General features: G+C 39.2%; 1 protein-coding gene across 3 annotated transcripts; it reads left to right on the forward strand.

The window, feature by feature from the left end:
* The first annotated feature begins 10,098 nt into the window (after positions 1–10,098).
* Mtdh (metadherin) lies at positions 10,099–60,737 on the forward strand. Of its 3 annotated transcripts, XM_057791668.1 has the most exons (12): positions 10,101–10,775; positions 25,398–25,499; positions 35,593–35,677; positions 36,365–36,541; positions 37,984–38,049; positions 39,238–39,474; positions 44,646–44,744; positions 51,981–52,105; positions 53,498–53,605; positions 56,010–56,150; positions 58,680–58,836; positions 59,385–60,737. In XM_057791668.1, exons 1-12 carry the CDS (start codon positions 10,398–10,400, stop codon positions 59,453–59,455), a joined length of 1,746 nt encoding a protein of 581 aa, XP_057647651.1. In that variant the 5' UTR covers positions 10,101–10,397; the 3' UTR covers positions 59,456–60,737. The 3 variants fall into 3 exon arrangements, with proteins under 3 accessions (XP_057647653.1, XP_057647651.1, XP_057647652.1); XM_057791670.1 differs by lacking the exon at positions 36,365–36,541 and having other exon boundaries at positions 10,099–10,775; XM_057791669.1 differs by lacking the exon at positions 44,646–44,744.
* Positions 60,738–60,948: the final 211 nt, after the last annotated feature.

The raw sequence follows: 60,948 nt of genomic DNA on the forward strand, positions 1-60,948 counted from the left end.
AACCAAAAAAAAAAAGATATAAGAGTAAGCCAGAAATATGCTTGAGCTATTGGCCAAACAATATTGCAATTGATACAGATTTCTGTGTGATTATTTCGGGACTGAGTAGCCAGGAATGAACAAGTGACCTCCTACTACAAAGGTTGGGTGGGAATGATAAGAAAATAACAACCCTGGATGTTTCTGAGAAAGAAAGAGATCACACATCCCCAGAAAACTCTCAGGAAACACCTGGAAGAAGAAGCTATAAGGAGTTTCAGTTTCACAGATTATAAAAGTCCCGGAAGTCACTATGTTTCAAAATGAAAACTGGTAGTGATCTAAGTTTGGCTAGTGTGGCTCAACTTCACCATTTTTCACTAACGGAACAGTAAGTTGGTCAGTCACAGAACGTTAGCTATCCATGATGGCTTCTGCCGTGTTACATTTGTGGTCACTCATTGCCATGCTTCATTCCTTCCACTACTAAAGCTAGGCATGTGGCACCCCACATTTCAGACCATAGAGACAGCTTCCTTTCAACTTCTAATAGTCATATTCGCTAATTCCTTACATCCACAGATATCTCTGGTAACAGATACTTCAGTAAGGGCTGGAAGCACCACAGATGTCAGGCCAGGCAGCGGGCACACCAACATACAACATCCTCGTCATCAAAGATTATAGAATTTCATATTGCATTATGTGCCTCCCCACCCTCGCCACTGAACTCACATGCTAAAGCCCTTAAGCAGGGGTGACTGTATTTGGATAGAGCCTTTAAGGAAGAAGTTAAGATGGAAAGACATCAAAGAAACTAGGGCCTAATGTGGCAGGATTGGTGTCCATGCCCTTAATCCCACCACTTGGAAGCAGAGGTAGGCGGATCTAAATTCGAGGCCGGCCTTGTCTACAGAGTAAGTTCCAGGAGAGCTGGAACTACACAGAGGAACCCTATCTCAAAAGCAAAATAAACAAAAAGAACAGAAAAAGATACCAGAATTGCCAAGTGTGTGCACACAAGGCCACATGAGAACAAAATAAACAAACAAGCTGGGCAGTGGTGGTGCACACCTTTAATCCCGGCAATGGGGAGGGGGAGGCAAGTGGATCTCTGTGAGTCCGAGGCGAGCCTGGTCTACAAAGCCGAGTTCCAGGACAGCCGGAGCAGTTACACAGAGAAATTTTGTCTTGAAAACTCAAAAACAACCAACCAACAAAAACAAACAAACAAACAAACAAAAAGATAATGTACGAGCCTACCAAGAAGGAGACCAATGACGCAGAGAAAAAGAGAGGTCTCAGGGAAACCGCCCCCTAGCAGCACCTGGACCCTAGACGTCCCAACCCCAGAAATATGAGAAATAAATCAATGTTGCTCAAGTCACCCTGAATGAGGCACAACTTTTTCTGGAACTGGAGTAAGAACAGTTAGTTCTTTAGGTACAGCTTTCTCCTCCATCAGCCACTCAGATTTCAACACCAAGCAGGAAGAGCTTGCTTTGTCTGCAATTAAACTCCGAGACAGAACAGGTTACCTACTGAAAATCGGGTCTAGGTTGGACAGTGGTGGCGCACACCTTTAACCCCAGCACTGGGGCGGGGGGGGGGGGGCAGCGGGTCTAGGCTGGACAGTGGTGATACATGCCTTTGACCTCAGCACTGGGGGTCAGAGGCACTAGCTCTAGGTTCGAGGCCAGCCTGGTCTATATCAGCACTAGGACCTGGCAGCTGTAGTGAACCCAAGTTTAGTTCCCAGATCATATGCTCAGTTCCTTTGTCAGCTTCTGAGTAACTGAGGCCACTAATTTACATAAACACTTCAGTTTTACTCAGCGGGACAGCTGCTTCTTCCCTTCCCACTAAGTCCCCAGAATATCGCCTCTGTTTTACAAACTTCAGGTCTTCCATGAGGTTTGAGATGTTATTTTTTTTCCTTTCTTCCAAAGATGGTTATTTATCACCTCTGCAAAACAGTTTTTCTTTTTATTAGTTAAGTTACACAGCACTAGAAAACATCTTAAAATTTTGCTGGAACCCTAGGAGCTACTAGAATGTTGATAAAGGGCCTGGGCTCACCTATTTTACTACCCAATGGTGATCTTATCCAACAAATAGTCTTGCCTAAATAACACAACTTATCCAGAAAGGCATTGTAAATTCGAAGTATACTAAAATGTGTGTGTTTAAAAAAAACAATAAATAATCTTAGGAGATAGGAACAGTGGCATAGGTCAGTAAACTTAGCTACTTGAAAAGCTAATGAGGAAGACCCAGAGTCTGAGACTAGCCAAGCTATACAGTGAAACCCTGTCTCAAATAAATAAATAAATAGTAAAATACATTTATAATTCCTAGTTCCTAGGCAGTGGTGGCACACACCTTTAATCCCAATGCTCAGGAGGCAGAGAAAGGTGGATCTCTGAATTTGAGCCCAGCCTGGTCTACAGAGCAGGTTACAGGACAGCCAGAGCCCTCACACAGAGACACCTTGTCTCAGGGACAAAACAAAACAAAACAAAAAAACCCTTCTACATAAATGTAACAATTGTAAAGACTTTTAGGAATATCTTTCCAGCTTCCTATCTCTATATACAATACACATATCTTAAATGTTAATTATCTAACCTTAATTATGCTAATATGCAATTTGACCTGATTTTTCCCCTTTGCTTACCAACATGGCTTCGCATATTACCAAGTAACTAATATGAACACTAATATTAATGTTGTATTCTTCAAGGAGTGCATAATATTCCTCTGTTTGTCTATATCACAATGTATTGAAACAATCACTCGTTGGTACTTCTCTCAATGTATTTATTACACTATAAACTACAATAAAATGAGTGTGTTTCACTTTTATGTATTGTCATTTTTTTTCTTTGAATAATTCCCTAGCAAGGGATTTCACTGGATCAAAAGTCATTTGCTTGTCTGTTTTTTGTCTTTACTTGTGTGTGCATGTGTATGTGCACCTGAACATGGGTGTGTGCCTGTGCATGTTCATGTGCATGTGTGTGTGTGCTTGTAATTGTTTGTGTGTGTGATACAGGAAACATGTGGGGCTCAGAGGATAATGCTGAGTGCTGGGCTTCTGATGTGGGATTTCCTTCTGTATGCTATGATTACCATTGATGAATAAAGGAACTGCTTTGGGCCTATAGCAAAGCTATAGGGGAACAGAGCTGGGTAGGGAAAACTAGGCTAAATCCTGGGAGAAAGGAGGTGGAGTCAGGGAAAGCCATGGAGCTGCCGCCGGAGACAGATACGATGAAACTTTGCTGGTAGGCCATTATTAATAAAAATGGGTTAAATTTATATGTAAGAGTTAGCCAATAAGAAGTTAGAGCTAATGGGCTAAGCAGTGATTTAAATAATATGGTTTCTGTGTGATTATTTTGGTTCTGAGCAGTCAGGACGAACAAGCAGCCCCCTACAACAGTCTTCAAGCTGAACCTTGAGACAGAGTCTCTTGTTTGTATTGCGTACCCTACAGACTTCCAGGGTTTCCTGTTTCAGCCCCCCATCTCATCTTAGAAGCTCTGGCTTACAGATATACGCTATGTGTCTAGCTTTCCATGGGTTTTGGGGATCTTCACTCAGGCCCTCCTGCTTATGTGACAAATGCTTTACCCGCTGAGCCACCTCCCGGCCCTATCTGTTTTTTAAGACAGGGTGCCATATATCCCAGACTAGAAGGAAGCCACCCGTATCCCTGCTCCTGAAGGATATGATTAGGTCAAGAATTGAGGGATATCTTAGTCTGCCACAAAATATTGAGATCCTATGTGTGTGAATATTTAATAGTCTCCGTATTCACATTAAGTTAATATAAACTCCTTTCTTAAATCTGAGGCATTATGCTAGATACAGCATATAGTACGGTGGTGATCAAAAGCAGGCACAGTTTCTGTCCTGTGGAAAATATAGTGGGCAGGCAGAAAATGATTGTATGAGTAAACAGGAAATTAGGCCAGGTGTGGTAGTGCACACCTTTATTTTCAGGGCTTAGCGGGCAGAGGCAGGTGGAGTTCTGAGTTCAAAGCCACCTTTGTGTACATAGTAAGTCTCAAGTTGCCTGGGGCTAGCTATATAGTGAGACCATGTCACAAAAGAAATTTTACAACTTCGACCGAAAAATAAGAAATTTCGCAGTGCTGTGGAAATGTGCAAATAAATTGAGCTTCTGAGAGAAAAGTACTTTTTGAATGAGATATAAAAATTACATGGTAAATAACTAGAAGAAGCACAGGAAATGAATAGCGAGCACCCACAAGGAGCTGGAACTATAGCATCTGAGGGCTGAGGAATGAAAAATTGAAACAAGGAAACCAAGACATGCTTCCCGATTCCTCTGAGGTTGACACTGATGTATGTATTCTGTTTTTTTTTTTTTTTGGTCCTCATACTTACAAATTCTTCTCCGTCCCGTTTTTCTCTTGCTACCAACAATCCTAACTCATCCTTCAAGTTGAAACCTAAACATGTTGCATTTAGTGTTTCTATACCCATCACATCCTCGGTGACACCAAACACTTCATCATCCCTGACAGAGGTTGGTCCTGTGGGGAGCAGGTTGTTAGTCAGTGCTTTTGAAGCCGATCCGTGGAAAGAGGTTGAGGGAGTGGGTTTGGACAGTGAAATGCAGAACAGAGAGTTCTCAACCAGATCCGTGGAGAGCCTGGGGGACGAGAAAGTCCTTGGGTTTGTATCAAGCTGCAGCAAACAGACCAGAACTATATATTCCACCAGGCTAATGAATCCTTGAAAGAAAATGAGTTTGGCTGAGGAAGTTTCTCTCATTAATTTCTCCAAAAGTACGACAAGTAAGGACTGTCTCCGGTTGGAAGCTGTGAACCTCCCAGATCCTGAATTTCTGGTAAACAACTTGTAATGTTTGCAGCCACTCTGAGCACGAGACCCTCAGGAGTTCCTGATAGCAGGGGAGTGGATTCTGGTGGGTTTGGCTGGGGCATGGCTATCAGTTAAGGATCCCTATATAAGCTGCCCTGGAACACGATAAAGGGGGCATTCTTGGTTCAAGGATGACCTCTCTCTCTCTCTCTCTCTCTCTCTCTCTCTCTCTCTCTCTCTCTCTCTCCCTCTCTCTCCCTCTCTCTCCCTCTCCCTCCCACTCCCTCCCTCTCCTCTGTGTGTGTGTTTGTTTGCGTTTCAATCTCCAGCCCCTTGCCCAGTTCACAAACTGTATGGTAGCATACAGAGCGCAGGTGGGCGTGGTGCGCCGCAGTCTTCTGCCATTATTCCATGTTAAGAAATTAGTTATTCTTCAAAATAAATAAATAAATAAATAAATAAATAAATAAAAAGCCGAGCGGTGGTGGCGCCCGCCTTTAATCCCAGCACTCGGGAGGCAGAGGCAGGCGGATCTCTGTGAGTTTGAGACCAGCCTGGTCTACAGAGCTAGTTCCAGGACAGGCTCCAAAACCACAGAGAAACCCTGTCTCGAAAAACCAAAATAAATAAATAAATAAAAAATAAAAATAAAAAATAAATTATTCTTAAACACAGACCTAAGGACCCACTGGTCACAGCTAGCCCTACATCAGTTCGAAGCTCAAATCAATTGTCATCTACTGCCTGTTGTCCTCGCCTGGTTTCCAGGTTTTTGTTTCTTTTTTGTTTTTTGAGACAGTGTTTTTCTGTCTAGCTCTGGCTATCCTGGAACTCACTGTGTAGACCAGGCTGGCCTCTAACTCACAGAGATCTGCCTACCTCTGCCTTCCTGGTGCTCAATAAAGACAGAGTTTTGTTTCTTGTTTTGGGCTTGTTTTTTGTTGTTGTTTGTTTTGTTTATTTTTCTTTCAGTTTTGAGGGTGTTTTGAGAACAGAGATCAGATATTTAAAAGCAAAGTGTTGGGATTTAATAAAAATCTGATAACTGAAAGATTGAATAAATGGTGGAAGGAGCTTGAGTCACCACAACCACAGAACCTTTTACTGAAATAATCAGGCTATTGTTTGAAGGTTTCTTTTATTTTTAATCAGGTTTTTGTATCTGTATGAGCATATGCCAAGTGTGGGGCCTGCCCATGGAGGTCACAGGTATCAGAACTCCTGGAGCTGGAGTTAGAAGTAACTGTAGGTCACCTGCTATAGTTGCAGGCAATCAAACTCAGGTCCCCTGGAGGAGCAATATGTGATCTTAACTGCTTAGAGTTCTTGCCACCCTTGTGTTCCCATCTGGTGGTGCCATTTGGGTAGATTGCAGAATTTTTAGGAAAGGGGGCCTTGCAGGAGGAAGCCAGTCCGGGAGGGTAAGGCTTGAGAGTAAAAAGCATGCTTCTAGTCCTAGTCCCTATGCGTCTGGAATCAAGTTGTGAGAAACCCCAGCTGCACTCTCCTGCCACCATTAGCTCTGCATGCCTTCCCCAACATGGTGTGTAGCACCCTCTCAGACTAAGAACCAAGAAAAAGCCTTCCTCCTTCTTCCTTATGTGTGTGGTATGTTTTTTGTTTGTTCGAGACAAGGTCTCATTATGGCACTGATGTCCTAGAACTCAGTCTTATGTAAACCAAGGTGGCCTCAAACTCACAGAGATCTGCCTGTCTCTGCCTCACAAGTGGCGCAGCCACAGTGCCTATGGCAAAACACTAGTGAGAGATACAGAGACAGAGACATGAAATTGGGGGTACATGTTGAGAGGCCATGTGAAGGGAGCTAGAGGGAACTGGTGAGTGAATTATGATCTTATTTACTTCATTGTATACATGTATGAAATTTTTAAGAATAGAAATATTTTTAAAAATATCTTGCCAGTAAAATTGATAAATTTTATATGCATACTCATTTTATGTAACAATATAATTGCATGAGCATATTTACTATATGAACCTATAAAATATTGTCTCCATAATAAACAATAGTATGTTGAGAGATTTTCTTCTTCAAAATCATGGGTGGGAAAACCCTTTGCTTGGAATTCACTTTTGTAGGACCCGAACTGAGTTTTTGCTTGTCTGGGAGAGTTAAATGAGAAATGTTGCCCATGTGTGTGTGCGTGTTTTAACACTTGGTAACGCTATTTAGCAAGGTTATGGAACTTTAGGCTGTGGAGCCCTGTTGGAAGAAGCAAGCCACTAGGGGAAGGTGTTGAGGGTTATAGCCATCCCTCTTCCAGTTCCCTCTCCTTACTTCTTGCTTGTGACTGAAGATGTGATCTCTCATTTCCTGCTGTCATGACTCTAGGCCCTCATCGACCCCAACCCTCTGGAGCCAGAAGCCAAACAAATTCTTTCTTCCACAGTTTGCTTTTGGTCATAGTATTTTATCGCAGCAGTAAAAATTAAGTGTTTGAGGTTTTGTTGGAAATGGGGCTTGCCTGGAAGTCTGCTTCCTCCTACCCTAGCCTCCTGACCTCCCAACTTCCCTTGTATCTCTCTTTAATACCTTCCTCAAAGGTCTTGGTCCTATCCCATGTCCCTATGTAACCACTGATTTGCTGTCACTGCAGGTTAGTTTTCATTTTGTAATTATACAAATGGAACCATACACCATGTACTTTTTGTCTGGCTCCTTTCATTCAGCATCAACAGATACAGTCACGCTGCTGTGTGAGTTTAGAGTTCATTCCTTTATGAGTGACAGGCCCTTGAATAGTCACTCAGAAAGAGCATTCCTCATTTCCAACTCAGAACTTCTCATTAAGGGTTTCAGCACTTTACACTCTTTTTTTATCTTGGTCATTCTCAAAGAATTAGGACTCTTTATCTACTCAGACCAGAGCTCTGACACACGCACGTGCATTCTGTTTGCCCTTGAGTCTTCCAACGTCCTGCTTCATTTAAATCTTAATCTAATCTTTGTGCTGTTGCAATTAATAAACCTAACTTTCTGGAAGTAAGTTATATCATTACAAGTTTTTTTAATTTCACAAATGCTCACAGCTACACTGAATAAATACCAGTAGGATGTGACCCCACTTTTTTTGTTTTTAACATATAAATGCATGGTGGGGTAAAGATATTGTTCAGTAGGGGAGTGCTTGTCTACCATGCTGAAGGCTCTGGGTTCAATCCCCACCAAGACCACAAAAACAAAGTGCATATAGATGTACATACACAAAGAGGAGAGAGAGGGAGATGGGATAATGAGTATGTCCCTGATACCAAATACAGCAAGGGGGGGGGGGCGGGGACACAAGACAATATGATCTTACTAAATCATATTTATTTGTGAGACTGCCAAAGGGACTAGCATGCTCACCTCAATTACTGTAATCATTTAATTCATAATGAAAGACCCCCAGTGCTGGGGCGACTCTCTCAAGTCTCGGGATAACACGACCCCCACAGTAACTCACTAGAGACCGTCCTTGCTGCAATCACACGAGGCTTTAATGATGAGATGGGAACCAGTGCACTGGGGCCGAGACTTATAACCCATGCAGGGGTAGAGTTCCACCCTGAGTGACCGGGAGGAATTTTTAAGGGAAGAAACCACAGCCCAGTAATCCAAAAGGGTCATAGAAAATTCCAAAAATCCAGTGATGGTCACGAGGGGGCAACTCCCTGCCTCTCAGGACCACTCCCAAGGTCATAATCAGCTGGTTCCTAAAACACAGCACAATGACAATCACAAGGGGGAAACTCCGTTTCTTTTTTTTTTTTTTTTTTTTTTTTTTTGGTTTTTCGAGACAGGGTTTCTCTGTAGCTTTGGTGCCTGTCCTGGAACTAGCTCTTGTAGACCAGGCTGGCCTCGAACTCACAGAGATCCGCCTGCCTCTGCCTCCCGAGTGCTGGGATTAAAGGCGTGCGCCACCACCGCCCGGCACTCCCTGTTTCTTAAGATTATTCAAGATTACAATCTAACTTTATCTTCAGCTAGTTCCTGAAACACAGTCACTGAACCGGCTAATCCTAGATTTTTGATTCTTCTCTTCCTGCTTGGGGGGGGCGGGGGTCTGGATTTATCCAGGTCTTTCAATAAATCCATAGGAGATAATCTAGAATGATCAGTAGAACTTCTACCCTTGTGTCTGGAACCAGCACAAATATGCGGGATTATAGATCTCATTCCAAAAATATAAAGGGGATTTGTTTAAAAAATTTTAGAGTTCATGCAGACCCCATACTTAGGTTATGGCCTTTATAATTCAGTCCGTAATTATAAGCCTGCACAAAACTCTAAGAGTGGCTTCTTACAAAACTCCACTCCGCCCATTAATCATAATACTCATTACAACACTGACGCAAAGTAGGTCAAAATACATTAATAGAGTTTTAGTTTGTATTTACTTCAGTTGCTTACATGCTAATTATCATTTAATGAGAGACACTGTTCCCTTTTAGCAAAATCAAAACTTAAATCCTAAGGAAGCCCCCAAGTATTTTTATAATTAAGAACTGAAGAAGCGCCTCATTTATTCATTTTTGGTTGCTTGCATATGCTCTGTAAGCCCGCTCCATCACTGAGAGATATTCCCCAGCCCACCTAATTTCCTTTTAATGCTACATTCAATTGTCGGGCAACACACGCAACTCTCTTTGTGTTTTATGAAAGCTTAAAATAATATGCCACAAGGAAGCTTCCTCTGCATATAAATACAACCTAATGCACTTCGTCTCAATATTTCCTATTAAGGCGACAAATTAGTAGGAAAATAATAGTGCCGCCCACGGGCTTGCCAGACTTTTTAATTCTGGAGTCTGACAACAGGCAGTAGGAGTGAATGAGCCAACGGACGCACACGTTGGCAACTGTTAAATGCTAGTCCGCCCCGAAGAAACACTCAATTGTGAGTTACACGTGCCGCGGCCTCAGACTCCATGGTGCCCCCTCTGGAATCATCCAACCGACCGGTGACCTTAGGGAGAAAAAGCCACTCAACTCTGCAGGAAAGCGCGGGGAAAGCCTGCTCACACGCCGGAGTCCCTCCCCGCTCCCAGAGCAGCGAGGCTCCGGCTGCCAGGCCTTCCGCTCCCGCTTCCCCAGCTCCGCAGCACCGCACTCAGCCCGCCGCACGCTGCGAAAGGTAACCCCGAGACCGGCAACCGGCTTACCCCGCCCACCGCGCCCACGTGATCCGCGCCCCGCCCACCGCGCCCACGTGACTCGCGCCGGCCTCCGCGCGCAGCGTGTATCGCGGCCGAAGCCGCCATTGTTCCGCCGGGGGAGGACAGCGGGGCCTGGCGCTGGCGCCCCGACGCCGCTTAGCGGCCGCCTCTGGAGACACTCTGTCCCCGCCGCCTCCTGTCCTCCTGGCGGCGGCGGCGGCGTGAGACCGGCTGCGGGGACCGGGAGCCACTCGGCCCTCCCCGATCCCCCGCTCGGGCGTGCGGGACGGCCGCGATGCGCTCGGCCTGAGGTGTCGCGGCCCCCGTCGCCTCCCACGACTCCTCGAGCGGCGTCCGTGCGCCCCGGCGTCATCCCGCGAGTCTGTGTGACGGGAGGGAAGATGGCTGCACGGAGCTGGCAGGACGAGCTGGCCCAGCAGGCCGAGGAGGGCTCTGCCCGGCTGCGGGAGTTGCTGTCGGCCGGCCTCGGTTTCCTGCGCACCGAACTGGGCCTCGACCTGGGACTGGAGCCGAAGCGGTACCCGGGCTGGGTGATCCTGGTGGGCACCGGCGCGCTCGGGCTGCTGCTGCTCTTCCTGCTCGGCTACGGCTGGGCCGCGGCTTGCGCCGGCGCCCGCAAGAAGCGGAGGAGCCCGCCCCGCAAGCGGGAGGAGACGGCCGCGTCAGCCCCGGCCCCCGAAGACCCAGCCCAGCTGAAGACTCTCAGAAGCGACGAGCAGAAGAAGAAGAACCGGAAGAAGCCGCCAGAAAAGCCCAAAGTGAGTTAAGGGGCGAGGAGCCGGGTGGGCAGGGGGAGGCCGGAGCGGTGAAGCGAGAGCGGTGGACGAAGTGATGGGAGGCGAACACGGTCCTGGAGGAGGAGGTGATAGTCAGAAAGTGTTAAGAACCTGTAGGGAAGTCGAGTTTCCTGGATGGAAATCAACTCCAGAGTTAGGAATAAAAGTGCCCAAACTTGGGACCTTGGCCGCCTCCGCTGCATCCCCTTCCTGGAGGCCTGCAGAAGTAGCTGCCTGTGGAGGTTAATGGGACCTTAGGGTGACGTTGGGAAGTTCTGGAAAGACTGCCCGGGAGAGAGATGCCTATCTCTAGTCACGTTGAGACCTGAGACCGTAGCTAGTGGAGGATAGACGGTGACCTAAAAAACTCCGGCTTAAAGAGGATTAAAAATGTCCAGGTCTAGACACACTTCCATCTTAGTTGGAAATGTTAAAGGGAAATGTGGTCAGTGGGGTATCTAGCACAGGACTTGGGCACGAGGGAGCTGACTATCTAATGTTCCTGTTTTTTATTTTGGGCCCCTGAGCAAAAGTTAAAGCAAGTTCAGCAGAGTAGTCTGTATTCCGGTTCACAGTGTGGAGGTTTTTTTTTTTTTTTTTTTTTTGGTTTTGCTTTTATTAAAGTGGGGTGACGTGACAGATTAGAAAGCTGAAGCCGGGAGAGGGTTTCAAATCGCAGTTTGCCGGAGCACGTGTGGAAATGCAAAAAAGGTATCCTGTTTTTATCAGGCCTTGTTCTTTTACTTCTGTATTCTGTGTTACCATTTCTCCGTAATACACTTAATATTTATGCCATGGCACGCATGTGGAAGTCAGGAGAACTTGTTGGGAGTCGTTTCTCTCCTTCCACCACGTGGGTCTTGCTCAAATAGTCAGGCTTGGTGGCAAGTTTCTTTCCCACTCAACTGTTTTACATTTTGGGGGGAGGTGGGGTTTGAGCCTGGGTTTTTCTGTGTAACAGCCTTGTAGACCAGGCTGGCCTTGAACTCAGAGATCCGATTGCCTCTGCCTCCCGAATACAGGGATTAAACTCGGACGCCACCATGCACAACTGGTTTTACGTATTTTTAAAAGACTTTATACAGTTGAGAATATAAAAGATATGCAACATTAGAAATATCTGTTAGTCGAGTATAAGGGCGCATACCTTTAATCCCACCACAGGAGGGGGCAGACCTCTGACTTTTAGGCCAGCCTGATCTACATAGTGAGTTCTAGGACAGCCAGAGCTACAGAAAGGAACCCTCTGTCCAAAAAAGAAAGAATGAATGAATGAAATACCTCCTATTTTTGTATCATCTCTTAACTTTTAGAACAATGCAGTAATCCAGGTTCTTACTATGTAGAGGTGTGCTCTGGTATGTTTGAGCTATACAAGGTGTGCACATAGGAGTTAAAGTCAGTCGTGGTGACTGTTGTGGGAGACAGATTCATAGTGTAGTCATGGACCCATAGTTGCTAAGCAGCAGTATGAACACGTGTTGGTGTCATTTGGAGGGTGGAGACTAATTCCAGTTTGAGAAATTTAGGAAAGTTATTTCAGGAAGCTGAGTTTTACTTCAAAAAAGAATATTGTTAGTAACAGTACAAAAAAGAAGACTGACAGCTCATATCATAAACATTCATATTTTTCTTGATGAGTAGAAAGATATGATAGTGACGCACGTTTTTAATCCCAACACTGGAGAGGCAGAGGCAGGCGGATCTCTGAGTTCGAGGCCAGCCTGGTCTACAAGAGCTAGTTAGTTCCAGGACAGGCTCCAAAGCTACAGAGAAACCCTGTCTCGAAAAAACAAACAAAAAGTAATGTAATACTTAAGTTCAGAGAAGAAAAAACAGCCCACGTAACATATGCATAATTAAAAGTTCTGTAGACAGCATCAAGGGTTAAGTAGATGAAAGTAGAGCATTTGGCGTCACAGTAAAAGTGATGTTGAAACAAACCACATACATTAAGGCCTGTGTGGATTGTGGCAAGTTGTGAAAAATTTAAAGCTTCTTTAGAGCATTTAGAATTTGAGGCGGACTTGAGTCGAGAGACAGGTGCTCCAGGAATCCATTTGAAGTGCATCATGACACCAGGCTACTCACTTCACTGTGAAAAACGGACGTCACACTTAGGATTTGGCCCATCCTTCTTTTCATTTGTGTTAAGGGAGGGGAAATGGATAATAAATAAGTCTTTGAGAGCTGGAATTGAGACTGGATCATTGAATGTGAATTGGGTGAAATGAGTAGCTTTATCTGCCAAATAATAAAAATATATTGAAGAAGTTATACCCTTAAAACTTTTTATTGTAACTTAGAAATATATTTTACATTCCAGCACAGGCACAAACTCGCTTTTTTTTAAAGCAATTTATGACTCACAAAATTGGCATCCTGCTTGATTATAAGGCCCCATCCCAACCCTGTCTCGAAAATAAAAAAATAAAAATTAAAAAAAAAAGTTCTAAGAGAAAAATATTTAAAAAACAAAACAAAAACAAAAAACAAAAACAAAATAAGGCCCCATCCCCCCATTAGAAAAATGCTGCTTTTCAAGGCTAAGTATTAACTCCATTATTTTCTGTTTATTATATTTCTTGTACTATGCTACGTTTTTACTTAGGGGAGAAAAAAAACAAACAGGGCCTAGATACACGTTGAAAGCAAGAAAAGTAAATGGTTTATGTCTTACTATGAAGGGGACACAAAAGTAAAAAGCTCAGTGTCTCCTCAGGGAGCTTTATGCTCCTTACGGAAGATGTCTACCTGGTCTGCTCCTCGTGTGTGCTCTACTTTCACAGATTAAACCAACTAAAGATCCAAACTTCATTTTTAGGGACTGGTGATGTTGCTAAATTGGTGGAGTGCTTGCTTGGCATGCATGACTCCCTGGATTCGATGGCCAGCACTGACTGCATAAACGGGAATCTTGGTGTACGCCTATAATCCCAACATTCGAAGTACAGACAGGAGAATTAGACTTTCAAGGTCATCCCCTACAGTTTATGAGATTGAGGTCATCCTGAGATGCATGAAACACCTCTACCCTCCAAAAAAAAAAAAACAATCGTTTTTAAAAACTGCAGCTGTACTAAATTAGGTACAGACTTTTTCCCTGTTATTATTCCCTAACCTATACATAACAACTGTATGTTTACTTTGGACTAAGTATAATTAATCTAAAGATGATTTAAGTGTGTGGGCATGAATGTGGGTGACATAATCTCTCCCCAGTGAATACTGAAGGATTTTATCAATGCATTAACAATATAATCCCACTGTGGTCCCAGGGGGCATCAAATGCCTGATCACAGTGGTTGCTTGTAAAGTTAAGAGTTTGAATCGAATTAGTGGAAAAGCCTGAGAGATGGCAAAAGCTGGAGGAAAACAGTCAGCTTGGGAGGAATAGGGAGTCCTAAATTTGAGTCAAGCATTTAACCTAATCTGTTTGACTTATTTTGTGTCTAAATTGAAGATTTTAGCTTAAAACACTAAAGGGGTCTCCTTCCTGGTATTTGCAGTAGAGTCAGTTTGAATGCTCCTTACAACTTGTAGATTCCTGAGCCATAGCTCAGACCTTTAAAGTTCAAGCTTTAGAACTGGATCCAGGGAATCTGCTTTCTTGTACTTGACTGTTACCCAAGCTGACTCCTGGACTCCTACTTCAGCCCAAGTTTATGGCACTACAGGTGTACCCCACTGCTTGGCTTTTTAAATTTATATTCATGACAGGCTGATTATTTGAAAATCAGTCTCTGTAATAGAGCTATGGAGTTATTCAGGTGGATTCAATGATGTAAACTACTAGTGTCTATGAATGAGCATTCTATATTTTAGGATATTTTGCCTACATATAATTTTGCTTTTATTGTTTTATTCCATTAGTTTTCTCCTAAATCATGCAACCCCTGTTTTTAAAATCTGTATATATATGTGTGTGTGTTTATGATATGTGTGTATACATATATATGCCTACACATTCATATACCATGATTTGTGAGCGTGTGCATGTGTATACATGTATGGGTGTAGATGACAAAATCAGTGTTGGCTGTTTCCTCAATCAGTCTCTTTCTGTTTGTCTTAAACATTTATTATTGAGTATTTTGCCTGCACATGTGTGTACACGTGCGTGCCTGGTGCCCATTAAAGCCAGAAGAGGGCAGGGTGGTGGATCCCTTGGAACTGGAGTAGCAGGTGGCTACGAGCCACTGTATTGGGTACTGGGAATTGAACCTCACTGGAAGAGCAGTTCCTTCACCCCCTTCTTTTTTGTTTTGTTTTTTTTTTTCTTCTATACTGTTCCTTCATCTCCCCTTTTTTCTTACTTTTTCTTAATCAGTTTTATTTTAATTTTTGTACAATATATTTTGTTCATATTCCTTGCCCTCTCTAAATCTCTCAGGTTCTCCCCACCACCCTCCCCACCCAACTTCATATTCTTTCTCATTGTCTGTACTCTCAATAACAAAATAAGCCAGTATGGTGGTGGTGCACAACTTTATTCCCAGCACTCGGGAGGCAGAGGCAGACAGATCACTTGATCTCAAGTCCAACCTGGTTTACAGAGTGAGTTCTGGGACAGCCAGGTCTACACAGAGAAACTGTCACAAAAGAAAAAACAAAGAACAAAACAACACACATACATACATACCAAAACAAAAGGTGCACAGAAAGCCATGAGTCTGTTTTGTGCTGGCCAGCTACTCCTGGCATGGGGCCTGCCCTGGAGTGTAGTTGATACACCTGGTAACTCTCCATTGGAGAAAATCTTTGTTTCTTAATATATTACTTTTTTCTTATTCTTTGAAAATATCATATATGTTACAATGTATTTTGATTATACCCATACCCACTCCTCTCAAACTCGCATCGTCTCTTTTAAGATGCCCCCAACTTCACATATGCTTTCTTTTTTTGGGTGGGGGGAAGAGATAGGGTTTCTCTGTGTAGCTTTGGTGTCTGTTCTGGAACTCCCTCTGTAAGTAAACTACGCTGGCCTTGAACTCAGAGATCCTCCTGCCTCTGCCTCCCAAGTACTACCTTTAAGCTGGGCAATGGTGGCGCACGTCTTTAATCCCAGCACTCGGGAGACAGAGGCAGGCGGATCTCTGTGAGTTCGAGACCAACCTGGTCTACATAGCTAGTTCCAGGACAGGCTCCAAAGTCACAGAGAAACCCTGTCTCGGAGGGAAAAAAAAAAAGGTGCTACCTTTCTGCACAGGGTGTGGCGCCATCCCATCCACCTTAATTTAGGCAGTCTACCAGTAGTCACACCCCAAAGAAAAGTGACTCCTCCCAGCTGCGGTCACTGCCAGGACCTTAACTAAGAAGGATTCCTTGTGAGTTTCTGCCTCATCCATGAGGGACTTTTGACTGTCTTGATCTTGGCAGCTGTCACAGTTGTTTGCTCATGAGTGTAGTTGCCATGTTGTGTCCAAAAGATGGCATTTCTCAGCAATCATCCTCATCCTCCAGCTCTTACATTCTTTTTTTCTCATCTTCCACTGTGTTCTCTGAGCCTTAAGGGGCTGATACAGATGGTTGGGGGCTATTTTAAACAGTGAAATCACTAACAAAAGGCCAAAAGTGCAAAATAAGGTGTTTAAAATAGACCTTAAAGGGACACTGTCTCTAACGATGAGAACTGTAATCGGAGGCTGTGCTTTCGTTTCCTGGCTGTCCAAACCCAAATAATCACACATAAACTATATTAAGTACAGCCATGTTTTGGCCAGTGGCTTAGGTGCATTCCTATCTAACTTTCATATCTTAAATTAACCCATTTATATTAATCTGTTTATTGCCATTAGGCTGTGGCTTACTGGTAAGTTTACATTTTTCTCCTTCAGCAGCTACATAGCATCTCCCTGACATTGCTCTCTTTCCTCCTATCTCTGCTTGGATTTCCCACCTTGCAATATTCTGCCCTGCTATAGGCCAAAGCAGCTTTTTTATTAACAAATGGTAATATACAACATATTCACAGCATAAAGAGGGGAAATCCCACATCAGAGAACTGAAATACAAGGCAGAATATTACATTGACCATGGCTAAGAGTATGCCTGTAGAGCAACTCAAACCTTGTGCAGATAGCACTCATGACCTCAGACTGCATGACTGCCAGCGTACCTCAGGTAATGATTCTGTAGCTGCAGTTCTTGTGAGTGGGCAAAATCTCCAGTGCAGGACTTAGATATACCAAGGACCAACTTTGTGTCAAAGTTAGTACTGTCTCCTATTGAAGCCTGTGTTTATTTTCAAGCATTAGCGTCTCCAAAGAAGAACTCAGTTTCTTGCCCTCTCCTAGCTTTTCCTGTTTCTGTAAAATACAAATCACCATCCATTTAGCTATTCAAACTAAGTCTTGACAGTAATCCTTAAAATCTGGGCATTCTAATCCCTTGGGGCAAGGGTGGCAAGAGATTCAGAAGTTTGAAGCCAGTCTGTGCTTTCTGATAATTTACCTGAAGGAAACAAACAAAAATCATGTGAACCATCAGTTTACGAAAAGTCTTTTGGGACTGCAACATTTAAGATCACAGTTGTAGCAGTAGTCTCCCATTGGCTATTTCCAGTAATTTCTTAACACCTTAGTAAGGAATCTTTGTTTTGGTTTTTTGTTTGTTTGTTTTTAGGTTTGATATTTTTATTTTTTTAGATTATTTTATTTATGTGAATGTTTTGCCTGTATGTTTGACTGTGTACCACATGAATGCTTGGTGCCCGGGGAGGTCAGAAGAGGGAGTCAACCCCCCTGGAATTGGAGTTATGGATAGTTGGGAACTACTGTATGGTTGCTGAGAATTGAACCCTGGTCCTCCGCAAGAGCAGTAAATGCTCTTAAACTCAGTGGTTCGCAACCTGTTGGTTGCAACCCTTTGGGGGTAGAATGACCCTTCCACAGGGGTCACCTAAGACCATTGTAAAACAGATATTTACATTATGATTCATAGAAGTAGCAAAGTTATGCTTATGATGTAGCAATGAAAGTAATTTTATCATGGTTGGAGATCACCACAACATGAGGAACTGTATTAAAGTCACAGCATTAGGAAGGTTGCTGAACCATCTTTCCAGCCATGTTTTTTGAGATGGTCTTTCTCTAATGGTAACCCGGACTCACCTCTAACTCAGGAGCTTCCTGTCTCAGCGTCAGTGTGATTTGGGTGTTCTGACTCTTGAGCGCTGTGCATGCAGGCCTATGCGATCATGCTTAGCTACTAATCGCCATCCTGCCGCCAACCAGCACTTTGTAGTTTTGTACTCAGAATCAAAACCTTCTTCCATGGCCTGTGTCTCCCAGCACTTGCTTTCTTTTCAAAGCCAGTTGGTAGCTTCCTCTTATTTGCTACACTGGTGGTTTTGTTGTTATCTGATTTGGTTTGGTTTTTCAGAAGTGTTTTCATAGTTCATTTTCTTTTACATGAACAAATGTTAAAGCTTGTAGAAAAGTTTTTTTCCAATAGTCTTATCAATCTTTAGATCTTACCTTAAAAATCACCTTTGATAGCCATGGTGGCTGATGTCTGTAATTCCAGCATTTAGACAGTAGATGCAGGATTAGTAAGTAGTTAAAGGCAGGCCTTAGCTCCATAGCAAGTTTAAAGCCAATTGGGTTGACATGTGCCAAAAAATGAAAATCACCTCAGAAAATTTTTTGGTCAGTGTATTTGAAATCATCATCCCCTCTGTCTTAAAATGGGTTGTTTCCTTTTAATGGTCACCAGAATGTGTCCTGCTCGTATACTTTCCGAGGGTCTTTTCCAAGATTAGATTCGAATATTAGAGTGGAGTGCAGGGCAGTGGCAAACCCTGCCTGACATGAGAGACTTTGTTAATTGTTGCTAAATGAAGTGCCTAAAATAATGAGTTTATTTGGGTAATTTTTACTGAGCTAAATAAATATATATTTTAATATATTCCCAGTAGAACTGTGATTGTTCTTGGTTTTATTTTATCTTGTTAGTGGTTTTGCTGTGCTGGTAAGTAAATTCGGATGGGGCAAGATTCAGTACTCAGCACCCACTTGGCAGCTCACAACCATTTGTAACTCCAAGTCCAGGGGATCTTATTCCTTCTTCTGGTCTCCAAAGACTCGTGAGAACGCTCAGTACACATATATTCAAACAGGCTTATGCACAGACACACACGCATAAAATTTTAAAAACTAAAATTTTGTCATTGACACATAGGATTTCAATTTTTCTTTTTTATACATACTAAGGATTGACCCAAATCTCACGTGTGCTAGGGAAGTGCTCTACCATTGTTACAACTTGCTCTTTACTTTAAAATCTCTATTCCTCTAGCTTTAATTTATTAAAAGACTAGTATTCTGGGGCTGCAGAGATGACTTAGCGGTTAAAAGAAGATCCAAGTTCACTTCCCAGCACATACCATTGGGTGGTTCACAAATGCCTTCAACTCCAGCTCCATAGGGATCAGTGCCTCAGGCCTCCATGGGTACCTCCACATGCTTACATGTACCCATACACAGACACAAACATTTTAAAAGATAAAAATCTTTCTAAAAAAATAATAATGGCTTAAGTGGCATATATTTAAAAAGAAAACACTCCTGGTTTGATGAAGAGCCTTGAGATTAAGTGACATACTTGAGGTCATAGGCCAGAGGAGTTTTCACAAGTAAACAGTGTTCTAATTTGCAGTCTAGTAAGGCCATGTTGTTTCTACTGTATACCTCTGATTTCCATGGAATCTTCTAGGCTATTAAATTACATTCATAGAACAAATCCAACTTCCCTGATTGTTACATTTTTATTGCTTTAGTTTTAGAATTAGAAGTTTCTACTGAAAAAATAACCTTTAAAAAATTTTTTACTGATTTTTATTGAGCTCTACATTTTTCTCTGCTCCCCTCCCCGTCAGCCTCTCCCAAGGTCCCATGCTTCCAATTTACTCAGGAGATCTTGTCTGAAAAAAATAACTTTTTAAAAGTATTTTAGTTAGGGCTTTATTGCTATAAAGGGGCAGCATGACCATGGCAACTCTCATAGAGGAAAACATTTAATTCGGGCAGGCTTACAGTTCAGAGTTTTAGTCCATAATTGTCATGGTGAATGGCTGCAGGCAGACATGGTGCTGGAAAAGGAGCTAAAAGTTCTAAATCTTCATACTCAGACACCAGGAAGTAAACTGAACACATTTTCTCCAACAAGGCCACACCTGGGGGCCATACCTATTCAAGCCATCACAAAAAGGCCCCAGAATTTTGGCTCCATTTGCTTATGTGACAAGACTTTTTCATAAAACTTCAAACTGCCGGAGGCCTAGGATAAAAAGATTGTCAATAGCTATGTTCTTCTTAGATACCAAGAACAAATAAACCCTCTGAACACTTGTATTCTGCTTTAACATTATTGATCATTGTTCTACTTTGTGAGTGTAAGAATGCCTTGGAAATATTTTTTTGTTTTTGTTTTTTTGTTTTTGTTTTTCGAGACAGGGCTTCTCTGTGGCTTTGGAGCCTGTCCTGGAACTAGCTCTGTAGACCAGGCTGGTCTCGAACTCACAGAGATCCGCCTGCCTCTGCCTCCCAAGTGCTGGGATTAAAGGCGTGCGCCACCATCGCCCGGCTTTTGGAAATATTTTTAAATTATTCAAGCAAAATAGGAGGTTCTAAGTTTGGTGTGTTACCTGATGAGTTTTTCCATTTCCTGTGTCCAACTCTACTAATAATTTCAAAACTGATGTACAGAATGCTAGCTAAACTTCTAGAAGGCATCATCAGGATCCAGGCAGGAGGAAGTACGTGGACATACATATCTGCTGTGTCAACTGTGTTTCTTATGTCAGTTCTCATTGGATGTCAGACTGTAAATGGTACTTGTATTTTATTTTTCAGAAATCATACATAGTATAATTTAACTATGTGACAGGCATTACCTTCCCATCTCCTTAGCACCCATGATACAGTTCATCGGGAGATAGTTTGGAATCCCTGAAGAGTTGGACTTTGGGATCTTTTTCACCACTAATTGAAATGGCTTAGACTGGATGGCAAGATTTGCAAATTGTATTATAGATTATATTTATGAAGTTGTTCAATTGGTTGTGAAGAGTTTTTAAAATTAGAGTTGGAGTTTTGTTGTAGGAGGCTGCTTGTTTATCCTGGCTGCCTAGACTCCCGAAATAACCACACAGAAACTGTATTAATTAAATCACTGCTTGGCCTATTAGGTCTAACTTCTTATTGGCTAGCTTTTACATCTTAATTTATCTCATTACCTTTATTTTATATTTTACCACGAGGTTCGTGACCTACCAGCAAGGTTCCAGCATATCTGTCTCCGGAGGCAGCTCGAAGGCTTCTCTCTGACTCTGCCTCCTTTCTCCCATTATTCAGTTTAGTTTTCCCTGCCTACCTAAGTTCTGCCCTATTTTCTTTATTCACCAATGATATTCACATCATACAGAAGAGAATCCCACATCAGAGTTTAAAATAAATAGGTGGATTACTATGTCTCAGGCTGCAGTGTGTGTTTATCGGGCTGGGGAAGTAGAAGTCTTTTTCTAAATTCCTAAGAAATTATCTGAAATTTGGATCAGATTTTTTACAACCAAAAGTCTTACCCGGTGTCAAATCATGTACGTAAAACCTCTGGTAGGTTCTAGGTACAGAACAGGTACTCAGAAATTACTAATTACTGTAAGGATACATACAGTCTAACCTCTGCTAAAGATGATATCTCTTCTGAATTTTCCTAATACTTTGCCTTTTATCAGTGCATCCATGTACTTAAGACTTGTGCATGTTCCAGTATAGTGATATTTTATTTGTTTTAATAAATAGAGATCAGAGGGTAAAACTAAGCTACTATAGGCCAGGCAGTGTGGCATTACATACCTTTAATCCCGGGATTTGTAAGACAGGCAGATGTTGAAGGCCACCCTGAGCCACACAAGATCAGTGCAGAAACAGATCCAGGTGGTGGTGATGGCTCACACCTTTAATCCCAGCACTAGAACAGATTATAAAATGGGAGGAAATAGAGGCTTGGGGTTCAGTCTGTAGTAAGTCACTCAGCCTTAATAGAGGTAAAATTTCTCAAATGGCTTGGCTGTTTTGCTTTTCTGATCTTCAGCTTAAACCCCAGTATCTGTCTCTAGGTTTTTATTATTTGTTCAACATTTCATACAACTTTAACGTAAGTAAAAATTAAAAATCTAGTGGAGTAGAAGTAGAAACCTGTTCAGGTTAACACAAATTTGTAGTTTCAATCTTGGTCTCACTGTTTGCCTTCAAACTACATTGTGTGTGTGTGTGTGTGTGTGTGTGAGAGAGAGAGAGAGAGAGAAAATGTAAGTATACATGTGTGGTCAACATTGAATTCCTTCAAGGTTTGGGGTTTTTTTATTGTTTGGTTTTGGAGGCAGGATTCTTACTGATTCTGGAGCCCATCATTTGAATTTACTGAATGGTCAGTGAGCTCCAGGGATCCCTCTGTTCCATATACCAAACTGTCAGCCTTGCCACCATGGTGGTGGGATTATAGACACATGCCTAGCTTTTATATAAGTGCTGGTGACCTGAACACAGGTCCTTTTTTTTTTTAATTTATTTATATATTTTTATTATGTATACAACATTCTGCCTCCGTGTATACCCACATGCCAGAAGAGGGCACCGGATGTCATTACGGATGGTTGTGAGCCACCATGTGGTTGCTGGGAATTGAACTCAGGACCTCTGGAGGAGCAGCCGGTGCTCTTAACCTCTGAGCCATCTCTCCAGCCCCCTGAACACAGGTCCTTATACTTACACTACAGCTACCTCACAGACTGAACCATCTCCCCAGCCAGGAAACACTTGTTCTTTGGGTGATGGTGTTTTGTTTTGTTTTTTGTTTGTTTATTTGTTTTTTAAGATGGGGGGGTCTCTGTGTTTCTCCGGCTGTCCTGGAACTTACTAGGAATAATGGTATGCATTACCATGCCCAGCTGAAACCTTTGTTCTTAAAAGAGAAAATAATTCTTTAATCCCAGCACTTGAGAGGCAGAGGCAGGCGGATCTCTGAGAATTTGAGGCCAACCTGCTCTACAGAGTAAGTTCCAGGAGAACCAGGAGGTATCAAAAAAATGAAAAAAAGGAAGAAAAGAAAGAAAAAGGAGATCAAACTGGTAGTGCATACTTGAAACCCTACACCTCAAAAGATGGGCGAGAAAATAGCAAAATTTCACCTCAAAACCAAAAAGCAAGAATTAAAAGAACTAGCATATGACAATAGCAAGTAAGACAGATCAGAAAGGAAAACCAGCCAATTCTGAGTACCTGATGTAGAAGTCCCTAAATCTACTTTGCCTTCTGAGGTTTCTTACCTTTCTATGCACTTAACCAAAGAGCGTTCAAAACAGTACAGACGAAAGAAAACCAGATCAAGAGTGAGGAAATCTGCTTTTGGCTTTCACTGTCCTATTTTTAACAGGTTGCTTAAGATTCAGCAGATTAAATGTTGATTAATTAGACATTTATTCAGCTAAGAAGACAGCTTTTGTTTTGACTTCCTGCTACAAATCTTTGGAAAACTTACAAATTGAGTTTTAAATTGTAAATGATCTCTTTCCAGCCTCATTTGCCTGACATTTTTAAAGACTTAATTTTATGTGTATGAGTGTTTTGCACACATTCGTGCAAATCCACTCTTTGTATGTGTGTCTGTCTGTCTGGTGGCCATGGAGGACAGGAGACCATATCAGATCAGATTGGAGTTATAGTTGTGAGCCACCATGTGGGTAATGAACCAAACCTCAGTTCTTTGCAAGAGCAGCAAATGTTTAATTACTGAGCTATCTCTCCAGCTCCTGCTTGATTTTTGGTGTTTCAAAATCAAACCTTGTGTAACCTTGGCTGGCCTCGAACTCAGGATCACCTGCATGTGTCACCACTGCCCAGCTTGCTGCTTATTTTTTTTAAATGCATGTAAGGTCACTTTATAGACACTTTTAAATTTTAAAATTGATCTTTTTTCATATAATCTGATTTCTTCCTCCCAGCTCCTCCCAGCCCCCACATACACACCCATATACTTCCCCAGCAACCCACATCCATACTTTTTCTTTCCCTCTTTCTCATTAGAATATAGGCAGGCATCTTTTTAAAGGGGAAAAAAATTTAAAAACCAAATCTAAGTAAACCAGAATAGGATTAAACAAATGGTGGGGGAGGGGAGAGCCAAAGAAAGATACAGAGCGTATCAACATTCATGGTTTTTTTTCCCAGTACATAGCTGTATCATAATGGACAATTTGATAGAGGTCTATTCTGCAAATATTAGAAACAAAGGTTTTGAAACTAGAACATTAATTTACTGACTTTAATTAATGTGTCGATTATAAGAGGAATGGATAAGTGAGAAGTGGTAGGATTCAGAAAGAAGGATAGATGGATAACACTGGCCCAGTTTTATCAAAATTTCTCAGTCTATCCATTTCTGTTAATGGGGCTCAGAATTGTTTAAAAGAGGAGAAAGTAATAGGAACAATCCTCATTACAAAGTGGACTTGAGAATCACAGACTGATTCTGCCCACAAACACCTAAAGTTTGGTCTCTCATTTTAGAAATGTTAGGAAAGCTGAATTAACTGTTTTGCTTGTTTGTGGTTGTGGCTGTGGGTTGTAGGATTAAAAGCAGCATCAGGGTCCTGTGACATATATTGATCTGTATATCATCTTTGGCTGCTTTTTTGCTGCTACAGAAGATTTCAGTAGAGACTATATGGCCCCTAAGTCTTAAAATGTTTCCTCTCTGGTCTGATACAGCAAAAAATTGCTGAAGGGATGGACAAGCAGATCACTGGTTAAGAGCATGTACCAACCACTCTTGCAGAGGACCTGAATTTGTTTACCAGCCTCCACATAGAGAGTAGGTTGTAACCAGCTGTCACTCCAACCTTCAGAAGATCCTGACATCCTCTGGCCCTCACGCTCACATCCACATTTACACACATTCACATAATTTTTAAAAAGAGAGAGAAAGAAAAAGTTTTGAAAATAGTTTACTGACTCTTGAATAGAGCCAAACTCATCTTAAGGTACAACATCCAGAGATGGTGAGATTATCCAGCTAATGGTGATCACAGTGTAAATACATTTCAGAGTCCCATAGGCAACACTACCCGTAGGTAGAAACACTACCTCTGTTTCGTTGCTTTTATTAGAGGAACTAATATAATATCTGTGAGTGTTCAGAAAACTTATGGTGCAGAATTTTGTTACGAGTTCATTATAGAGGGGCTGGAGAGATGACTCAACAATGAAGAGCACTGGCTATTCTTGGAGTGGACCTGGGTTCAATTCCTAGCACACACAAAGTGGTTCATAATCTGACCTCCACAAGGACCCGACACACATATGATTAACATGCAAGGCAAAATACTCATACCATAAAAGTAAATAAAGATAAAAAATTTTTAATTAATTCATTGTATCACAAAACAGTCTTACTAGTCCGATGATTTTTAGATGATATGGCCATGCAAAAGCAGCCTTGTTAATTTAGGTTGGGGAAGAATTTGATTGTTGTGTGTGTTTTTGTCTTTGGTTTGGCCAGCCAGCCAGTTTGATGATGTGATGTTTTCTTGTAACCTTTCAGTCAAATGGACGGACTGTTGAAGTACCTGAGGATGAAGTTGTTAGAACTCCTCGAAGTATAACAGCAAAGCAGCCACCAGAGACAGACAAGAAAAATGAAAAGGTAAGCTTGGGAACACAAGGCATTGTAAGTTTTTAATAAAGGCAGTGACATAAAAAAGTCATGCTTTTTGTGTTTGATAGGATTGTGTATCTTCCATTTAAGGAAACTCCAGAATTTAAAATAATCATACTTGGATAGGTAGTTAAAGTTTTTTTTTAAGAAGATTATGCTACCAAATATTCTTAAATAATACAGTGGTGTTAATAAATGTTCATTATGCCAAAAGTAATTTATGTCTTGAATATTTTTTGTTTGAGTAAGGTTCTGGCTTTATAGGTTATTTCTTATACAAAAATAGAATCTTGATATTCATGTTGATATTGTACCTTGTAATAGAAAAAATGCTTAGCAAAACTGTCAGATGGTATTTAAATAGATTTCCAATTCTTAGGGAAATTGAATAATCTACTTATTAAGCAGTTAACTTTATTTAACAAAATAATTCTATACTGAGGTCCTTATTTAAAAGGTTTGGATGATGGCTGGCAACATGACTCAGCAAGTACAGGCATTTGTCACCAAGTTCTATCCCCAGAATCAACATGATAGTAGGAAAGAAGTTACTCCTCTAAATTGTCCTCTGACTTCCACAACAGATGAGTGCATTGGATCTCCCTGGAGCTGTTGTTACAAAGGGTTCTGAGCTGCCCATTGTACGTGCTGGGAACTGAACTCGGGTCCTCTGAAAAGTAACTATTGCTCTCCTGAGATGTGTCTCCAGCCCTAGGAAACATGGTTTTTATACACAAAATAATTGTTTTTCAAGTTATAATATTGGCTACATTTCTTGTCATTTGAGTAAGTCTTATAGATACAACTTGGTCTAGAAAGGAAACAAGCACACACACATCATATATGAAGAGCTAGAGTGAACTGAGTGTATAAAGCAGATTAAACCAGCTGCCATAGTTTTCTAATGTCTCTGTTTTTATAGCCTAGACTAACTTCAAACTTATGATCCTCTGTCTCCACCTTCATAATGCTGGGATTACAGCTGCATGCCACCACATCTCGTTTTTTAGATCTTTGTTTTGATATGGAGGCCAATCAGTGCCTCACTGATACGTTCCTAGTAGAGATCATATAAGGATATTAGCCAGGCATTGTGATAGTAATTACTGAAGGGGTAGAGAAATAGTAATGTTTTTTACCCTCAGAAGGATTACAGTCTAGGTAAGGAAAGAAGCTATCTGATAAAATAGGGTATTTAGTGCTGTGTAACCAGTGCAGAAAGGGAATCCTACTTGGGTATCCAGAAAAGACTGATTTGCTGGGCATGGTGATGCTCAGCTTTTATCTAGTGCTCTGGAGGCAGAGGCAAGTAGATCTCTGTGAGTTCAAGGGCAACCTAATCTATAGTGAGTTCCAGGCCAGCCAGGGCTGCAGAGTGAAGGAGACCATGGCTCAAAAAAAAGAGAAAATACTGACTTAGTTATTAAGATTGGATGGTATTTCAGAAACTGGAGCGGAGGGAGAATCAAAATGAACATATTCAGATTCACTTAAAGGAAAAGCCTTAAAGATGAGTGATTAAAATTGGAGGGGCATATGTTTTTTTTTTTTAACTTATTTATATGTAAAACCAGGTAAATTCGTGTGTCAGCAGCATATATGATTATGAATCCATTTTGTGTCTAGTATTACAAAGATCTAAACTAAAAAGGAAAATCTGAAAATTGCTAATTAGAAAAGTAATTATAAGCAAAATGTATAAAGGTTGGTTACTATTAAATTGTTAAAAATGAAGTCAGTGATATACACTGAAATCATTAGCTATTATAAAATCATTCACTCTAAGAGCTAATAGTATTCAATGAGCCAAGTATTTTTGCACATTACTTCATCTTAACAAGCAACAGTGAAGGGGATATTTATTTTTAATAATATTTCATTTTAAGTCATTAAATATTCTTTCAAAGTTAATTTTAATATAGTAGAGTATGAAAAGGTTTTTTTATGTGTATAGGTGTTTTGCCTACATATATATCTGTGCTCTACATAGGGCAGTGCCCGTGGGGGGTAAAAGATGGTGTTGGGTCCCTTGGAACTTTAGTTTCAGATAGTTTATTTTCTAAAAATTGTTCATGCTTTCTCCGTGCTCTTAGAAAAAATTTCACAGTTTATTTCTTTTAAGATGTGTTTCCTTTTTGTCTGTTTGTATGTATGTAAGAATGCCTGTTTGAGTTTTTGTGTGTTATGTTGCAGGTACATGATGAGGTCAGGGGCCATCAAATCCCCTAAAACTGGAGATTCAGGCAGTTGTGAGTGGCATGCATGGGTACTAAGGACCAAACTCAGATCTGCTGCAAGAGCAGATCTTCTTTTAACCAGTGAGCCATGTCTCCAGCCCCCATACTCCACAGTTTTGAACCTGACTTAAAAGCCTTGCCTATGGAATTAGCTCCATTTCAGCTCCTTGACCTTTCTCACTTCCAGCCACATTAATTTTTATTCTTTTTTGTTAAGGAGTTTTATTTTGAAATTAATAGAAGTAGTTACTAAACTGGGCATGGTTGTACACACCTTTAATTTCAGCACTCAGGGAGCAGGGGTAGGTGGATCTCTGTGAATTCCAGAACAGCTAGAGCTGCATACATAGTGAGATCCTGTTTTTTTAAAAAAAAAAATATATATATATATATATATATATATACACACACACACATACATGCAGCCACAGTCAAATTATATAATATTTCCTTCACCCTCAAAAGAAATCTTATGTCTTAATAATTCCTTATTATTTTTTTTTTTTAACCAGTCATTTCCAACACTGAAAACACTTACCTGATGTAATGCCAAGGGAGGATATTCAGAATTATTTGAAGGGGGAAAATTCTCTTCAGTTCTCCATTGGATATATCTTTGTGTGGGCCAGGGATATAACTCAGTAATAAATCATTTGCCTTATCATGCACAGGACTCTGGGTTTAACCTCCAGCACCACAAAATAAAACTTAACAAACGCATATTTGTGAACATCTCTAAATTTTCTTCATGTGCCACAATCAAAACAACTTATCTCAGTAAGTTGGACAAAGAAGTAGTTAAATTAGTTATACAAACCAGACTTTAAAGATATTTGAAATACATTTAATGCTGTCCTCACAAACATGTCATTTTTAAAAATATTTGTTTGCTTTTATTTATTTATTTGGGTGGCTGTTTGGTCGGTTGGTCGGTCAGTCAGTTGGTCTTTCAAGACAGGGTTTCTTTGTGTAGCTTTGAAGCCTGTGCTGGAACTCACTGTGTAGACCAGATTAGCCTCAAACTCATAGAGCTCCACCTGCCTCTGCCTCTTGAGTATTGGGATTAAAAGCATGCAGCATCACCACCTAACTATAAACATGTCATTTTGTTTTGAAAAATATCACTATGTAGATATAATTATGAGTATAGATAGTTGTTATTTTATATACATTAGCAAAATTAAATAGTACTTTAGTGTCTTGAGTATCCTCAGACCGAGAAGTTTGAGAATTATCACCAAACAAAATAATTCCAAAGCAGCATACATTGAACTAAGCATCAACTAGAGTAACTTGTAACGATGCTTCCTGAATGCACAGAGTGCTTACTTGCTTACATTTGTGGTTTTCCTTATATAATGTATTATAGTTTAAGTCAGAACTTTACAAGTCATAGCTGTTTATCAAATGTGTACACACTGTGTCTGTATCAGTCTATATTCCCATCAACAGTAGAATCCCCTATGTTTTACAGCTCATCATCATGGATTTACGTGTTGTGTGTGTGTGCACACACTTACACGTGCATCTGTATGAGTGTGTCTGTGTGTCTATAGATATGCGTGTACTACAGCGCATGTGATCAGAAGATAGCATTTGGGAGTTGATTCTCTCATACCTTATTGAAGCAGAGTCTTTCTTGATTCTGCTGCCCTGCATACTTCTGTCTCTACCTCCTTGTTCTCCAAAGGAGTTCTGGGATTACAGGTGTATGCCACTACATTACATGGGTTCTACAGGTTTTGGATCAAAATCAGGTCAGTGGGCTTGCATTACAAGCACTTTTACCTGTTCAACCATTTCACCAGCCCTTGCATTTCCCTGATGATTGGGCTGTTGCTCATTTCTTCATATACTTACTGGCCATGTGTCTTCAGAAATATCTGTTCAAATAGCTTATCCATTTTTAAATCAAATTATTTGGGATTTTTACTGTTAATGTTATATGGACAAGATTTAATAATGTATCTGATCCTGTGCTGGAATATGTCAATAAATAGGGTTGGGAGTATAGTAGCAAGAAAGATAAACAATTGTGCCAAAGATTTCCCCTAGCGGTATTAGCTATAGTAGAGCTCCTTAAAAGTGTAAGATGGTAACTGAGACCTTAGGGGCACAGGTCTGTAATCACTAGAGAAATAACAGTTCAGGGACAGAGTGCTTATAGTATGAATACACTGTGTACACCAAAAAAATCTTTCATGTCAGTAAACTGACTGGGACAAATAACTACGTATTGAGTATTTATTGTAAAGCTTTATGTGCATATTCATTCTCATCTGGATTAACAGTTCTGGTAAAAAAAATCTTTTAGAAATAGTGATAAAATTAAGGCATATTTAAGTCTAATGTAAGGTGATATTAACTAACAAATCTTTTTATTTTTTTATTGATCTCTACATTTTTCTCTGCTCCTCCTTGCCTCTCTTTTCCCTTTCAACCCTTTCCCCAGATCCCCATGCTCCCAGTTTACTTGGGAGATCTTGTCTTTTTCTATTTCACACGTAGATTAGATCCATGTATGTCTCTCTTAGGATCCTCATTGTTGTCTAGGTTCTCCAGGATTGTGATTTATAGGCTGGTTTTCTTTGTTTTATGTTTAAAAACCACTTACGTGTGAGTACATGTGATAATTGTCTTTTTGGGTCTGGGTTACCTCACTCAATATTTTCTAGCTCCATCCATTTTCCTGCAAAATTCAAGCTGTCATTATTTTTTTTCTGCTGTGTAGTGCTCCATTGTGTAAATGTACCACATTTTTCTTATCTCTTTGATCAAGGGGCATTTAGGTTGTTTCCAGGTTCTGGCTATGACAAACAATGCTGCTATGAAAGTAGTTGAGCACATGTCCTTGTAGCACAATTGAGCATCCTTTGGATATATACCCAAAAGTGGTATTACTGGGTCTTGAGGAAGGTTGTTTCCTAATTTTCTGAGAAATCGCCCCAGTGACATCCAAAGGGGCTGTACCAGCTTGCATTCCCACCAGTAATGCAGAAGTGTTCCATTTTCCCCACAACCTCTCTAGCATAAGTTGTCTTCTTGGTCATTCTTACAGGTGTAAGATGGAATCTCAGAGTTGTTTTGATTTGTATTTCTCTGATGACTAAGGATGCTGAGCATTTCTTTAAGTGTCTTTTGGCCATTTTAGATTCCTCTGCTGAGAGTTCTCTATTTGTCTGTACTCCATTTTCTTGTTGGATTATTTGTTCTTTTGATGACCAATCTCTTGAGTTCTTTGTATGTTTTGGAGATCAGAATATGGGATTGGTGAAGATCTTTTCCCATTCTGTAAACTGTCGTTTTGTCTTGTTGACCGTGTCCTTTGCTTTATAGAAGCTTTTCAGTTTCAGGAGGTCCCATTTATTGTTTCTTTCAGTGTCTGTGCTGCTGGGGTTATATTTAGGAAGTGGTTCCCTGTGCCAATATGTTCAAGTGTACTTCCCACTTTCCCTTCTATGTGACTGGCTTTATGTTCAGGTCTTTGATCCATCTGGACTTGAATTTTGTGCATGGTGATAGATATGGGTCTATTTTCATTCTTCTACATGTTGATATCCAGTTATACCAGCACCATTTGTTAACTATGCTTTCTTTTTTCCATTTGATATTTTTTGCTTCTTCATCAAAAATCAGGTGTTCAACAGTGTGTGGATTAATATCCGGGTCTTCTGTTTGGTTCCATTGGTCCTTCTGTTTTTATGCCAGTACCAGGCTGTTTTCAGTACTGTAGCTCTGTAGTAGAGTTTGAAGTCAGGGATTGTGATGCTTCCAGAAGTTCTTTTATTGTACAGGATTGTTTTGGCTATCCTGGGTTTTTTGCTTTTCCATATGAAGTTGAGTACCGTTCTTTTGAGGTCTGTGAAGAATTTTGCTGGGATTTTAATGGGCATGGCATTGAATCTGTAGATTGCTTTTGGTAAGATTGCCATTTTTACTATATTTACCTACCCAAGAGCATGGGAGATCTTCCATTTTCTAGCGTCTTCAATTTCTTCAAAGATTTAAAGTTCTTGTCATACAAGTCTTCCACTTGTTTGGTTAGAGTTACTCCGAGATATTTTATGCTATTTGTGGCTAGTGTGAAGGGTGGTGTTTCTCTGATTTCTTTCTTGGCCCATTTATCATCTGTGTACAGGATGGCTACTGATTTTTTTTTTTTTTTTTGAGTTAATCTTGTATCCTGCTACATGACTGAAAGTGTTTATGAGGTTTGGGGTTGCTTATGTAAACTATCATATCATCAGCAAATAAATAGTGAGAGTAGTTACTAACAAATCTTAATGTACTTGAGTGAGTGTAATTCTACCCTTTTTCAGTGTCTGTCCTTTGAGGGAAGGGCTGAGGAGAGAGTTTGTGTGTACCAGTGAATTTAAACTTAGAAGGGCATGGATAACCGGTTGTTTATTTACATGAGCATAGGTATCCAGTGGCTACACTACTGAAAGAAAGTTTCTCCTTTCCCCTCAGAAACCATTAATTGCATATAATGCTTACAAAATTAACTGCATGTAATAACTCAAAGAGGGACCGGGCCTTGTAAGCACCTCCTCATTTCATGATGGACTATTGACAAGCTTCATCTTGTACTGTTCTAGTGCAGATACTGGGGACTAAAGAGGTAAATAATGTAATGGTCATATTGTGTCTGGAAGCTCTTATATCCTTTCCACTTCCTCTTGGTGTTCACTGAGCCCTGGAGGGAATGACACGGGTGTTCCATGCAGGGCTGAGCATTTTAAATGTAACTTAATCTCAGTATTTTGAACAATTGTGAGTCTCTGAAGTAACCACTGCCCATTGCAAAAAGAAGCTTTTTTGACTCAAGCTGATAGCAGCACTAATCTGCTGTCATAAATAAATACTTAGAAGGCACCTTGACAGGTACATTATGTCCATTTAGCAAAACCATAGCAGCTTCCTCACTAAGACCTATGACTTCATCCTTACCACAGCCTTTTTAATGTTTTCAGTACCAAATGTGAATTCCTGTCTGTGGAACAGGCCTCAAATCCAATGAGAGTAATTGGTTACTTCCATGCCAGTGATGCTGTTATTGCACCAGTGCGGACATTTGCTGGCAGATAAGACTAGCATGCAGGACCCACAGCTGAGTAAGACTGTTGATGACAGTTCTCCCCCAGCAGCCTTAGTTTCACCCATGATCTTAGACATTTTCTGTAATCTCCTGTGACCTCAATTTTCTTATCTATAAAGGGGGGATGCTTACTATAGGTTCTGGAGACATAGACTATCTATTTTAGCAACCACTTGCTACGTGTGGATATTGAATACTCAAAATGTAGCTAATCTGAATTGAGATTAAGTATAACATAATCAGATGGGTTAGCCATGATTACACCAGATGCTAAAGACTTAGATAACCCTCCTCTTTATACTTTGTCATTGTTATTAAAATACATTTTTAATAATTGGTTACTGTTGAAGTGATAGTATTTTAGATATATTGTACTAGTTGTCTAGCCTAATAAGTTATGTTATAAAATGTTAATATACCTATATAGCTTGAATAAAGTTTTATTGAAACAGTCTATCAGTTCATTTTTATGTTGTATATAAGCCTGCTTTTATAGTACAAAGTTATGTGGTTATCACAAAGCCACCAGGCCTTTAAAACCTAAAACACTTGATTTTTCCAGTCTTTAACAGACAAAGTTTGTTGTACCTGCTCTAGCCTGTAATAGATATTCAGTGTATTATCGTTTCCTTAAAATGGCTATGGCCAAGACAGAAATAAGAAGTTGTTTAGTGAGGAAAAGGAGATGGGGAATACTTGCTAATGGACTAAAGAAAATGATGGTGGTGATGATGATGATTTTACAAGTTCTTTGAATATACTGAAGCCACTGAATTCTTACAAAATTTTAATTCTTTTAAAAAGTAGATATGAACAACCTGGTAAATATAATAAAGCAGTATGCTAAACATGATACATGATGAGAACATTCAAAAAGTCAAATGCAAATCATTTGGAAGAGAATAAAACAACTTATAAAAAAGTGATTTAAAAATATACTCTTATGTCAAAAAACAGTTTTTACTACATTTCAAAATTCATACCATTTAAGAATAGAGTTGTCCCTCAGTCTCTGTCTGGTTTGGCACCTGGACCCCATCCAGATACCAATCAATTTCTTTAGGTGCTTAAATCCCTTATACTATAAAAAGTTAACTATTTTGTAATATCTATCATATATACCCTTCCATACGTTTGTGTCTAAATAATTTACAGTACTTAATAAACTATAAGTGCTGTTTAAATAATTCTTATACTATATTGCTCAGGGAGTGCTCACAAAAAGTCTGTATAGGTGCGTTTTATTCCCTCGTATGTTTTCAATATGAAGTTGGTTGAATCCATCCATAGATGGGAAACTGACAGGTATGTCAGTCTGACTCTGTCTGCAAGTTCTCACGTAGGAAAGCACTTAGATATCATCTACTTGGTTCATTCAAAGTATACTTACCGTTTATTCAAATTATAAATATATCAGTACAGTGCAGCCTGTAACTTAAAGATGCTGTGCAGTAATGAGTGACTACAGTTATGTTTAACCAAACATTTAGGGCTGGGTGTGGCAGTACACAACTATAATACAACTGTGCCTATGCTATAATCTTAGTACTCTGAAGAAGAGGCTGTGGAGGCTTAGGAATTTGAGGTCATCCTCAGCTATATTTGAGGTCATGGTGTGGGATTCCCCTCTGTATGCTGTGAATATCATTGGTAAATAAAGAAACTGGCTTGGCCTGGTAGGTTAGAACAGAGCTAGGCTGGGAAAACTAAATTGAATGCTGGGAGAAATAAGGGCGGAGTCAGAGAGAAGCCATGTATTCCTACCAGAGACAGATGCTGGAACTTTAGTCAGTAAGCCACAGCCACGTGGCCATACACATTAATAGAAACGGGTTAAATTAAGACATAAGAGTTAACCAGTAAGAAGCTAGAGCTAATGGGCCAAGCTATGATTTAAATAATATGGTTTCTGTGTGATTATTTCAGGGCTGAGCATCTGGGAACCAACAAGGTCAGCCCGGGTTAAAGGAGAACTTATTTCAATAAAACAAAGCACCAAAACCCTACAATATTGTTAATGTTGTTTCTTTTCTGGATACACCTATCTAAATACAGAAACCATGTGCAGTTTTGGGGAAGCTTTTGAAAGGATGATATAAAATTAGCAGGAAGGGAATTAGAAGGCTGTTCCAGAATTTGTATCTTACTTTGGTATTTTCATCTTTATTGAATTGTTAAACAGTCTGAAATATTTTTTTCTCATTGCTTTGAAACTGACCAAATATTCTGCTTTATACAATTGATAAATCAGTTTGTTGTACATAGGGTTTATCAGCAATATACTAATCAAAGCATTATTTGGTATGTAATTTCTCTCTTGAAAATGGCAGTGGGTTTTAATTTTATTGCCCCTAGAGCAGCATATTACAATACTTTATTTATACTATAATGTAGGACACATTATGTATAAGAGCATAATGTGGTTTTGGAACCAAGCAGACCTTGAATTTTAACTTCATTTACTAATTTAATGTGACCCAGTAGAGCCTGTGTAATGTTTAATTACTATTTATATCTCCATTTTCTCATCTCTAAAAATGTATTTTTAAAGAATAAAGAAAATTACTGTAATTAGCACAAAGTAACCACTCAAATGATAACCTTATTGCCACATAATATGCTAAGTTTAAATCAAACTTAAATTTTTTACTTGTCAGTATCATACATTTCATTATGTATTTTACTGACTCCTACCTTTTCAAAAACATAGAAAAATAATAAGTAACATTCTATTTTACTATTTCAGTCAAAGAAAAATAAGAAGAAATCAAAGTCAGATGCAAAAGCAGTGCAAAACAGTTCACGCCATGATGGAAAGGAAGTTGATGAAGGTATTTGAGCAAGGGAAAGGCTTATAGAAAATATTTAAATTTTTTTAACTAAGGTGTGTGGTATACAAGCTGCATTTGTTTCATTTAATCTTGTATGTAGCTCTTTTTAATTTCCATAAATTTTAACATAAAGATCTGTGAAGTTGTTAAGAAACACTTTGGTTATCTAAATCATTTAAGCATCCAATGGTGCTTATTCTTTAAATTTATGTTTGCTCAATATTCTGAGCAATTGAGAGGCCATTCATCTTGTCTTTGTTTCCTAAAAATATGGTTTGGAGTTTCCCATTTTTCTTAAATTTACCATTCCAAAAAGGCTGTGTGCAAAATTCTTGAATAAGCCATTTATTATCATACCCTAAACTCATGTATTAGTAGCAGATATAACACTCTCCTTCTGCCCAGCAGGATAAAAAGATAAGAGAGAATTCTTTCTGTCACTTTTCCTAAACCATATGCAAAATTTTTGTTAAAAAACAAAACTAGAATAAAAATAGGTTTTTTGCCTAAAATGACATGAGATTAGAATAAATTCTTAGAGCAAATTAATATAATCAGCACTCTTGGTTTTTAGTTTAATTATCTAAATTTATTATATCTGCCCCATCCCATATTTTTCCCCCTCAAATCTACAACTTTTTTGTTTTCCCCTTACTGAATAACATTTTTTTTCTCGGGCTATGTCAGGAGCCTGGGAAACTAAAATTAGTCACAGAGAGAAACGACAACAGCGTAAACGTGATAAAGTGCTGACTGATTCTGGTTCATTGGATTCAACTATCCCTGGGATAGAAAATACCATCACAGTTACCACCGAGCAACTTACAACTGCATCATTTCCTGTTGGTTCCAAGAAGAATAAAGGTATATTAGTGGAACATAAGAGTGGTACATCAAATCAAACTCCTTTAAGTCAGATGTACAAAATATTATGTCACAATCTATTTTGATCTGCTAACATCATTGTGCTGATATACCCTTCTTCATGAGAGTATTGTGAACCACATCCTGGTTTACCGCATAACAGCAGTGTTATTAATATTGCCTAATGAATGGCTTATTAAATTAAAATTTGCCTTTCTGCCTTGAGTCACATTAGAAAATGTTGTTGCTTCTTTCCCTCGTGTATGTTGCTTTGCCCAGTCCTCTCACATCTCCATTTCTTACTGTGAATAAGACATTGATTAAGTGGAATATTATCACCATTCTGCATGTTGGGCACTTTCATTCCAACATGGAACAAGCATGTTGTGGTTAGTGCAGGTTCTGTCTCTCCACCCCAGTTTCGTTGTTGTTGTTTTGGTTTTGGTTTGGTTTTTGTTTTGTCAATTTTCTAAGTGTTGATAAAGCTAGACCAGAACTTCAAAGATGATGGAGCCAGTGTCCTTCCTACCCAGAACTCAGCTGTGCAAACTGTCCAGCATTGATAACTACCTTAAGGTAGCACTTTGCACTGCTAACATTTTACCCTAAAGACAACAGTTGCAAAATGATGCTGCTCAGCTTCATGCAAAGCATTGATTTATTTCCTTTGTCTTTTGTTAGTGACCTCCCTGTTTTCGATCTCTGGGTTGTTAGCAGATCACCTTGTTAACCTTCCTGTTTTTATGTTTGCTCTTTGTTTGCTAACTTACTGAAATTTACTGCCATAGTACAGCAATGAGTTCTCCTTACCCATTATGCTATCGTATAGTATCAATAGTTTTAGTATTTTTGTTGGTGACCCCTTTTTTTTCTGATTTAGGCGTGCCTGCCTTGCTTGCACCTCTTGTTTCATAGGTGTTTTGAGTTAGTTTGGTTTGGTTTTGTTATATTGTGATAATTATGTTTATTTTGTGCCAGAGATTGGAATTTTTATGTTAGAACATGTAATTCTCATTTTTTGCCATATTTCCTGTTATAATCCCAAATCTGGCGGTGCTCTTCTTAAATTGATGTGCTTGCTTCTGGGATTATTGAAAAGGCAGCTCATGTTGAGATGAGGCAAAGTTGAATCCAATTTCAGAGCTCAATTCTCCAGTTCCTACCTGAAAGAACCTTCAGAATTTAGAAGCATTGCAGAAAAACAGGCAATGCTTATAATAATTTATAATTAGGCAGTTTTCCAGGACTCGACATTTTAATTGACTAAAAATGTGATAACTAGACACTCAGTTCCCTGTGGATATGTGAAATACGTTGCAAAGTCACTCTTTTTAATGTCAAAACTGGCACTTGAAGGAGCAGTTTATTATAGATAACAGTTGTGTGTTCTTCCTGATTTAATGTGCATAGTGGAAATAAATCTTATTTCTATTTCAACCCAGGTGATTCTCATCTAAATGTTCAAGTTAGCAACTTTAAATCGGGAAAAGGAGATTCTGCACTTCAGGGTGAGAGAAATTACATGTAACTTAAACTGAAGGCCCATCAAAATAGAAACTTGCGTACATTCTCTTTCCTTACATGAATGATGTTGAAGGAAAGAAAATGGGTTAAAGTTAATTTTTGATTTCTATATTAATATAATCATAGCCTAGAGATTTTAAAAATGGAAAAGGATGCTCACACTCTGGTTTTGACGTTCTAGCTCCTTCCCTTCCTGTATATAAAAACATTCAGTAATAATTTATGTGTAACTTTGTTTCTTGCTTGTATCATTTAAACCAATACAGAAGGATCTTTGTTGGACATGATTATAATATGCACATACTTGGGATAAGAAGTTACTCTGTATCTTAAGAAAATGTAGCTCTTTATAAATTTTAACTGCTTCCTTGATGGTATCAAATATTTTGTGATAAATGAATATAGTTTAAAGTTATTGAGTGCTTAACAAACAAAAATAACCCAATTCACTCATTTCTCATCGCTGAAGCAAGCAGATCATTATGGTGGCCTAAAGCAGAAGTGCCACAGAAAGAAAAGCACCTTCTCATCTTAGGCTTGTTCTTGACACTTCCTTAATGTCCAAGCATCTCAGTCCTGGCTGCACATCTAGGAAGCTAAAGCATACCACACACAGACTTGTCCTCAGTCCTCACTTTAGTTGGTCTGGACCGGTCCATAGAGTCTATTTCAATTTCTTTGTTGATTCTGACATGCTGTCATTACACGTAATATAATATACAAAGGTGTATTTAAGGAAAGAATGTCTAAGAAGTCATTTCATAGTGGGTGAGTATTCAGAATATACTAGAATACATCTTTTCAGTTTGTCAGTTTGCCATTAGTATGCATGTTACATTTTAATCATCTGTCGACTTTTAAATTAAGAGGTCAGGTGTTGTGGTGCATGCTTGTAATCCCAGCACTATAGAAGCAGAGGTAGGAGAACCTTGAGACTACTAGGAGCAACCTAGTGAGATTCTGTCTCAGAAACCAGCTTTTAAAGGGATCTGTGGAACCCACGTGAGAACTGTTTAGTTTACTTTTTTCATACTCAAGCTACGTAAAGGACAAGAAGAAGGGAGAGAGAGGACAAAGCATAAGCCAAGTTATCATAGAAACTTGAAAATGCCCCCCCCCTTTAAACAAGAAATCATGTATCTGTTTTTAATCTTTACATTCTTTTCTTTAAGTTTCTTCGGGATTGAATGAAAATCTTACTGTCAATGGAGGAGGCTGGAATGAAAAGTCTGTGAAACTCTCCTCACAGATGAGTGCAGGGGAGGAGAAGTGGAACTCTGTTCCACCTGCTTCTGCAGGCAAGAGAAAAACAGAGCCGTCTGCTTGGACTCAAGACCCTGCTGATGCTAATGCCAATGGGAAAGACTGGGGAAGGAACTGGAGTGATCGTTCAATATTTTCTGGCATTGGTAAGGACTCTTAGGGGGAAAAGTTAGTTTAAAATTGGTAATCTGATACATCTTGGAATTTTCAGGATTGGTGACGGAAAGCAGACCATCAATAGAAATAGTCCTAAACCAGGCATGGTACTGCATGCCTGCAGTCACAGAACTTGGAAGGTGGAAGCTGAAGGATCAGGAGGTCATCTTGAGCTGCATAATGAGTTAGAGGATAGCCTGGGTTATGTGAGATCCCGTCGTCCCCCAAAAAAGGAAGAAGAAATACTAGTCCTGCCATGTAGAAGTAATAGTGATAATTAAATTATTTCAGACTCTATGCATAGAATAGAGCAAGTGGAAACAAACACAAATAACCTCATGTACTCTTTATATACTGTTTTTACATTCTCTGTTGCATTTGGCTGATGTAATTATATATTCTTAGTAATTCATAAATGTAATATGTGAGTAGACATGATAGATTTTAGTAGTTTTATTGAGTGTAAATAAAATACTAGGCAAGTTTATAGCATCCATTTTTATAGTGTATAAAAATGACTATTAGAATTATCTTTTCCGTGGATTTTCATGGCAAAAATTAGTAGTTCCCCTATTGAGAGCCATTGCGTTTTAAGCAACATGTGCTTATATGTTATAGGAAAAGAAATCTTTATTAAATATGAAAAACAGCAAATAGGTAAAGGGAAACATGTCATCACACCACCCAGTGGCAGCTGTAATTAGTCTTTGTATTTATTGGCTTTTTCCTCTACTATGTATGGTTTTTGGTTTTAACATAAACTGAATTGGATGTGCATTTTTATGCTCCTTTTCCCATCCCCAAATTTGTAAGGAAAGTTTTACTTGTTGTTATGAGCATGTCTACTTAATGGCCTTGTGTGCTACATTATTTAAATATATCATAGTTTACTTAGCTACTTCTGTATTACTGGAAACTGACTTTTTAAAAACTATTTTAGGTAATGTTACATTTAGTGAATTTCTTTAGAATAGATTCTTGGGAATGACTTGTTAAAGAGAACATGAATGTGTTCATATTGTCAGTTTCTCTGATCACCTTTATCCTCAGTGTAAATGCCTATTGGGCTTTTTTTTTTTTTTTGTCTTCTGATTTGATAAGCGAAAAATACATGAATTATTTAGTTGACTTTTAAATCATTGATGCAATTGGAAATTTTTTTGTGAATTAATTGATCATTTCTGTTTTTTTTTTCTGGTTATCTATTCATGTTCTTTGACATTTGTCCACTGGCTTTATGTTCTTTGTTGACTTTTTAAATTGAATTGTAATTCCTCATATAGTAAATTAATTTTTTCTCTCCTTTTGGGGGTTTGGTTTTGGCTTTGTCAGACAAGTCTGACCTGGAACTCATAGACAGTTCTCCTGTCTGTGCCCTTTAAGTGTTGGAAATACAGTTGTGAGCCTCCGTGCCCTGCTTGGACATGTAGGTTTTTTTCTATTTTATTTATGGTGGGTATTTTTGATAACTTAGCTTAATATGAGAAATACTGAATACCAGAAAGTAAAGTTTGCAAGAAAAAACATAACCTCTTCTCTTACTCTTAGCTTTCCAGTCCTTTTCAAAAACTAATGCCCTCAGGAAGCAAACTCCAACTCATTCACTAATACCGTTGTTCCAAGTCTGCTCTCCTCTCCTCACTGTGAGGTCCAGAAACTGTGGAAACACCAAAGTCTGTTTACGGAGGTGGTCCCTAAATCCATACCATCATTTTCAACAGAGAATGTGTCATCTCATATTATAGAAGATCAGGTTTTATGGAACAATGTTGGGAATACTGACCTTGTAATATATTTCTAGTTTACTTACAGAAGCTATGTAGTTTCACTATTAGAACATAGATTAGGTTTGCCTAGTGTTGTTACAGATAAAGCAGCCAGTTAGATGGATGGCCTTCACTAGCTGGATTCAAGATTCTTTTGAAATTTAAAAAAAAAAAAATTGTATTAAACTAAGTTTGCAATGGATTGTTGAGGAAAAGGCAGATATGATTGACTGTGCATGAGGAGGTGTGTGTGTGCTCCTTAGAATACAGTCATGTCTAGTAACAGGGCACCTTAAAAATGCATGTTAGGTGATTTGTCATTGTGTGGCCATGTACTTAAACTAAGACACCTCATAGGGTCACAGTGTATTGACCTATTGACCTAAATGTTCTGTTTTCAGAGAAATATCTTGAAAATAATAATAATTAAAGTAGCATGACAAAATAGAATAAGGATAGACTAGTTCAGACAGACCTATTAGGAGTTTGTGGACATTTATTTATGTAACCCAAATATACCTCGTATTTAAGTAATTGTCAATATTGTAATGTATGTCAGCTACCAAGTTTGGTGCCTCTAAAGTAGTTGCTTAAATTATGATAGTTAATGACATAGTTTATAAAATGGAAAGAGTAGGCTTGGAAACTGACTGACTTTAAATTCTAGTTATAGCTAAGTAGTTTTCTAAGTATTAGCAAATGATTTGCTATCTCTAAAACAGCCTAGCAGAGTTGATGGAAGGATTAGAACTCAGTGTATAGGGAACCCACCTACATAGTAGACACTCAGTAAATAATAGCTATTGCTATATTATTGGTTCTCATTTTTAAAATAATCTCTAAATATTGCTATCATAGTATTAAATCTGTACATCTTTCAAGTTTCGTTGCAAATTGAAGGTTGCAAGTGACATTCTTTATTTTGCCAGCTGCTTGGTCTAGTGTGGCTAGGGGGCTGAGTGCCTCTTCACAGAACTCTGCTTCTTTTGCACCTCTCACACTTAACTCTGCTGTCTCTGGTATGTGAAAACAGTCTTTCATTTAGTTAACCAAACATAACTGTTTACTTTTAGCACTTGTTATTGCTGTCAACACAATTAATATATGGAATAGCAAAGGTCTTGACGTTGTAGGGACACCAAAGTCCTCATGTGCCAGTGACTTAGATCTACCACTGGCGATTTATTAGCCTAAATATTCCTAGAAGGCCTTCTCCTTCAGGTTAGAATAGTGGTTCTCAACCTTCCTAATGCTGCATCCCTTTATTTAATACAATTTCTCATGTTGTGGTGACCCCTGACCATAAAATTATTTTCGTTGCTACTTCCTAACTGTAATTTTATGAATAGTAATGTAAACAGTCTGTTTTCCAGTGGTCTTGGGTGACCCCTGGAAAGGGTCATTTGACACAGCCCCAAGGGTCCTAACTCACAGCTTGAGAACCACTTGGCTAGGACCATGCTCGTTAGTTACTAGTGCACCCACCAAACTTCTGGTTGAATCTGCCATATTTCTATTCATTTGTTTCTCATGAGTTTTTAAGTGAGCCTTTCAGATAATATGAACCACATACTCAATAGTGTTTTAGGACCTGTTGATTCAGAATATACACTATTAGTGATACTGTCAATCCAGCATCATTTAAATGGATAGGTCTTTTATTAATCAGCAGAAGCTATATATGTTAAACAAATATTACATAAGTGGGGGCACTTTTCATTTAAGTCACAAAGGTTCCATGAACTTCATTTACTGATGGTGTTATTTCATGGTGTCTGGAACACTAGCCTAGAATTTACTAGCCTGTAAAAGCTAATAGTAAGTAGTTTAGGTTTTATAGGCCATAAAACCCATGTTACAGCTATCAACTCAACTGTGCATGATAGCAAGAAAGCAACCAGAGATAATACATAGGCAAATGAGTGTTTCTGACTTCAAAACACTAGTCATTTGATTTTTTTTCAACCAAGTAAAAATATGAAATTTGACCAGATGTGGTGGCACACACCAGGGCTTGAAAGACAGAGGCAGGCAAATCTCTGGGTTTGAGGGCAGCTGGTCTACAGAGCAAATTCCAGGACAGAGAGGGTTGTTATTACTGAGGAATCCTGTCTCAAGGAGAAAAAAACAAATATATATGAAGTTCTTCTTAGTTTATGAGCCAGTCAAAATCAGTGGTTGGACTTGGCCTACAAGGGACAGTTTGCTAACTCATGGTCTCATCAACCACATTTCATTTTCAGGAGTGCAAGTTAATTGCTTCCTTCATTTGATAACTATGCAACACACATAGATTTTGAGAAAGCAGTAGGGGCTACTGAAGATAAGTTTATATTTATGCAGCTGAGTGCCTAATATGCTAAATAGTACCACATTTGTTGAGTAGTCTACTAAATTTTACATTAGAAGATATTACTATTTTGAGTATATAATGAGACATTAATCATTAGTGAAATGCTAGCAAGCTCATCTGTAAGCAAGTAGAAATGCATAAATTAGTGAGAACTGAGGGGAAAGGGATCATTAGTTTTATTTACACTAACCTAACCATTTTTTCCTATCAGTAAGGAGCTCTGAATCCAAAGTGAATATAAGTTGCCTAAGGACTCTTATATGTGTGAAATTCTGATACAAAAGGTCTTGTGTATGTGTCTCTGTGCACCTGATAGAATGCTTTCGTTTGCATTTTCAGTTAATTTGTAGCCATAGAGTAATGGGTTTTTACCTTACTTGCATGGCCTGTTGCGCCCCAAAATATATTCAGATTTTTACATAAAGTTCTGGGCATTGGTATTGGGCCACCGCTGCTTTTATCAGGTTCCTAAGAGACCTTGTGATGCCCCACTTTCCCCCCACCCACTTCCCCCCCACCTTTCCATCTCACTCTCCCTCTAATGTACCTGACTGTAAGTCTTTGAGCTTGGGACAACTCTTGTCTCTGACTTTTGAATTTTCTGTCTCACCTTTCTGATTAAGTTTGTTTCTTTAACTTTCTATGGTCTAAAAGTTGAGCTGACTCAAACATTTTCTAATCGTTTTTCTGAGTTCTCAGGATATGTGCATATGTTGAAGCACCTAGCTAGCATCACAATTTTGTGTTTTACTGCTTACCTTTAAGAAAAATGGAGCATTTTTTCAACATTTTAACATTTGCAGACAACAAAAATTAGTCTCTGGTTGGTATGAGTGGTGGTGTTGGATTAGATCTAATTATTATCATACCTAATTTAAAATTGCCCTCAATTTTCCTTTTCCTTTTAAGTTAACACTTTTGCTATGTCTAAAATTTTTCTTTTAGGAGAAATAAAGTCCATGTGCAAAATATAGATCTATTGTTATGAAACATCCTTAGGAAAGCCCATTTTTAATTTTATTGCATTCATTTTTCATTTAAGGGTCTACTGCTGAGCCAGTTTCTCAGTCTACCACTTCTGATTATCAGTGGGATGTTAGCCGTAATCAACCCTATATCGATGATGAATGGTCTGGGTTAAGTATGTCCTTTTAAATTTTTTTCAGTTACTTTCTGCAGAATTTTCTTTGTAACACCCTGAATTCATGCTTTATGTCTTAATTTTAATCCTAATTTCTACCCTTTCAAGGTCATAGTAATATAATCTGACACTCCTATACTACTTGGAATTTGATTCTGGATACCTATGGGATTAAATCTAACTTTCCATTATGATTGAGGCAGTCTTTCTTAGAGTTGTTCTGTAGGACTAATTTTTAAATTTTTCTGTTTTAAATGAATAATTCTATTTCTCTGGTTTTATTATAAAAGAAGGAATGGACTCTATAGCAGTGGCTTTGAGTTATTTGTGTACACATTTTTGTGCTAGTAAACAACCACTTTCACAGCCCAATTTCCAATGAAAACATACGTTTAAAAGAGAATCATCTCAGTGGTGGTGGCTACACATGCTTTTAATCCCAGAATTCAAGAGGCAGAGACAGATGGAAAGACTAGCCAGGGCTGCACAGAGAAACCTTTAAAAGAAAGATAAAGCAAGCTTGGCATTGTGAAACGAGCTATTCTGCCAGGAGGCAGAGGCAAGGCCGAGTCTGGTCTGTGTAGGTGGGAGTTTCAGCCAGACAAGGCTATATACAAGACTCTGTCTCAAAAATAAAGTAAGAAAGGGGAAAATAGTATGGTCTTCATATTGAAAAGCTCACCATCTTTATTTTAAATTACCGACTTCTAAGCCCCCCCCCCCCAAGTCCAATTTTCAGAATTCTTTCCTCTAAATTTTCTTTTTGCTGCATTCTTTCCTACCTTGTATATATTCCATCATTTTGGTCTTTGTTTTAGAAAAGAAAGTATAGATTTCATGTTCTTGTGTAAAAGTTTTTTAATTAGTTTTTAAAATTATCTGATTTTTTTTTTTTACTTTGACCTTATTTTAATTTTTTGTGTTGAACCCTCCTGAAAGAGAAACTTGATTACTCTTGAATGTGTAATACTTTTTTTATCTTTGTTGGGAGGTCGGGATTCTGACAGAATAACCCTGGATAGCCTAGAAATCATAGTGATCCACCTACTGTGCTTCCCAAGAGCTGGGATTAAAGGCATGCACCATCATCTCAGTATTGTAGTTCTTTACAGAGTGTTTAGTGTAATGATGATAATAAAAGGCTGTCTGCCCGGGACTGGTCTTGGGTTTCTGCTCATTATCACCTCACTTAATGCTTAAAACAGTTGTAATAAGCAGATACTATTTTCCCTCACACTTTTCAGATAAAGAAAGTGAAGCAAAAGAAGTCTCTTTCTGCAGACCACACACGGCTAGTTAAAGGGTGGGGTCAGGCCTTGCTAGTCTTGGTCCCCCTGTTCTCTTTAACTCCTGGGTGTACAGTCACAATGACAGTGGTAATCATGGAGGTGAGCTTTGTAACACAGTGGCTGAAGCAGAGTCCTTACACATTTAGGGATATTAGGTTAGTAAGATAGAGGGGCCCGTGTCTGAAGATTAACATGAGAGGGAAGACTGTTTATTTTGTTCTTTGTTGTCTTGGTTTATTTTTTTAGACATGGTCTCACTTTGTAGCCCAGCTGACTTTAAACTCTCAGTCTTAGAGCTCTCAGATTACAGGTGTGTACCACCGTGTCCAACTAAGGATGCTTGTTTGGAAAATTTAGTTTTAATCTGGGTCTAAAATTCAGTATTTCATGTTTTGAGCTTTATCATTTGTTTTGGAATCTATTGAACTGTAAAACTGAACAGAATCCGTTCTGAATCGTTTTGGGAAAACTCTATAAGTTATAATGTATCAAGTTGTATACAGATGCAAAAGAATGGGTTTTAAAGAGAAATTGTCTCTGCTGCTTTTAAGAAAAATAATCATCTCTTCATTGCGGAACTAGGAAAGCAGCAGTAAGGAATCTGAGCTGCTGAGGTTAAAGACCACTGAGCCAGCAGCTACAGGCTGTCCTGCTAGACATTTTACCTTACCTGTATGCTGGTTTTCTAATACGAAAACTATTGTTCGCTGCTCATAAAAGGAAAGTTACATGTATTAGATCCTTAAAGCCAGGTGTGTTTGACAGGATGTTTTAGAGGGTAAGGGCACTTGCCTCCAATGCTTACAACCTGAGTTTGATCCCTAAAAGCCACATGATGGCAGAGAACTGTTTCATTTCATTTCTACATACGCACACACACAAATGAATAAATAGATAAGTGTTAATCTTATGGGTTTGGTCCTGGTGGGTCTAGAGAGATGGCTCGGGGATTCAGTTCCAGCACCTACATGATTGCTCAAAACTATCTTGTTACTCCAGTTCCAAGGAATCTGATACCCTTTTCTGGCCTTCATGGGCATGGCACACATGATATACACGATGCAGGTAAACACACATTGCATAAAATTAAACTATAGAAAAAAATGGTGTCCCACACTTTTTATCTCAGCAGGTGGAGCTGTTTAAGTTGAGGCCAGCCTGGTCTATAAAGTGAGTCTAGGACAGCCAGTACTACACAGAGAAACCCTGTCTCAAGCAGAACAAAACATTTATATGCATTTGTATTATTTATATGCATATAATATGTGGGTTTCACTCATTACATACCTACTGCATGTGGGGGTCGGTAAGTATAATCCCAGTACTTGGGATGAAGCACACAAAGAAGCAGGAGGATCAGGAATTCAGGATCTTTCTTGACTACATGGTGTGTCAAGTTCAAGGCTAACCTGAACTACTTGAGACTCTATTGTAAGAGAAATTCTATACATATATATATAATCAAGAATTTTTTTATATGTTTATATATATTTTATATATATAAAATCAAGAACACATCTTCAAGTTTGCTGTGCCATATTGACAGCCTTCTACATCCAAAATTTATTTTTCATTTTGTCTGAATTTTGTTTTTGTGTATATATGTGTATCATCTTTAATGTGGCTTTGGTTTGGATTTTTGTTTTTTGGGGAGGGGGTTGTATTTGTTGAATTTAATTATCACTCCTGAATTTATAGAATGCATTGTATGGTGTATTGTGCTTGCTTCTAATATCAGTTTCTCACAAATTAAAATCAATCTCTTAATAACTATCATTGTGGAGCAACACCTAGTCATTACTCGGTCCATAAGGCAGCGTGCTTCAGTGGTCCCAGTTTGCTGCTTGGAATATTCCTGGAGAACCACTGGTCTCTAATCCATAGTAAAAGTTTAGAAACCTGGGGTCTGCTGTGATCAAAAGAACCACAAGCAGCAATGGGGCAAATTAACTTGACGGCAAGAGAGAAGCCAAGTGAGAAAAAGGCTACTCAGTGAAGGATTGATTGTATGGAGAATAACCTACTGTTTACAGAAATTTTCTGATAGAAATAGCTGATCCCTTGCCAGATAGGCATAGAGGCAGGCAGATTTCTATAAGTTTGAAGCCAGTCTGGTCTACAAAGTGAGTTCCGGGACAGCCAGGGCTACACAGAAAGAGAAACCCTGTCTCAAAAAAGATAGCTGATCTTTCTTGAACCCAAAACATTATTTCACGAGCAGATTAAATGAAGAAATAAATTCCTTACCCATATAATGTATACATATGTATGTGTGTGTTTGTGTGTGTGTGTATACACACATATTTTAATACAGCTCTGTATTAAAAGGCATTGGCAGACACATGTAAAAATTTTGGGGTGGGGAAATTGCTCTGTTTAATAAATGAATAAGACCACGCTATGAGTCATTTTCAAGAAAACTATGTTTAAGAAGTTCATTAGGGCAGGGGATATGACTCATTGGTAGAGTGCTTGCCTAGCATGCTCAGCCATGTTCAAATTCCATCACTACCAAAACAGACAAAAACTACATATTTTATTAACACATTAAACCTATGAATCTTGGGCTGGAGAGATGGCTCAGTGGTTAAGAGCATTGCCTGCTTTTCTAAAGGTCCTGAGTTCAATTCCCGGCAACCACATGGTGGCTCACAACCATCTGTAATGAGGTCTGGTGCCCTCTTCTGGCCTGCAGGGATACACGCAGACAGAATATTGTATACATAATAAATAAATATTTAAGAAAAAAAAAACCTATGAATCTTAAGCATTATTCATTGAAAAATCTCTGGGTAATAATGTTTAGATTTGGGTTATTAAATTATTATGTAGTTTATTCGACCCCGGTTAATTAAAAAATTAATCTCTATTTAGTAGAGAGACAAATAGCATAGGATTTTATGTAGTCAGGACAGATTTGTTTCTGTTAATGTTTTTACAGAAATTGAACCAGAGAGTACAGTTATTTCCCAAACTTAAATTCACTGAGTATTAAACTAGATTTTGTTCCTCTCCACATATCCTATAGTATTCTTTAATGAAATGAGCATATGTTAGTATGCTGCATATTTAGTTGTCTAAGCTCTTTGTTGTTTATAGTTTCTTTCCTGGAAAACAGTGTTAGAGACATGGCTAATGGACAAGTTTCCAGAGCTTTTCATCAATGAGTTTCCTCACAGTGATACTCTTACATTTGAAATCCTCTAGCAGTATCGTTAGCAAATGCTGGAATAAGATGAGCAGTTGACTCATCTGTTTGTGCTTATAAAAATGACTCTGTATTTAAGATATATCAACTATTATATATTATTGGAATTGGGATGTAGTCATTGTAGGACATTTGCCTGTTAGGCACTGAGATGAATTCTTAGCATTTAAAACAAAAAGAAGTGTATCTCATGGAGATTTCTCCAAAATCCATCAGTTTTAACTGATTTTAATGTCATCATTGACAGTTCACACAGTAGCTGCCCTTGTTGAGCATTTACTGCATCTTACACCATCCTGTCAGAACTGTATGAAGTTAGTATAGAGCCCCTTAAGATCTCTAAAAAAAAAAAAAAGAAAAAGAAAAAGAAAAGAAAAGAGAAAAGAAAAAGCCGGATTTGGTGGTGAATGCCTTTTGTCCCAGCACTTGGAGGCAGAAGTAAACATATCTGAACTCGAGGCCAACCTAGTCTACAGTGTGAGCCAAGGATAAACAGAAAAGTCCTATCTTGAAAAAAAAAAGAAAAAGAAAGACGAAAGGGGGAGGGGTTTTGACCACTTACATCACATTAAGTGATAAAGGGTTATTAATGGACATTTGTTTCACAATACAGCCCATGTTCTTTTTTTGTTGTTGTTGTTGTTGTTTTTGGTTTTTCGAGACAGGGTTTCTCTGTGGCTTTGGAGCCTGTCCTGGAACTAGCTCTTGTAGACCAGGCTGGTCTCGAACTCACAGAGATCTGCCTGCCTCTGCCTCCCAAGTGCTGGTATTAAAGGCGTGCACCACCACCCGGCTCAGCCCATGTTCTTAACCTCTGAATTAGTACTGACAGAACATCATATCCATCTGCTTGTGATACGTGATAATAAATTTTGAGACCGGAAAGGATTGCCTTTTCTATAGCATACTTCACACTTGTAATCACTTGTTGCTCATTTTCCTGACCAAAAGTTCTATTTATTTTTTAAGTCTTCTATCGTCTTGAGACTTAGCCCAACCCCACCGTTCTGTTTTCCACAATCCTCTGGTAGAATGTGCCACTCTTTTCTTCTCAGGTTCACGCATCTCCACTGAATAGTTAGACCATTAGCTGCATAGTGGCTTCTGCACACTTATTTGTTTTTAACTATTGAACCTACTTAATGTGGTTCTGCTGCGTGGTTAGAGCCTAATAAGGAACTGTCCCATGAGTAGATGAACTTCAATTCTGAGAAGATATACTTATTGATATGTGTCTTTCTCACAAATTTGTGATCATAGTGGGCAAAAGGTTTTGTGTTTTGGCTTTTCTTTGTTTTGTTTTTTTGTTTGTTATTTCCTGTGAGTGTTCTCTCAGATCATTGTTTGGTCTTCTCAAATGTGTGTTAAAACTTTTATGAAGATCTATGAGGCCGGGCGGTGGTGGCGCACGCCTTTAATCCCAGCACTTGGGAGGCAGAGGCAGGTGAATCTCTGTGAGTTCGAGACCAGCCTGGTCTACAAGAGCTAGTTCCAGGACAGGCTCCAAAGCCACAGAGAAACCCTGTCTCGAAAAAAAAAAACAAACAAACAAACAAACAAAAAAAAAGATCTATGAGTATCTTTCCTATAAAAAGTAAAAAGTTAGCCTCGGAAAACTAAAATAGCAGTAAGCATAAAATAGGCAAATTTGTCTCCTTGATCCTAAAATACATCCTAGTCATGTTTGACATTACACTAGCAACAGGTCACCAGAAGAGATTAGAAATCCCAGAAGCCCTTGGGAGGCAGAGGCAGGCGGATCTCTGAGTTCGAGACCAGCCTGGTCTACAAGAGCTAGTTCCAGGACAGGCTCCAAAGCCACAGAGAAACCCTGTCTCAGGGAAGAAAAAAAGAAATCCCAGAAGCAGTGAAATATATATAGCTTAGTATTTATTAGTAGTAGTAGTAGCATTAAGAAATTATGGGAAATTATTGGACTTCTTTCAGTTAAACAATTCTAGGAAAGGAAGACTTATGACCATTTGGAAGTAAAGTATAAATAACCTCTGTCATCTTAAACAAAACTTGGCTGAAAGCAGATACTATAAGAGTGTATGTGGGAGTGGATGGTTTGCAGGGAGGAGAGGGAAGCATCCACTCTGGGAATCACTTCGCCAAGGAAAATTGTAGGCTTGTGCATTGACCAGTGGTAGCTTCTGGAGTGAAAACCAGGAATTCAGACAGAGTGAGGCTGTTTTTGAGATTAGGCTGCCAGAGCCCTGCGAGTTCTCGAATACTTTGAGTCATCAGTAACTATTAGAAGAGGAAAGAAAGCAATTTGCCGTGATTTGGTAAATTTGAAGAACCTAAATCTTAAAGAGCTTATAAAGATGGGAGGAAGTGTATTTCAAGGTGACCGGAGGGTATAGAATTTTGGTACTACAATTAAAGCTTAATTCTGTGCCCTAGAAAACAAATTGGTTACAAAAATATGACCAGACCTTAGGCTAGGTTAAAGATGGACAGAGGGAAAAGTTCAGATTTAGAAGACTGACGAAGGGGAGTCACGTTAATAACTAAGTGTGTCTCGCGGATCTAAAAGTTTCGCTTAATCTTGTGCCTAGCAGCATTTGGACAAAGGCTGTCACATTTCCACTTTTTGCTAGCTCTTAAAATATGCCCAGGGGGTAGAAGAATAGTTTTAAATTACAGCTTAATTCAACATAAAGGATTTTTTAGTGTTTGAATTTTAGCTTCTGGCAGAATGACAGATAACTAATTCACATTGTTAACTTTTAGATGGTTTGTCTTCTGCTGATCCCAGCTCAGACTGGAATGCACCAGCAGAGGAGTGGGGGAACTGGGTAGATGAAGAAAGAGCTTCACTTCTGAAGTCCCAGGAGCCTATCCCTAATGATCAAAGAGTAAGTATAAGGAATTAAGAGATGATTGTTTGTTAAAGAGACTGAGGACTGCCAGTAATCGGTGGCATACATCTTTAATCCCATCTCTCGAAAGGCAGATGCAGGCAGATCTCTGTAAGTTCAAGGGCAACCTGGTCTATAGAGTGAATTCCAGAACAAGCAGGACTGACTGTTACATGTGTCAGCATGGGGTGGAGGGAGTTTAGACCACAGGGGCAGAGACAGTTGAGTCTCAGGAAGGAGGACGTGTTGAACAATATAAGAAGCAGCAGAATGGTTAGGTACATTAGGCCTGAAGATTGTCACTGTATTTACTTCCTGGGAATTTAGATAATTTTCATTACAGATTTTGGAGTCAGGGTTAGGGGTATAACTGTGATAGAGCATGTGCTTGGACAGTATAGAAATGAAATACATTGTACACATAGCGTGGGGAGGGCTGAGGAGGTCTCTGTAAAGTGCTGAGACCTGAGTTAAATCCCCAGAACTCACATGGAGCCACAACTGGTAGCACAGATCTTTAATCACTGATTCTATAGCAAGATGGGGGGTGGAGACAAGAGAGGCCCTGGCAACGCTGAGCCAATATGTAGCATTGAACAATAAAAAGATTCTGTCTTAAGATGCAAGACAAGAACTAACACCTAAGTTGCCCTCTGACTTCCATGCTGGTGCCATGGTACACATAGGACTAGTCATACAAACACAGATATGCACACGTGTGTGCATATATACATGGGGGTTGGGGGGAGGTTGGCCTTGAGATGGATCATAATTTGCTAGCCTCTGCTTTAATACATCTGTAAATGAGAAGGATCTAGAGTAAAGTTTGAGGTCTAGAGAGAAATGGGGGTTTGTGCTGCTCAGTGTTAGATCTCTTGCCTAGTATATGTGCAAAGCCTTAGATTCAATTCTTAACACTGGCAAAGACAAGAAAAAGCAAAAAGGAATGAATTAAAGCTATATTAAATTAAATATGAATAGACACTTGAAAATGCACTAAGCTTTGAGCAAGATCTAAGTGATGCTGTATATTTCTATAAGATTTTGTCCTACCTAAATTTATAGGAAATTGAGTGGACACAAAATTGAAGGTAGGAGTCCTTTCCTGGGAAGTGTGATGACAGTGGGATCTAGTGTTGAGAGCTGTTGGTGATGTTGACTGGGGCAGTTTTGAGACAAACGTATCCAGCCAAGCTGTCCTTAAAGTCCTGTTTTCATCCAGTGAGTTTTCCAGTAATGTTTTATTAAAATTTTGTTTGTCGTAGCTTATGCTTATTTAGATTTTGGAAAATAAAGACCAAACATAACTGAAATTATTTATTTCACAGTAATTGTTGTAATATAAGGTTGCCAGTGGAGTTTACTTCAGTATTGTGCTTTTAACATCAGGTCTCAGATGATGATAAAGAAAAAGGAGAGGGAGTTCTTCCAACTGGAAAATCTAAAAAAAAGAAAAAGAAAAAGAAGAAGCAAGGTGAAGATAACGCTCTCTCACAGGTAAAGTTCCTCAACAGTGAGCGTTCGTTGTGATACACCCATTGTGGGTGGTATGGAAAGGTGATGAAGACACTAAGAATTTGTGGAGATAAATGGCAATGTGTGAACCATCTGTAAAAATGTATGTTGTGCCTGCATGTGTGTATGTGTGCCACATGTATCCTAGTATCCACTGAGGTCAGAAAAGGCTATCAGATCCCCTGGAACTGAAGTTATGGATGGTTGTGAACCACCATGTGGATGGTGGTAATCAAACCCAGTTCTCTTAGAGCAACAAGTGATTCTAGCCGCTCAGCCATATCTCCTGCCCTCTCCAGTGAGTTTAAAAGAAAGTTGGACATGTTAGAGAACTGCTACATAATATTAGTATAATAAAAATTGTATTACCCTGGGACTGGAGAGATGGCTCAGCAATTAAGAGCACTAGTTTCTCTTCCAGAGGTTCTGAGTTCAATTCCTAGCAACTACTTTGGTGACTCACAAGCATCTATAGTAGGGTCTCATGCCCTCTTTTGTCATGCAGGCATACATGTAGAGCACTCATACATAAAATATTAATAAATAAATAATTTTTTAAGAATTGTATTATCCTAAAAATATCAGAGATTTACACCTTTAAAACTAAATCAAATTGCACGTGTACTTTTTATTATGGAATGATGAGGCAGGAAAGGCAACACAAGGCCACACATGAAGAAACAAATCTCAGAGTTTCTGTGCATATGCCTTTAGCTTCACCAGCACATGGATGAAACAGACTGAAGTCCACTTCTGTTTCCCTCTCTACCTGCTTTTTAATCCTCCTCTTCAGGTGGGAACACCCCCCAGGAACGTCCAGCCAACACCACTTTTTGGCTTTCTCCATACTGCCAGCTAACCATGACCTTCCATATTCTTCAGAAGTAGTCCACCAAGTTGGAGGCTGCCACCAGCCACCTGTTACTTTGCATCAGTGGGGTCAAGGATGCTTTATCTCCAGAAAGCATCACTTTTTCCTGAGTCCTACCTGAACTCTTTCCCCCTCCCTAGTTTCTGACTGTTCCTAGAGAACCATTTCTTTATAAATGAAATGACTAGTTCATCATGAAGATAGGCAGGGATTTGGGAGGTGTATCATTTGATAAAGTACCTGCTATACAAGCATAATGCTTGAGTCTGGATCTCCAGAACCCACAGAAAAGGTGGACATGGTGTTGTGTGCATGTAGTCTCAGCCTCAGCAGGGAAGGATGAGGTCTGAGATGTCAGGTCCCTGAAGCTCATTGTCTAGCCAGTCTCACCAGATCAATGAACTTTGGGTTCAGCTATGTGCTGACCTTAATTTACACCCGGATTTTGAGTTGCTGTTATATCACATTCCATATAAACAGCAATATTGGGGGAAATAGAAAAAGACAGGATCTCCTGAGTAAATTGGGAGGGGAGCATGGGGACTTTGGGAGAGGGTTGAAAGGGAGGGGAGAGGCAGGGAGGAGAACAGAGAAAAATGTAGAGCTCAATAAAAATCAATTAAAAAATGGAATTTGGGAAAAAATAAAACCACGTAAAGATGGAAAACACACAGAATTTTTAAGTGGCATTTGCTTATGTGTGTTTGCCTGTACCTGTGCCACAGCATGTGGTGGAGGTCAGAGGCTAACTTCTGGGAAGTCGATTGTCTCTACTGGGTGGGTGCTGGGGATCAGACTCAGGTTGTTGGGCATGGTAGCAAGTACCTTTACCCACTGAGCCCTCTCACTGCCAGGAAGGGAACTCTTGCTGTCCTCTCGGGCAGCTGTTAGAACAGGCATAGAGTCTGACCATTGCCATGCCTTGAAACTTTAAGTCTAAACAATGAACACAGGAAGCATTAAAACTTAGGCAGGACTTTAGAAATTTCCTGGGTGAGCTTCTGTAGTTAAGGGGAATAAAGGCAAAGAAATTAAGAGATTTGACCCTGGAATTACATGGATGTGTCATGTCACGGTCAGATTGGAGGTCTCTGTATATCCTTTGTAATGTGGATGTGTACATGTGAGCGAACACATTGCTCCTTGAAGAAGTCACTGAGTGTGACTCTGTTTTTAAAGTCTTGTTTCCATTATCAGCCTCTTTGCTATATGCTCCTTTTAAATTGAATGTTAGTTTATTCTCTTTGAGTTGGATTATTTAATTAGAATGGGGATGGGGGGTTGTTAGTATATGTAATTTAAGGGGACAGGATTTGAGACGGGAATGGCCTTGATCCTGGAGCAGTCCTTCTGCCTTGACCTCCAGGTGTAGGGATTACAGGCATGATCTCACCATACCTGGCTTGGACTTCTTTTTTAAGTGAATTTGTTTCCTCAGGATATCTTTGGAACAAAGTGAATTTTAATCAGTAAAGAATGAAGAAGTTTAATCTCACAGACTGCTTTCTTCTGCAGGACACAGAAGAACTAGAAAAAGACAATGGAGAAGAGCTTCCTGTGAATACCTCCAAAGCCCATCCAAAACAGGAGAGAGCGTTTTCCCTGAAGACCGTGAGCACTAGTGATCCAGCTGAAGTACTCGTCAAAAATAGCCAGGTGATTTTTTTAAAGAATAATAAAGTTTTCTTGACTTAATAATTATATAGTAATTAACATTTTATTGAAGTACTATGCGAGTATATGCCATTCTGAGTAGTGTGGTAGAATGTCATGCTATGTAAGGACATCACCTGGGTACTCGTCTATGTTATCAGATTGGTTGTTAAACTACATTGGTGCGTATGTGCAGTAACCCTTTTATTTTACATAATAATAGCTACCAAACACAGAGATTTGTTACTGATCAAAGAGAAGCTATATGTGCTTCTCCTTTAAGTGAAAAGATTTTCAGATCAGTAAAGATTGTGGAGAGGAAGCCTGGCAGTGGTGACCCACACCTTTGATACCAGCCCTCAGGAGGCAGAGGCAGGTGAATCTCTGAGTTTATAGCCAGCGAAGGCTACATTTTTAGACCCCTATCTCAAGAACGGGTGGGGGGACAACCAGGGCATAGGCCTTAATGTACAGTTTCCTGTACCCACTGCCAATCTCAAAACAGTCCCTAATGCTAAAGAGGATTGCTCTACTATGCTTTTTCCTTCTAAACATCTCGGCATGTAAAGGATAGAAGACCAAGAGAAAATGTTTTAACCAACATTTACCCAAAGTACACACCTTAAAATGGCCAGTTCTGTTTCCCAAAATGTAACATTTGTTTAAAAATTTGATAACAATTTTTTGAAGTTTTGTTAATTGTTTTGCTTTCATTTTGTTTTACTTTGTTGTTGTTTGAGATAAGGTTCCATATAGCTGTGGCTGACCTCAAACTCAGCTGTCTAGCCAAAGTGGGCATAAATTCCTGGTCCTCCTGCCTCCACATTCCAAGGGCTGGAATTTTAGGCATGTGCCTGACAATGACATATTTTTTTAATCATGCACTTTTTATGGAAATATTGATGAGTTAGAAGAGACTAGTTTATGAAAGATTTGAGTCAATGACATGAAACAAAAACCTGATTTCTCATTGGGTAACTTGCATGTGGTGGTTTGAACACCCTCCACCCTCACCCCATAGGCTCATAGATTTGAATACTTCATTTTATGAAGTAGTAGAACTCTTTGATAGGATTGGAATGATTGGTAGTTGTGGCCTTGTTGGAGAAGTGTGTCACTAGGGGGTGAGTTTTGAGGTTCAAAAGCCCAAGCCAGATCCAGCCTCTTTCTTGGCCTGTGGAACAGGATGTAGCTCTCAGCTACTACTCCACTGCCGGGCTTGGCACCATGAGGACTAACCCTCTAAACCTGTGAGCAAGCCCCCATTTATATTAATATAACATCAATAAAATAAATGTTTTCTTTTATTAATAGTTGTCTTGGGCTGGGACATGGTCATGCACGCCTTTAATCCTAGCACTTGAGCGGCAGAGACAGGTGGAGTTTGAGGACAGTCAGGGCTCTCAGAGAAATCCTGTTTCTGGGGGGTGTTTTGGTCGAGGTGTCTAAAATATATCCTAGGATGCTGCAGAGTTACCTCCGTGGTTAGGAGCACATGTTGCTCTTGCAGACAAGGATTTGGTTCCCAGTACCTACATGGTGGCTCACAACCATATGTTCCTAGTTGAGTGCCAGGCACGTGATATACATACATACTTGCAGGCAAAACACACATAAAATAAATCTAAATAATTTAAATAAAATAGATGTATTTGAGTTATCTGACTCATTCACACATTCGGAAGTTGTTGCCGCTGTTAGCGATATCCCTGCTTCTTAGAGAGGAAACTAGGACAGCGAGAGGGATGCCCTAAGTTCAAAGCCAGCATAGGCCAGTCTGGGCTAATTCACTGGGCTCAAAAAAAAAAAAAAACTTAAGTAGATAAATAAAAGTAATTCACTATTTTTGTCTTTTTAACAGTTTTGATTAGTTCAGAGTTGGTGGAAATTATTTGAACTTTTCTAAAATGCTATTTACAATGAAACAGAAGCATGAAAAGTTGAAGTAGGATTAGTCTCTTTTATTTGAGATTTATTAGCTATTTTAATTTCTTTTTCATTTTTGTGATTTTTTATTTCTTTAATTTTGAGATAGAATTTCTCTGTTTAGCAGCCTTGGCTGTCCTGGAACTGGTTTTGTAGGCCAGGCTGGTCTCAAACTCACAGAGATCCACCTGCCTCTGCCTCCTGAGTGTTGGGATTAAAGCCGTGCATACCCCACCTCCCATCCCCCCATCCGTAGGTAGGCAAGATAGCAATGCACCAAACTAAATGGAGAGCCCACTGGGGAGTGTATGATCTTACTCATTCTGTCAGGTAGCCCAAATTGGTAGAGGTTATTTTTTTAAAGCATCCCCAAAAAATTAACCTTTGGTAATTTTAACTTGTATATATTTCTCTTACTATATTCATAGATGTTGTAGATGATGTCTTGTTTAGTTGTATCACTAGAGGGCAGACATGAGGTACAGTGCTACCTATAAACTAGAAACCACTTTAATTTTGGTTGCTGCTAGTCTCTGGATATTGCTATAATACTTAATATTATTTGAAATTTATACAAAATTCTGAAATGATTTTATTCCAAAATAGCCTATCAAGACTCTTCCACCTGCTGTCTCTACCGAGCCATCTGTCACCTTATCCAAAGGTGACTCTGACAAGAGCTCTTCCCAAGTGCCATCGATGTTACCAGACACAGACAAACCCAAGTCAAATCCTAAGCAAAACAGTGTGCCTCCCTCGCAGAGTAAGTGCTTTGTTTGTCTTCTTGCATTTTTTCTTACATCATGTAAAGGTTCTGATCTTAGGTTTCTGGTAGGATAGTAGAGCACGCCCGCCTTCTGGAAATGTGTGGTTCTTTGAAACTTCGCAGAATTGAGTTGTGAGGGCCAATGCTAAGATAACACGAGCAGTGAAGATTGGAGATGCTGTCTTGGCTCCTTGCCCTTTTCCTTTGCTCAAGTTCCTGAGGCTGCCTGTTACTCTCTCCTCATCTCCAGCTGCCAAGAACACAATAGTGCCCCATCTCAGAGAGAGGCGGGAGGGAGGGGAAGAAAAAGAAGAAACAGTTATCTGTGGGCTGACATTAGCTGAGTATAAGCAGTTACAGTTAAAACCTTGGCTTGAAAAAGAAGGGTAACAGAGAATGGCAAACTTGAAAACGTCCAAGACTGGAAAACTTAAAACATAAAATTTGAACATTTAAAAGTTTCTTAGTAGTTGTTATTTTTATATTGACCCATACTGGCTATCCTCCTTATATTTTTCTCTCCCCCCCCCCTTCTTCCCTCTTAGCCAAGTCTGAAACTAACTGGGAATCTCCAAAACAAATAAAAAAGAAGAAAAAAGCCAGACGGGAAACGTGAATTTTTTTTCCTGAATTGGACATGTGTTTACAAACACTGTCTTGAAGATTATGCTGTTTATGCAATAATTTGTGAACATGTACAGAGTTTTATATAAATTTAAACCAATTTTTAAAACAAAACTGAATTCAACACCATAAAATGGAATCAAAGGAAAGTTAATTTATGAGATTAAGAGGTGAACAGAATACATACTACAGTGCTGGAAGACACTTGGGAGAATCTTTTCAGTTGAACGAGAATGATCTTAATTGAAGAATATTATCTGGTTTTACAACAGTTCCCTGTTTACAACAGATTGTGCCGTCTCATCTGCAGCTGAGGAATAGTGGATTCTAATTAGGAAGAAGGCCGCCTAAAAACCAGTAGGCAGCTCCTTGGATCTTATGCACGAACTTAGACCATTTGAATCTGTTTTATGCTTAAATCAAAGTGCTTCAATCAAATGCGTAATCTGCCATATCTTTACATATTTGTTGTAGCAATTTGTATGAAAAGAATCACAAGTGCAAATAAAAAGTCATCTATCATTTGTTAACTAAACTGTCTTGGTTTAGTTTACAGTTCTTAAAAAGTTCTTAATTAAAACATTGAAAAATGCAATTGACTTGTATGGCTTAAAAAGTTATTTTTGATAGTCTTACATTACTTGAATTATTCAAAGTAACCGTATATTTTAAATTAAGAAAGGTAAACTATATTATTTGTTCAATATGATTAAGACTAAGACTTACAAATAATGCTCTTGTTTATGATTTGAAAACTTTCAGGCAAAATCCAAACTTAATATTTTCCTTTCCCTAGCAGTTTTTCCAGTGTCGATTCTTAGTTGCTAGTAATTTTTTTTTACTTTGAAAATGAAGTAATTTACAACTTTTGAACATATGATGGAGAATGGAAAAGTAGTCAGACAGCTTTAATTGACATTGTCGAGACCTCCAGTTATCAGGAATACATTTTTTACTGCCTTAACCTGTAGTGCGTAGAATATGCATCAATTTCTTGAAGGGGATTCATGTTTTTCTAAGAATTTTCATGTACCTATTGCAATTGTGGTCAAAAAAGGAACATTTTCTGCTTGAAACTGTTGGTTTAAATGACGTGTGATCTGTCACCGTTTACAGGCACTGTGTGATCTCTAGGAAACTGGCAGGCCCCTCTGTAACTGTTGATAGTGCATGCGTGGCCATGTACACTGTAAATAGCCTTTACCACACGTGTTTGACAAGGACCATACTTAACATCACTTATGAATCGTGATAAAGAAAAAAGCCATGGTTTATTGATGTGAGTGGCTTGTTTTCATGTGGCGCCGGGAAAGAACCTGATTAAAAGCTATAACCAATGGTACTGATCTATCCATCAAAATTGTCTTTCTATTTGACTGTAGTTTAATGGTATTTTCAGCTGGGAAAGCTACCGGACGTAAAATGGTTTAGTTCTGCTGAAGACTGGCCTTATTAACGGACAGCTTTCCTCACAAGCAATTAACA

This window comes from Chionomys nivalis, chromosome 17 (assembly GCF_950005125.1).
Source record: "Chionomys nivalis chromosome 17, mChiNiv1.1, whole genome shotgun sequence".
In the NCBI taxonomy this organism is placed as follows: Eukaryota; Metazoa; Chordata; class Mammalia; order Rodentia; family Cricetidae; genus Chionomys; species Chionomys nivalis.

Excerpts from the sequence above, each read along its gene's own strand:
- Mtdh (XM_057791668.1), top strand. The coding sequence starts at position 10,398 with ATGGCTGCACGGAGCTGGCAGGACGAGCTGGCCCAGCAGGCCGAGGAG. Across the intron at positions 25,500-35,592 it reads CAGACAAGAAAAATGAAAAG|TCAAAGAAAAATAAGAAGAA; the intron begins GTAAGCTTGGGA and ends TTACTATTTCAG. Across the intron at positions 38,050-39,237 it reads AGGAGATTCTGCACTTCAGG|TTTCTTCGGGATTGAATGAA; the intron begins GTGAGAGAAATT and ends CTTTTCTTTAAG.